The following is a 72,089-nucleotide window of genomic DNA, read 5'->3' as shown; positions in this document are numbered from 1 at the left end:
TTATGTAACTTAATGTAATTAGTTAATCTTAAATGAACTATACTGTTTGATCCATCACAGACATTTGGTGGCTTAACATTAAAGTGGGGGTTAATTGCCTTTTCAGGCGGAAGGGGTCTCTTGAATTGTATATAGAGGGATTCAAACAGCCTTAATTACTTTGCACCCTCTTTACAGAATGCCTGGGTGCTTCCTTATATCAGTATAACTGGGATTCTCCCTGTCTTTCCTATAACCCCTGGGGTACTTCCTGTCCCTCTTCTCACCCTAGGGTGCTCCCTGCCCCTCTTTTCATCCTTAGTTCCTTGTTTGTCCTTTTAACCTTCTGGGCTGCTCTCTTTCCCCTCATGATGCCCAGGGAGTTAATTTAATAATAATGTGCCGGTCGGGAACGAGTTTCCTGATGGGTATATTTCGCCTTCACGGTCAGATATTCACAGCACTTTGTATCCACTTGTCCGAACCATTCTTTTTAATGAACAAAGTTGGTGGCTCGCAGGCCCTGTTTTAGTGTCTGAGATGATCTGGCATATGGTGAACATCTGAGTAATGTTTACCGATAAGTCGCTTGGCACTTCCTGGTGTGAAGTAACATGAAGGATCTGGGAACGGAGAGAAGTGAAACCCGACATATGTTACTGGAAGTGGATTCACCTGCCGACGCTTAACCCTTCAGTGGTTACATTGTAAGTTGTAATAAAATATTAGTGTTTAGTGTGAAAAGGCTAATCCTGTGGGCGGTATTTGGGTGATACAGGGTCAATATGCTCACAGACTCTTAAAGGTGCTGTCCCACTCAGACAAACATTAATTGTCTGAGTGGATCCAAATAAAACTTAGCAGATCTGTAATTTTTTTTTTATCTCATAAGCACAACACAGAAAATTTTACAGTTTTTTTTTGTTTTCATGACAACAACTTGTTTTTGTGTCATTATATATGTTACAGGGGAGAGACCGAGTGCTTCTATATGTTACAGGAGACAGGATGCACACTTCTATATGTTACAGAAGACAGACCGAGTGCTTCTATATGTTACAGGAGACAGGATGCACACTTCTATATGTTACAGAAGACAGACTGAGTGCTTCTATATGTTACAGGAGAGAGGCCGAGTGCTTCTATATGTTACAGGAGACAGACCGAGTGCTTCTATATGTTACAGGAGACAGACCGAGTGCTTCTATATGTTACAGGAGACAGACCGAGTGCTTCTATATGTTACAGGAGGGAGACCGAGTGCTTCTATATGTTACAGGAGACAGACCGAGTGCTTCTATATGTTACAGGAGGGAGACCGAGTGCTTCTATATGTTACAGGAGGGAGACCGAGTGCTTTTGTATGTTACAGGAGACAGAACGCTTGCTTCTATATGTTACAGGAGACAGGGCGCTCTCTTCTATATGTTACAGGAGACAGACCGAGAGACTCTATGTTACAGGAGACAGACAGAGCACATGTCTATATGTTACATGAGATGGAACGAGCACTATATATTCCTGTGCAAGTTTCATTATCTTTCATACTTAGAAACAAGGAAACCCAAACAATGGCCTCTCCCGAGGATTAAGGTGGATCCCAAACCTCCAAATAAGTGATTCAGATTTAATGAACCTGCACACCCAGCCTGAGTCAAAATACATCCAGGGATTAGGCTCTGGAAACTAACTTCTAGGCCAGGGGTGTCCAACATGCGGCCCGCGGGCCAAATGCGGCCCGCGTGAGATCGGCAGCCAGGATCACAAGCCCTGCCGCTTACTTGTGGGAGGGTCTATTCTCTGCTCCAGTCCTGCCTCCTCTGTGGGGAGAACGAGGGAGGCCGCGCCCCCTGCTGAAGGCTGTGACCGGCGTCGAGAGCTGTAGAGCAGGTAAGGGGGTGGGGGAGGTTGTTTGAATGAGTATGCCTGTGAGGGAATGAATGTGTGAATGAATGAGTATATGAATGAATGAGTGTGTGTGATAGCATGGATGTGTAAGTCTCTGTACCAGCACGTACTGGCTGACTTGGGATGATAGGAGTGTGATTGCTAACAGCTAACAGCAATCTGCTAACAGCAATCACAGTCCCATCATCAGGTTCCAGCATTTACTGGTTGCCTGGGTATAAAAAGAGTGTGTTTGCTGTTAGCAATGACACTCCTATCATGCCAAGTCAGCCAGTACATGCTGAAACCTGGCTAGCTGCCCCCCTTGTGTATTGATGCTGCCAGCAGTATGGGGTCTGCACTTACAGCCACCCTGTACCAGCATCTACTGGCTGACTTGGCATGATAGGAGTGTGATTGCTAACAGCAATCACAGTCCCATCATGCCTAGGTTCCAGCATTTACTGGTTGCCTGGGTATGAAAAGAGTGTGTTTGCTGTTAGCAATCACACTTCTATCATGCCAAGTCATATTGTTGATTTTTTTTGTCCAATTGTGGTGTGTTACTTTTAATAAAAGTGAGGTTACACACTAAAATTGGAAAAAAAATACAATGCCCAGCCAACCAGTACATGCTGGAATCTGGGTATGCCTGAGATTGCTGTTAACAATCATAATATATAATTTTTTTGTACAATTTTGGTGTGTAACTTTTATTAAAAGTATGTGGGGGGGTCACTTTCAGTTTTGGCTAAGTGAACCCTGAATTTTCGGTTTTGGTCCAGAATTTTCATTTTAGTGCATCCCTAGGATAAATAGAACTATTTCATTTTTACTTATACAGAATCCTGAATTTGTAGTCACAAAACTTTCTAGGCCCAGAAATCAGTGGGAGGAAAAGTAAAGGTTTTGTGTCATTTACTTTATTTTAATCTGCATATTTTATTAAAGGCCATATTTTCTCACAGTGAAAAATGAGTGCGGCCCTCGCACGTATACAATTCTGATGAGGTGGCCCACTGCAGAAAAAACTTGGACACCCCTGTTCTAGGCCCATATGAACCCCCCCCCAGGCCTATATGGGAAGACCTCAACTTCAACCCATCACACATGTTTTTATACAGAGTTGGCTGTGTCACGAGGTAACGTCAACATCTTCATTACCATGTCCAGCCCGACCCATTTACCATCGCCTGCGATCCCGGATCACGTTTCTGTTTGTATTCCTATTTCCAACCAAATCTCAAACATTCCGTCAAAATGTCAGAAATCCAGTTCAGGGCGCAAAGTCAGAGCTTTGAAGAAATGATTTGCAGTAAAGGGTTAAAGTTCCTTATTTTTTTATAGTTCTATTATTTTCCTTGAAATTGAAACAAAACATAAAAACGTTAACAGTAAATTGTAGAATATAATAATCTCTGAAGCGAGTACTCTGCTGTAGGTAACCTTCTTATAGTATATATCTATTTATATCCATGACAACACCTGCCATAACACAAATATTAATCACTGATCACCCTACCTGGGGACATCTAGGCTTCAGCTACCTACTCACGCAGGAAAACTGGCCGTGGTTGGAGAAGTGGGGCTCCCGCAGTGACCCGGAGAAGCAATTTTTTTTTTTTTTTGGAAGCCCGAGGTGCGTGCTCCTTTGGTGCCGCATTCTGTGCACAAGGCAACAGAAGCCAGACTACGATTCCGAGTTCCCTCACGGAGAACTCGGACAAATTCCAACCCCCCCCATGGGAGGGTCGGATCTTGAGTCTCACCCCGAAGAGTGAGACTCCTTGCTGGGTTTGTAGAGAGAGGAAGGGGCCAGAAGGCTCCCAATCCTCCTCCAGCAAAGTCCAGGCTTCACTGCCTCTTAAAAAGAAAACAGTGTCCAAAAACGTGGGATCAAAATCGTGTGCCAAGAATAGTGAGGGCCAAGCCGTGAATTTAGCAACCGTGAATTCAAAATGGGGGCAAATTAATGGGCACTCGTGAAAACGAAGTGTATTATATAAATAAAGAAAAATAATTTAGGGGTAGGCCATTGCTGGCCTGCCAGATTCAAAAATAAAAACTTAACCCCAGGACCAGAAGGTACCTGGGGAAAAGGTAGTGCTGATAGGCCGCCAGTGGAAACGTGCGCTCACCGTGTGCAGTGGCGTGCAATACCACACACGGTGACTCCAGCATTTCTGCTAGGGCAATTTCACCTCGGGCTCCATCTGCTATCCCGAACCCTAAGGCCAGAGGATCAGCATAGTCCCCCCCCTTCTCAAAGAGGAACTACACTTGATCTTAGCCAAAAGGCCGAGAAGCAATGCTTCACCAGGAGTCTCTCAGGTATGCTAATTAGATGAATATGACATCATCCATGACATCAGTAACCAGCAATCATTTATTTTCTATTAAGTTGGGGTGGTTTCTCCACCGGTTATTAGTTGGACAGCATTTCCATTCTTTTCTTTACATTTGTAGCTTACACAGTCCATGCGGACTCCGAAATGCTTCAGGTCAGTGTCGTCCGGGCCTGTATTTGGTGGGGTTGGCTTTTATGCCTTTACCCTGAAACTGATGTTGTTTGGGCTCAGAGGTACTTTAAAGGGATCATGGAAATATAAGGCTGTGCTGTGTTCCATGGCAGGTGTCGTACTAAAGATCTGGCATTCATTGGGTGACTCCAGACTGTTTTCCCAAATGGCCTGTGGGATCCACGGGGCAAAAGCAATTAAATCTGTGACAATTTGAGTTTTGTGTCAATAATGTGGCCAGACGTTCACAGAAATATCTCCAGCCCCTGGGGATTGAACTCAATGCTGCCCTTGTGCTGGCCAAGATGGACTGATTGCAGTTACCCCTTTCGGTCAGGGCTGAGGGCAGTGTGAGTGTCAGGGGCAAAGGATGTTTAAATGAACCCTCAACCTTTCAGTTAAGACTCTTCACAGGCAGAACTAGATAAAGTGCCCTTATATATAGAGGATGATGGAGCTGTCACCGGGTATGAAAGGCCATGAGAAAAATCCTGCATTTTAGGGAGGGAGTTTGGGTGGTAAGAATGGAAAAAGTGTTTTTGGGAGGACCCGAAAAAAGGGGAGATATAAAAGAAGTTGAGTGAAAGGAAACAGTGTAGCTTCTTTCCACATTTGCACCTAGTGATGAGCTGCGTGACTTTGCTGAAAGATTTTCTGTCCGTGGAGAGAGAGGCCAAGAAAGAGGAAGCAGGAAATTTATCAAAATAATGAAAAGGTCTGGTGTTAATTAAGATTGTCGGTTGGGAATCTGGAAGAGTGAGAAAGCAAGTGGTTTGGGTCTGGGTTTGTGAGTCCCTGATGTGACTTTTTGGAACAGAAATGGTCCCTCGATGTGTTTCACGCATACACCCAGAATCCTTTGCAGCGGCATATATCAGAGATACTAAAACAGGCACTTTATCCAGAAAAAAAAAAAATCGCTTTAACGGACACAGTGGCATTTTTTGTGCTGTCCACATCGGTGATGCCTAATCTAGCTATGTTAACTTTAAAAACATTAAACTGTTAACCAAACATTGACCTTCTTGAACGCTAATGTAATGTTCCCAAAAGTTCCCGTTTCATACTGTTATTTCAGGTTTCCAGTGCTGTCCTGCTCGCCGTCACTGGCTGTGCGCTGACAGTGTCTCCAGAGCCACAATTGTGATAACATATTTTGTGAAACAAAAATGTGTTGGCTGTAAAAAGGGTCATGGATTTACGGCGTTGCCCCTCCATCAGATTTTTGGCTTTTCTCCCACATTCATCCTAAAATGTTTAAACAATTTTCAAAAGAAGAATATTTAGAATGAGAAGCAGGAAACGCAGAGCGTGACGAGGGCACTTCATCATTTTGCTCTGTTGCTGGTTTCGAGGCTGATCTCACTTTGTCTGTTCGGGTTTTCTGAGTTCTCTTGGGTGGTAAATTTTCAGGGCTAAAGCAGCTTCAAAAGACACTATTTGAGGGTGATTGAAAGTGCAAGCGGTGGGCTTTCTGTGTTCCTTGAAGGCCTTTGTTTACGCAATGTGTATATTTACACAGCGTGGGGTTAATATACATCATCAGAAAGCTGGAGCTGGAGAATCCACCAGATTTATTTACTCAAGATAAGCATTTCTGCAGACAGATCCACTCATTGGCCAGACAGACAGGCTCAGCTCTCAGTTATTTCTGGAGAAATCTGAAGTTGTGTTCTCATGATCGTGTTCTCTGTATAAGACCAAAGAAATCTAGAATTGTTACAATGAAAAATGGTGTAGGAAAATCTAGCACTAAATGACACGAATTATATTTAAACCTTTCCATGATAATTATTCTATGGAGCAATTAAAGAAATGTATTACACGTCCATTCAATTCCTCATCACTTCAATTTGTGTGAAGAAAAAGTTGTTTGTAGCCGGCCTACTGCAGATTTAGGGAAATATGATCACTTTACAAAAAATGAGGGTTGGGGGAATCGTATGATTCATATATTCAGTGGAGAATTGCCTTCTTTCTCCGGAGTGATTTTCTGTCTCATGCAGCGCAGTAGATCTGCTTCGTTATCGGTTGCATTTTGACTGCGAGCCGTGGCAATGATGCTTTATAGGTTAGGAATCTTGTCTGGGCTCGAGTCGCGCTGTCTCTCAATTCACTGGGATCCCTGCCCCAGAATACAAATTGCGCACATATGGATTGCAGTATTTTGAGCCCAGTCCCCACAAGCTGTCAGATGACTGATAGAAACGAAACCAGATCTGGCTACGGAACAAAAATCTTCTCATTTGTGCTGATTGTAAGAACCAGGACCGGAATAAAGCTTTGAATGATCCAAGCCAGTCCAACTTAACCCAAAAAATGAAAGGGGATCCCGTGGCACGGTGTTCCCGGCACCAAGAACACACAAACCTTCACTGCCTAAAACACGGGTTAAAGCTTTGTCGAGGAAAACCTAGCATGATCCTCGCTTGTTTCATTTTGGATACACTACGGGGTTCATCATCCAAACTTTATCTGTGATGCCAGGATAGCGATTGGGATCAGACTAAACCTGCAGCTTCTGCAGAACCTCCTGGAGGTTCTTCTGATGCCTGAAAGGGTCAAGAAGTTTTTGCAGAACTTTTACCATTCAGCAGCCAGAAGAGGTTTGAGTGTGTAACAAGGGTTAAATGTTGAAGCTGCCATTTAAGGCTCAAGATGGTGTTATCTCTGCAACAAATCTTCTGACTCCACCCTGGGGATTTACTGGAAAAAGGATTCCTGACTGGGGAAAAGGCTTTCACCATAATCCCTGTGGGGTGTGTCTACATATTGTCATTTTGCATACGATACACGTCATACGTTTCATACATGTCATCGATGAACCCTCTCTATAGGCCATCGTATCTCCAGATGTAAAAAGCATTTCTAGTGCAGGGAAGGTCCTGTCTCAGCCTAAGGCTGTGGTTACTGAAGAGCAGGAGATTAATCTTGGTGTCTTTAAACTTTGTTTGTGGAATGTGCGAAGAAAGGGTGGAGGTGGATTCCGCAGATTAACCAAACCTGCCCTGTTTATTTTCTGGGGGGGGAAAGTTTTCTTCTGAAACCTCAGCTAAAAGTTTACCGCATAGCATTTAATTCACCGACCAACAGTGATAAAAAGCTAGAATAAGCGAAGGAATGTGTGGGATTCTCTGCTTTAGGATAAAATGTTGCAATGGCCGGATGCTGCGTCTGGGGATGTTATACTCAGGAAAAGTTTGTACTACCTGCGATCCTTGGTTTACTTTACCGGTGGCCACAGCAAGACTCTCAGAAATTATTTAAACATTAAATATGGTCCCATGTTTAAAAGATTTTGCAACACATGTGCATACGCACGCCGATTAATATGACTATTGGCTCCTTGCCGTAGGAGTTAGTGATGAGAGGACATGAACCCCCAGAGACACGTGCGTGTGGTGAACAGCACAGGAATTTACTATTGTGTTGGGAGATTGTAGAACCAGATCCTCGTCTGTCGTCCTTGCTTGTGTTCTGCTCTCAGTAATCCCACATCCCCCAGGCAAACGAGAATGTGCCTGAATCTTGTAATGCTGAATATTTCTCCAAGATGTTTATTTTAACTGAAGATTTAATAAACCTGCGTTTCACCAACAAACTGAACACTCAGGACTAACAGGCGGCTGCCGAGCCCATTCACATGGGTTTGGTGGAATTTACTGTGTTGAAACCTGTTGTGAACTTGTGCAAAACAGATGAAGTTAATTGCCCAGTGAAAGGAATGGGCACTTTGTTAAGGCAGTTTGGGGGCTCCTTAAGTCTTCTCTACCTGTTGTAATGCCCCAGGCCTCTCTCTGCCTGTCGGCAATGATATGAGTCTCATGTTTAATGCATACTCGTGTCTGTAGGGGCACCAGGGCTGCAATTCTGCTTGTCGGCAGTAATCAGAGATTATCTTCATTTACAAATTTGTTAATTACCGAATTTTCTCTCTCTATTGCTATACACGGTTTATTCTCTCTGTCCTTCTTTCTCTGCTTTATTAAGCCATGCTTCTTTATCGTTCTGTCTCTCTCTCCTCGACTCCTAGTGAATGTCTTGTTCAAATGTTAAGAGCCTCTCACTTTGAGTGGCCTTTATGATGTCAGGTTGCTTGGACCTGGGGCAGGGAGAGCTGGCTGTGCAGTCACGGTGACCTCTCATCGAAATGAAGATATGAATTAGGGACGAAGGTATGGAGGATTGACTTTAATTAAGGAAATACCTCCTGTGTGAAAACATTAGAAACACAGATCTATATTGAGGTATTCATGGATATCACCATGTGGCATAAACATGTTATCCTTTTAATTTTTTAAAGGGATGTTTGGGTATAATGATGGGGACTGGGGGGTGACGCAGAACAGCTGTGCAGAAATCTTGGTATAAAAATCCCACCAGCTGTCCCTTGGTTTCTCTGCCCACCCTGCAGCCCCCTCTCCTAATGTTCCCCTTTTCCTTTTAATAAAATTTGCTGGCACCGTTCCTCTGTCGCCTTTGGACGTCTGCAGCTCTTGGCCTCGTCTGGCTTACAAAGAGAGCAAAACTCAGCCAACTCAGCACCCGGCTTCTGTGCTTTATTGTTAGCTGTGAAACCTTTCCAAAGAGGCCTTGTCCCCCGTACAGGAACCTCAGCATCTTGTAGTAGTTTTTACTTGTGATGTTTGTTGATGGGATGTTGAGCCCAGTTTTGCGCAGGGGGTCCAACCCATCCTGACATAGATGATGTTTCGGTCAGTGACCTGGAACAAGGTGCTGCATCTGCACTGCCATAGCCCAGCATAGAAATGTTTACTATACAGTGAATCACTTTACGTCCTGACTAACCCCCTTAACCAGTGACTCCACCAGGACGTTTCCAAACCCCCTTAACCAGTGACTCCACCAGGACGTTTCCAAACCCCCGTAACCAGTGACTCCACCAGGACGTTTCCAAACCCCCGTAACCAGTGACTCCACCAGGACGTTTCCAAACCCCCGTAACCAGTGACTCCACCAGGACGTTTCCAAACCCCCGTAACCAGTGACTCCACCAGGATGTTTCCAAACCTCAGTAACCAGTGACTCCACCAGGACGTTTCCAAACCCCCATAACCAGTGACTCTGCCGGGTGGTTTCCAAACCTCCGTAACCAGTGACTCCGCTGGTAGGTTTCCAACCCCTTATAACCAGTGACTTTGACAGCAGGTTCAAAAACCCTATAACCAGTGATTCCATGGGGTGGGGGTTCCTCTGAAAAGACCCGTGGGATCTCTTTATACTTCTTTTATTGAGAAAAGCAAGGTGGTGCAGAGTTATGGCTTTGAACTCTTCCCTTGATAGATTTGTGTCCATGCAGTAAATAATCTGAACGAGTGGCTAGAATTGGGATATTTGCTCAGATTTCAGACATTAGTGGAATCTTTGGTGTTTTATTAGTTGCCTGTCCTCCACCGTGTGACATTTTCCACGAGTTGCTCTTTTGTCGGGAATGCATGGAATCGGATCTGCTGAACATCTGGCGATTGCGGTAAAGCGCCTGCTCTGAGCTGCTGATTGGTTAAACACCAGTGATGACAGAGTGTTTCCATCTATCAAGAGCTTTCCACTTGCTCCCGTCTTAATTTATCCCTTGGGAGGCTTTTGGTTGAAGACCCCCTGTGCCTCTTTTTTGTCGTCATAATAACAAAATATCAAAGTCAACGTAATTCCAGAGGTACCAAGCAGGGTTTGCAGTTGTTCCACAAGAGCAACGTTATGGCGGCTGGCAGGAGATGTTGCTCTGCGCTCTGTAAATTAATTATCAATAACAACTGTTTACCTAGTCTGAAAATTATTTGCAAACTATCTGTTGATACAAGTGGCAGGTTCACTTCAGATTTTATTTCTTTGTGTCTGACGTGGGAATCGATACCCCTGTGTGAATTATAGTAGTGGTGGCGCTTCTCCCGTCCACTGGGAATTTATATTTAGTTTTGCCCTCAAAACGCCTGCATATCGGCCTCACTGCACCCACTTAGTGAAGACTCAATTGCAGTCTCAGATTTCACTTGTTCTGGTCTTCGGAGGTTGTTTTTCTTTTTCTGTATGGTGTTTTCAAAAACCAGAGAATATGGCATTACATTTCATATATAAATTTTTTCACTTTCTGTAAAATCTCAGCCCTTATCCTCCAAAACTCCAGGCTAAGCCTCTGCTCAGCCCCGAGCTAACACGTGTAACGTATGTTCTAATGAATATTCACAATATGTTTGTGAAGAAGAAATCGAGATTGGAGCACAGATGAGCGAAGGATCAGGGGTTTCCATAGCCTAAGCGTAAATTTTAGTTTTTTCATTAAGTATTATTTTTTTTATAATATTAATACTTTTGACCAACAGAGGCATTAAAACATGGATTTAGTAACCAAAGACCCTGGTAGGACCCAGATCCCAATACCAAAGGAGGCATGCAGGGGGATGCTGGGAAAGTTGATTTAATTGTATAGAGGCCCAGTGCAGCATTTAAAGAGGTAGCAACATTGGGAAGCCATGATATAAGTCCCTGTCACCAGGGCTTAAAGTCCATTTCTACTTTTGAAACAATTCAGAATATATAACTTGCAGCCATGGAAAGTCTGTATTATTTGGTCCTTGGTATTTAGCCCGTAAGGTCGCTGCTGTATTTCCAATCTCTGCCAAAAAATTTTGTTTTGAAGTTTTGGAGGAAATCCAGATCCAGCAAAGTTTAGTGAAAGAAGAAGGACGTGGCTGGAGCTCTCCGTGTTTGATTGTACAAATATTATAATGGAGTTGGCATGCACCGCACGTATCGCTTAGGGGCTCTCACAACAAAATACAATAATTAAAAGGATTTCTCCTAAAACTATGTGACGTGTTAGGTTGTTCCTAAATCTGACATACATTACCTGCTTTAGGCAATCTTTGCTTTCTGTTTCCCTAACCTGCACCAGCTCTAACCCCTCCGTACAATCAGAAACCCACGTCCACCAACTTAAACCCCTCAGCATAGTTAGAAACCCTTGTGCAGCAGCTTAAAAACCCATCGTATCACCTCAAACCCCTCGGTACAATCAGAAACCCATCTGCATTGGCTTAAACCCTCTCAACACAATCATGAACCCACCAGCATCAGCTCAAACCCTTCAGCACCACCTCAAATCCACTTGCACCAGCTTGGTGCGACCTCAAACTCACACCTGTTTAAACTCTTTGGCGTTAAGATCACAGTGCAGGGAAGGACATTTTATTTGCCCACAAAATGTGTGATGATTGTGTTGACTGGCAAACAGATTGGAAAATATGCAATAGATAATTCATGTTTCTCCTTTCCTATAGCCTTGGCCATGCAGGACAGCACTGAGAGTGGCTTTCTGTAGGATCCTTTGCATTATCCTAATCTCTCGGACCCAGTCTGGGATCTTACATATTTCTTCCAGGTCCCTAATGATCTTGTGATGCCTAGAGTGAGATAACAAGATGGTGAAAAGATTCACCGGGGTCTCTTCACTCTCAGTGGGATTCCTGCTTAGCTGCTCCAATTAACCCGGGCGCACAAAGACTCCCTCTTTCCGTCCCTTTTTTTTGTGAGGAATCATAAAAGCAGCTGTGCTTCACATGTAGCTTTTTCATCGTCAATTTATTTCTCCAGCTAATTGTACTTTTAAAACAGTCTGGAGCATCTCTCAACACGTTTTCACCATATTCTCTGAGTTGTTCGTGTATCTGTTGGATATCAGCCTCTAATTCTAAATATTCAAGGAGACTCCCAGCTGGATGTGACAAGAAACACCATTATTGATTAGTTGCGGTTAAAACGTGTCAATAATGGTGTGTTATGTATGCAAGAATTCAGCTTTTTGAATTATTTGTGAATTATTTTCATGTGCGGACAGGTAAGGTCAATATGATGGGATGTCTACTCCAGAGTCCACCTACTCCAGATGTGTCGCCGTAGTGTGGCAGTATGTGCCATTGTGTGGCAGAGTGTAACTGGTTTTGGATGTGGCGTTTTGGGTAAATTATACGGATTTCATTAATTGCATCCATTCTGAATTCAGGTTGTTCCTGATGTGTATCTGGCAATGGCTGCAGCTGCCCAGATAATGAGAGCCATTAATATGGAGTCTGCTGGAAACAGCCACATCTTTCACTGGAAATATTAATAATAGTTTTGGCTTCTCCCCAGTCCTTTATTTTAAAAGCAGCAGATGATCTGGGGGGGCAGCACATGTCTGATGATGTCACTCATGAAGACGAGGATTCTACTAATGACATAATGTCAGCATTTTTGTCAGCTTTGGATTTCCTGTCCAGTTTGGGCAGGAGATAGTGTTTAATACATCTAGAAAGATAGGTTTTTGTGCCGTTACACACATGTATTTGTATACAGGTTATATCATGAACTCCCAGTGGAGGTGTAAGGAGCACACAGCAGCCCCCAGCTCCGTGTTTATGTGCAGCGGGTATATTATGACGTCGTACAGACAGACAGCTCACCATTCACAGCTCACGGCCTGTTGCTATTAGTGAAATAATTTGGCACCAAGATTCTTACTAAGAGCATCGTGAAAGTGCTTACTGTCACCGTGCCACGGGGAGACGGCAGTTCGTGGGGTTATTTGGGGGAATTCGCTACCTTCCTGCAGCTTGCTTTCTGCAGACCAAATGTTTCTCTTTGTACTTTTTATACTCGTACAGTATTTAGTGTAATGTAAAGTATGTTAAGTTAACCCATTCGCTGTCAGCTTGGCTTTCAAGCGCAACTCATCAGACTGAGAACTGGTCCTTTCTGTACAGCGCCTGTAACTGCGTTATATTTGCGCAGCATATGGGGTTATATTCATATTAAACTTGGCAGCTTGCTGTGTCCGTGCGCGGTCCCTCTCCATGCTGATGAAATATGTTCTTGTTCATAACGCTCGGTCCCCCGTGGCCCTGATTGCTGGCTGCTCGGCTCTGCTCCTGGGTGATCTGAGCTGGCTTCACTTTGCCTCTGGCTCCTTCACTTCATGGAGCGTTTGGGATTTTGTTCAATCTCAGTCCTGGTTTAAGAGGAAACGCCCTGAGCAGAATAATTCCCGGCTCTTTTTCTGTTATACAGATACCATGTAGATATGAAGATATATATCTGCTTTACCCTGCTTGGTGCCGACCCCATATGCCTACAAGAGGCAGATGCCAGGAGCAAATAATTGCAGGGTGCACATTTTTAACCCAGTTGTCCTTTCATGTAATGCCACATAAGAAATTGCCCCAGCCATCTATGGGCATTGTACGCTTTGCAGCCCAGAACCATAGATTTTTGGTTAAACGGTGAATAATGGCAAGGAAATCCTTGCCTGTCCCCATCTGGAGATATCTTCTCACCCTGTCCTGTTTGAAAAGGCCTCTCTTGAGTGGCTTTACGTTGGAGAGTCAGAGGGTGAAGCACATTGTTCTGATTGGCTGCGGGACATCGCAGTGAGCGAATGTCCCCCGGTACAGGGTGCTTGGGGGCCACTCAGCTCTTATCTCCTTCACAGCCCGCCCCGGCACCTGCCTAATCGCGGCACAGAGACTGAAATCCAACGTCTGCTTGTCGAGCTGAATGGTTGTTTCTGGTTGTGTCGCCTCTTATTCCCCCTCCTTCTCTCGATTTATTGATTATGTTACGTATAGAGGTTTTGTCCCATGCAATCCCTCCTATGGCCTTAATCAATGGCTGTCTCATAGATCAGGCATGATAACGCTAGTGAAACACCCTCGCCTGCTGGGATAATGGAGGACAATGCATCCCGCTACCCATTACTACCACTCCGTGCGGCCCATCAGCTATACTCTGCTGGCTCATTTAGCAGGGGCTCCGATCACCAATATGCTGTGGAGCGCTGACCACTAAAACACTCACCCCAAACAGGCAACATACTGGTTTCATTGGCTAATCTGCATTGAAGAGACAAAGTACATCGTGAGGAATAATGCGATTAACCCACTTTTACTGAAACAAAATGTACTAATAGCATATTAAACCAAATAAAACATTAATAGTCTTTTTAGCAGAACATCGTCCGCTTTCTCTTTCCGTATGAGCTAATAAGCCCACTTTTATCTGGTGTACTTAAGCCTCTCTCCTTCCGTCGGGAACGCAGTTTCTGGAAGTTTGGAAGCTGCTATGCCGGGGGCGATCCTGTATTATCTTCCTCTTTCTATGTGGGTTACATTCAGAGAATCCACCGGCAAACAAACGCCCCCCACCCCAGCCTCATTAATTTTAATTTCCATTCTATCTTGGTAAAGATGGAGCAAAGTTTTCTTAAATTATTCACACAGCGGACGCAGGGAAGACGCCGAACACTCTCTAGAACAGCTGAGAAGAAGAAATACCTGGAAACCTTACTGAAACAAAGCTTCTAATTTAACGAATGTGCATATCATGGCAGAACCCAGCGATCTCAAACTTTAATAAGACTGCAGTAATTCATCACTTACCCCGGATAAACCCCAACCATTCATTATCATTTCAGTTCAGGATGGAAGCATGGACTCTCTTGCCCCCTCCTTGTTTACTATTAATGCCTCTGGCAAATTGTGACCTAGATCACTTTTTTTCAAGGGTTTCTGAAGGGTATTAAAAACCCAGTCCGGGTACATGGGGAAAGAGTCAGAAAGGCTAAGTTAGGTATATGTTGTATTGTCTCTATTGAACCCTATGGCCCCGAGAGCCAGTACCTGCTGTACGGTTGTCAGTCACCTGTAATGAGGGTATCAGGAGGGTTGCGCAGGGGCGCCGTTTGAGACTTGTTGATGAATTTGCTCTTAAAACTCAGGTCAATATCATCAGATCTGTGTTCCTTCACCAAAACACTCCTTCATTGTGATGTAATGAGAACCACCAGATCCTGCCCTAAAGGGGCGTCGCAGCAATCTTGGGGTGCTGGTGTGGGCTTCGTCGAATGACCAGGAATGATTAGCGTTATATAGTGTCATCAGTAGTGTCACCGATAATAAGCCGGCTCATCCGCACGTTACTTTTCATTTATTATTTGCTGTAGCTTTTTTAACATTAAAGAGAGTATTGAGTGCCGGTGATCAGGGGTCTGTGGAAGCCGGGCCAGGCCCTCCATGCTGCTTTCGTTCTGGTGAGTTTGGGAGGCCATGTTTCACATGCTTGTACGATTCAATCTTTAGAATGTTATCACTTGATGCCCTATAAAGCAGCTCATTGCGCTGTAATTCCAGAACTAATATTTTGTGTTGAACTGGATTAGTAATATGATAAATCCAGCACTGGAAATAGAAAGTTAGGAAAAAGGGATGGTGAAAGGAGAATATTACATATAGCCTCGGGATACTTTGTACATGTATAAAATGCGCACTCTCACCTGCGTCCTAATGTATGGAAGAAATTTGAGAATTAAAATGGCCGTCCAGACGAGACAAAACCATAGTAAATAAAGAGACTTTTTGTGAGGTTTTAGATCGACCCCAGGAGTCTTTAAATATAATGTGATTTTTTTTTTCAGAAACCTTGATGGATTCAACGACAGCGACAGCAGAGTTAGGTTGGACGGTGCAGCCATCATCAGGAGTGAGTATGTTAAATGTCTGCCGACCCGCAGAGCCCGGGGCGTGATAACGACCACGCTGTCTGTATTTTCCCCACACATTAAAGGTCAGGGATTCCCCAAACTGCAACTACATATAAATAACAGGTCGTAAAAATGGACGCGAAGGACTGTCCACATGATTCGCCTGTTTGGGAAGCCAGACTTAAGCCGTACCACAAGCAGTTGTGTTATTCCCTGGAAATGTGGGTGTGGGTAGTATTGAGGTGTAGATAATATTGGGGCGCAGCGTTAACTATGTTAATTTGTAGTTTTTCATGTTTCGATATCTCGGTGCTCAGCCTTTCATTTATTGAGGGTTCATTAAGAAATTCTTTGGAATGCAGGCAGTGATTGCTGGTTATGCAGGTTCCTTCACCGCAACAAGACTGAGCGGTTCACGTTCTGTGGGAATGGAGATCTAGCCAGCCGGCAACAGCGTTTTCGTTCCTCAAAGAGAGAGGAAAAAATGTAAAATTACTTATATGATGTCACTTCTGAACCAAAAAGAGGCTTGAAATGTGAAAAATGAAGACGTTTCTTTCAGATTCACACGCACCCTTGACAAGCTCGTTTGGTCCTGTGCCCCCCGCTGTGCCACTGGTCCCCGGCCAAGACGCTCCTTTTGACAAAATCGCTGAAACTTAGTTGGCATAAGAAAAGAATCTGTCAAGAATGGGGGGATTAAAATTTGTCAGACAAAATACCTCCTCCCCCAGCCCCACGGAAGGGGAGAAAGGGCCTCCACTAGAGCTTGAGTCTGAAAACCAGCCTCCGTGGGCTGTCGGATTGTCAGAGACCAAAGGCTGGTGGAGCTGCGCTCGGCTCAGCTCATTCCATCTTTGATCAATGAGGAGAAGTTGCAAAAAATGATTGGCCCTCAATGGCTGAGGTCACAGGGCCAAACCTCTATTTTCCCCCTCTTTTGCAGCTTTTTTGTTGAATTCTCCACCACCGTCCAAGCTCGGCCCCTTTATCTCCATATTTTAGTCTCATTTCTCCTTCTTTCTAGGCGGCTAATGAGGCCTATGGGCCCGTTGTAAGCGTTCTGAATGTATTATTGTGTTTGTCTCGGGTCCTCGGCATGTTAATTAGCGAGGAAGGAGAAAGGCAGAGAGCTCTAATTAAGCGCAGGGCTGTGACTTTCTTGGCCAAGAAAAAAAAGAGACAGAGAGAGTAGAAGCTTTTGAGTGGCACATTTTGGCGGATTAGTTAAGCCGCGATGCATTTGGTGTCTCACAATAAAGGCTTTTTCCACAAAGTACGGTTGGCTTCCTCCCCTCCCCCAGACTCTGCCATAATTCCCGGTCACTCTCCATTTCCACGCAAGGATGGGTAACCATGACAACAGGAGCGGCTGAAAGGGGGGCCTGTGAGAGCAATCAATGGCTCCCGAACGGCCGAGGTCCACCAAGGCCATCATTCACTGCTCCATGCTATCATGGCCCCTGCGAATAATCAGGGACCATCCGAAATTTAAAGCCTCTCTCGAATGCTCTATTTGGGGAGATGCAGAAAACCCCTTTGCTGGAAGAAGCACTGGTTTTGGGAGGGTTTGCATGGAGATGGGGTGTCTAAGAATGGCTTGTTCTTAACTCCTTCTGTACCAAGGTGGTACCTAACAAATTGCAAATCATCATTCAAACCGATACGTATTGTTTTATTATGCAGTGCAGCGTCTTTGTTAATACAATTCTGCCTCTATCCCCTTACGTCTGAGTATTGACAATATTAAGAGAGAGAGGATTATTTTAATAGTTGGAAGTATTCACCTGGGTCTTGCTCAGAAAACACTGTATACCAAGAGAAATTTCAGCTGAGATTATTTGCCCATAATTACCATCATTTTGGTTAAGAAAGCCCTTTCGCTGATTTATTCATTTTCTGTCGCAGACTCATATGAGAAGTGGTCGTCAGGCTCTTTATGTCGCGGCACGCGTAGTAAGATGTTGCTGTGTAGTGATTTACACATTTATACGCAGATTAACACGCAGCAGCTAAACACGGAATACAATGTATAAAACAGAATTAATTACTGCGGGGTCTGGGTATACAGCAACGCTGCCCATCCCATGCATTAATATCACCGTATATGCATCAGTAATCATTACTGCGGGGTCTAGAAAATTAGGGGTCAATCCTGCGATATTAGGGCCTGTTACCACGATGACGGAGGACATGTTACTGCAGCGTATCTGGAACATTAACACAATGTATCTTTACTCATTACTGGCAACAGCTCACGTGCACACGCTTTCTGTACCGTGTCTCTCAGGGTGTGTATGCACCATGTTTGTGTGAGTGTGCAGCGGGTGTGAGTGTGCAATGTCAGTGTCTGAGTGTGCACCATGTGTGCACCGTGACCGAGTGTGCACTGTGTATATGCACTGTGACTGAGTGTGCACTGTGTGTATGCACTGTGTCTGTGAGCATTGTGAGTGTACTCCATGTGTGTGTACTGTGAGTGTACACCATAGGGTTCCAGACCCTCAGGATTGTGAAATAAAGGTAACGTAATATGATAATCGGCAGCCTATGGGTCCCCCATCTGCAAGTTATGGGGCCCACAAAGGAAGAGGAAACACTGAAACACTGAGTTTCCCAAAGTTCACTGGCAGTTTAGTGAGGTAAGCCGGGTACATTAATAAATTGCCCCCATGCCCACGACTCTAGTGAGGCACAGACACAACGTCCATTCGAAAATGCAACAGGGAGATATCAGAAGCTGTTATCTGTTAAATGGATGCGGTTTCTGGGCCAGAGACCAAGATTTGCTCTATTCCCGGCCAAGACACCCAAACGCCTTCCTTTATGGGATTAACCTTCTCTGTACTGGAAGGTCTGGGCCGACCCTTTAACTGTTTGTACTGTCTGTTGGTATACAGATTTATTTTATATATAGTGCTAGCCGTTCCCTGGATTATAAATAAATGTGTATATAAAATATAAACGTCAACTTACTTACTGGCAGAAAATGCCGTATTCTGCGTCCGTGAGACGCGACCCTCAGACCTGCTCTGCACTTAGGTCCAGATTAAACTCTCAGCCCAAGGCTTTGTGCCAAAATGTTATCTAAGTAAAAGCATTAATAATGAACCTTTTGTGCCACTCCGTTTGTGGAAATTGATCGCCTTAAAGTATTGATCACAACCTCGTCTCGGTCGGGGAACGAGGCCTCTCACCAGCTCGTATTATTCAGCCATCAGGTGAACACGAGAGAGGTTTAAGAGATGTGGAGGTAGTTCAAGTTCATGGGAGAAATCTTTAAACGCAAATATTGTTAGCTAAAATGATGCCATTGAACATAAGTAATTGTTGCTTGTAGATGCCTCAACCAGATTGTGTCAATATTTGGGACACAATTATTTGCCCTTGTAATTGCAGATAACGGTCCTCCCCACCACCCATGGATAGCCAGTACCTGTGACATGTCTAATGTTTGTCTATCCCTCTCTTCTTGATGCAGTGGGAAGAGGTGAGCGGTTACGATGAAAACATGAACACCATCCGAACGTATCAGGTTTGTAACGTCTTCGAGTCAAGTCAAAATAACTGGCTGAGGACCAAGTACATCCGTAGGAGAGGCGCTCAGAGAATCCACGTGGAGATGAAATTCTCCGTGCGGGACTGTAGCAGCATTCCCAACGTCCCCGGCTCCTGTAAGGAAACGTTCAATCTGTATTACTATGAGTCAGACTATGACTCTGCCACCAAGACGTTTCCTCTGTGGATGGAGAATCCTTGGGTTAAAGTTGACACAATAGCAGCTGACGAAAGTTTTTCCCAGGTCGACCTTGGAGGCCGTGTAATGAAAATTAACACAGAGGTGCGGAGTTTTGGACCTGTTTCCAAATCTGGATTCTATTTAGCATTCCAGGACTATGGAGGATGCATGTCCCTAATTGCAGTAAGAGTCTATTACCGAAAGTGTCCTCGAGTGATCGAGAATGGGGCCGTATTCCAGGAGACATTGTCAGGAGCAGAAAGCACCTCTCTTGTGGCAGCTCGAGGGATATGCATACCCAACGCAGAAGAGGTGGACGTACCCATTAAACTCTACTGCAACGGTGACGGAGAGTGGCTGGTGCCCATTGGGCGGTGCATGTGTAAAGCCGGATATGAATCGGTAGAGAATGGAACTGTTTGCCGAGGTAAGTAACAACCCTTTTCACATGTTATAATATTAGGAAGAAAAATGTCAGAGGCGTCTGCTACAGGAATGAAATGTGTTATATAGGCGTAACTGTTTACTGGTGACTACATTTCCTATCAGTGGAGTGTGATATCAGTATTATGAATTTCCTACACAAGCAACGTGTATCCTGTGTGGCAGGATAACTTGGGCTTGGGGGGTGCTATTGAGACAAGAGGTTAGGGTGACCCCATTCTGACTGAACACATTTGAGGATGACGCTTGTAGTTTTCACTCCGTGCTTATTATTATTTCCGATTTCAGTTTTAGGTGCCCTGAAAATCTTATTTATGCAAATGTTTCTGGTTTTCTGATCGTATCCATTCTGATTTTCATCGCCACGATTTCTCTTCTAACATTCCAAGAAAGAAAATCAGCATTTAAAAAAAATCTGCATGATACAATAACCAGATTCTGAGGCTCACTTTTGGGTTTCACTTGAGTGAAACTGGAATTAACTCAGCGATTTTACACAGGACTTTACTTATTTACAATTGTTGAACCAAAAGCTTGTTGCTTTCCTTACTCCCTGACATTCCAATAATATTATCTGTTACACACGCAAATTTGTGCAGATTGATAAAATGTTACCACTTACTCAGGGAATGCAGGAAATCATTAAAGAGTTTTGGCCATTTCTTTTTAATAAAATATGTTTTTATTTAAAAAAAAAAAAAAAAAAAAGAACGGCAAATATTGCGCAGGGAGACACATCGTCTACTGACAAACTTGTCATTTTCTTCTCTCTCTTGATTAAAAGAAAAGCAAATAAATATGTTTCTAGAAGGTGCAGAGTTGGCCCTTCTGAGTTCTCTCTTCAGTTTCTTAAACCCTTTTATTGTGCAGAAGAGGAAATAAATTATTGAAACTGACAGTATGCAAGTTTGCCAATAAGTTAAGGTTAAGACATATGTGTACAGACAAAGAAGAGCGCCCTGCACCTGGGAATTTATAATCTGTTACTACATTTTGTATTTATAAAGCAAAAATATTCCCTTTCTAATTCACAAAACAGTAAAACTCCTGTTTATGTACACGGCGCAGGGACATGCAGATATAAGTGCACATTTCTCAGAAGGCTCCAGGTTTTGGAGATTTCTCAGAAGGCTCCGGGTTTTGGAGATTTCTCAGAAGGCTCCGGGTTTTGGAGATTTCTCTCCCAGCCTTTAAATGCGGGCATATTCTTCTTTATGGGTTCGAATGTCAGGAAACTGAGCCCAAAGGACCCTCCACATATCCGCTCCAGTCTGCTTTCACCAGTTTCACTGAAGCCTTGTATTTCTGCATCTGAACACGTGTGTCATTTCACATCTGGTTTAACTGCTAAATGTTAGGGGAACACAGGAGGAGAGATGGTAAGCAGCGTGGACAGCCCGAGTCGCAGCAAGGGTGATGTCATCTGCTTCGAAGTTGGAACCATCTGTGTGATTGGCCACTTCATTGTCATTAAATATCCTGAGATGCCACACAATATGTGATTACAACACCTCATTACACGGTAGATATAAATACGCTCGCAGCCTCTCAGGTCTGGCCTGGCCGACTTGCTGACAATTTTCAGCTTGTAATACTTAGAAATATGATTGGTTACCATGAGATCGCAGACTCCATGTGACAGTTTACCTTTCAGAAGCCATATCTGACTCCGAGTTTAGCAGCACCCCTAACATGAACTGAATGCAGACATACAGTAGCAGGGTGTCCACTTAAAGTATCTGAAGCTAAGGCAGCCTTGTATATATTAGCGAACCTGGAGATAAACTCCCAAGCATCTGGCTAGTAAGTTAAAAATGGATCCCAATGGATTGTGCCTCTTGGTATTAACTCAAGACTTAACCATTTGCTAATTTGGTGATTTGATATTTTTCCATTCATAGCATAGTACCAGATGCACTAATTATCAGGTAGAGCAGAAGCGATGTTTGTTCTTATCCTTTTCACTCAACACAGAAATTCTTTCTTGTTTTGTGAGATTTTTGAGTAAAGAGAGAAGAGAAATTGTGCAGTTTGTCCGTTTCTAATACGGCAGAGAAGTCTCCAGTTTGCATGCTTTATGTCGTTTCAAGTCAAGCATATTCCTATTTTTTCTTGGAGACTCGTTCATCATTTGGGTTCTCCCAGCTCTTTGCGGGTTTTCCTGTAGGCGCATCACTCTCTGTGTTCTGCCCCAAAACCACAGCCGCAAAACGTCTGCAAGAGACAGTTTCCTAAGCTAACCCCATCTGCTACCGCTCCTCACCCCGTTACTGCCCCGGGCATCAACCTTCCACGCTGGGAGGCCCGTGAAACGTCCTCACTTCACTCATCATCATCCTCATCTGTTGAGCCTTCTGCTGGGTGAGCTGCGGCCCCAGACTTCTTCCATCGGCCCTCAGCTCCCTCCGCAGACATGCCGGCTGCTTGTATCCAGCGGGCAGGTTAATTAATGATGTGTTAGTCGCTGAACCATTCTCATGTCTTTAGGGGACTAATCGCTGACCTCATTATCCGTTACCTAAATAGCGTTTCAATATTTATACCACCAGCATTTGGTTACCGTTTTTGATGCTCATCGTCCCGTGTAAATGTAGTATCAAGAGTCATTATAATTTAATGCATTAACCCTTAATGATAACCAGTCCACAACAGTGATGTATTTTACAGAATTCACCAATTGTTTATGGATCATGCTGCATAAGTAATATTTACAAGAGGAAAGAGGCTGGAACTTGACCGATGGGTGAAAGTTGAGGTTTCTATTTGATTATAATTATGAAAATTTGTTAAAACTTAAAGTAAAGATGTAACACAGAGTGTTACAGCAGACAGGAAAGCGGGATTTCTCCCTAATTGAAGTGGTTAAATAACATAAAAAAATGGATGGAGATTCTTGGGCAAGTTTCCAGTCGCAAAATGTACTGTGATAAATCATGAGACAAACTTAAAAGCTTATTCTGTGTTTGCTATAGAAATAGGGAAATGTGTTTGCATGGCAGAGGCGTGTGTAATGTACAGCAATGTCTAACAGATGCTGCACCTACCCCCTCCACTGGGAGATCTGATCCCAGCAAAACACCTCCTGAAAAGGAATGGCAGATTAATATTGATACCCCCTCAGGGGATCTGGCCAGGGATCTGTTAATAATCTAATCCATGGGAACCTCTTCTAGCAACAGAAAACTTTGGGTGGATTTAGATTTCAGCCAGGGCTGGAGCAGCCACCCGTCCAGTGCAGTCGGCTGCAGAAAACCGGGTTACTTCGGGGCCTTTAAACGTGGTTCACAGGAAAGATGGATTGGTGGAAATGGGGGGGCAGTCTCACCCTAAAATAGACACAGTCATGTGCCTGATGAGGTCTCTCTGGACAGTCCTGCTGGGGTCTATTAAACCAGTCCCACCAGACACTTTCTCAAAATAAAACTGGACGCTTTGTGCTCATTAGGCTGTTAAGACGTTTGGAGGAAATGGTGGGACCCCTTGAGCAATAATCCTCACATGTTTCCCTCTCTCCTTGTGCATATCGCTTGGAACTGTGCAAAGAAAAAGCACGTTCAGTCCACGACCATTTCCAGGCCTTCTGTGCCACCATATTGAATTCAGCTTGTGATGGGTACGTCTCGTTGTCACAACTGATTGGCTGGCAGTATTCACCTATAATGATATTAACATCTGACTGAAGCCTTAGGGAGCCCGGGAATGAAATGCAAAACACCGGGAAAACTGTCAATCAGACACATCCCCCACTCCTGACTCACAACGCGGTTATTTTACGCAATTATCACCTGCTTTCATCTTGTGACAGATACCCAGATATCCTATACCAGCTTCATGCCCTCTGTAATTTGGGGTAAGTTCTCTTTTTTTCCCTGTTCCATTCATACATAAACATATAAAGCAGAATGTTAAGATCTGTGCATGGACCCCCCCCCCCTTCGTGGCTCCATTGCATGTGCCGAACGTGATCAAACGAGCCGGGGATTCTTAGCGACAGCTGCTGCCGGGAAGGTGGGACTCGCGGACTCTGGAAATAATTATTGATGCTCGTGTAGAAGATGCGGTTAGGAGACCTTAATTGTCCTTCTACCCCCGCGATTAGTGCTTTATCAGGACTGGGCCCTGGAGAACATAATCAAAGCCTTGTGGGATCCCGGTGTCATCCTGTAACACGCAGTTAAGAGCCAGTAAACAGTCAGGTATGAAGCATGATTCTGGCCCGAGCGCTGTGGATTTTGGGATGCCTTCCAAAGAGCTCCAGTGAAAGTATTATCAGATGTTAAAGAGTTTCCCTGGCGCAGATCATGGTGCATCTGGTTAACTCGTGCTGTGCTGAAAGTACTAAGAATTTGGGGCAAAAGTGCCCGAGATACCCCTAAGGTTGTAGAAGGGGTATAATAAACACTGAGATATTACTGGTGATTTTTTGTCACTGGGATATGGTCATAATCCTGCCATACACACTTACAGCAGTTGACTGGCCCACAGTGTACATGTTCCCAGGGTTGCCACCAGTCCACTAGTTTAGACGCTAATTGGAAGTGCCCCTAATTTTTACATTAATGGCGGTAGCGGATCAGCTCACACAGTTTGAGCTCTGGACCACCGATGGGGGAGTAGACTCTTCTTGCAATCACCACTGACCAGAAGGGTCTGTAAGATGGCAGAACGTAGCAGAGGCACAGAGGTCAGCAATCCAATATGCGGTACATAGAGCAAGACACTTAAATGGTCAGGCAGTCCGAAGCTCAAGAGAGGCAGCTTCTCACAGTAGACAGGCACAGGTGACAAGACTCATAGTCCAGGGGCAGTCCAAAGGTCAAAACACTACGGCTAGCTGCAAGGGGCGCATCCCATTCCTTGAGAGGTCGCACAGGCATGCTTTTTGGAGGCTGAAACTCGGCATTCGGTCTGGCAGGCACACTGTGTGAAACGCCGTCAGGTAAGAAGCGGTGACAACTGTGATAGGAAGTGGTTGATTTTTAGAGGAAAATGTTAACTCCGGGAGTGATGATGAATGGAGGTGGAAAATGTGGATTCAAGAATAGCAATGGATTTATGGGGGGCTGTGGATTCAAGAGGAGACAATGGATTCAGGGAAGGGGTAGATTTAGGGGGAGGCATTCGATGGAGGAGGAAACTGGATTCAGGTGGAGGCGGTGGATAGAGGAAGAAGCTGTGGATTGGGGGGAGGTGGTGAATAGAGGTGGAGGAGATGAATTCTAAAATTCCCACTAGAGCTATCACAGGATGCTGAGGTGCGTTTATTGCCATTTTTGTAAGAACGCTGCTCCAATTGCATCCAAATGTGGCAAAGTTGAGAACTTTAAAAAAAAAAGTAACATCTGCAAATGGTTGTAAATCCCAGGGGCTGTCATCACATATCTTGTAAATTCTGCAGAAAATGGGCTTTTATGGTTAAATGTTTAACCTGCATGTTTTACGGGACTCTCTATAGCTGACAAGTGTCAGCTGTTACAGACCGCAGCACAGGTCTCTCCATTTCTGGCTCAGCTCCTTTCTTTGGGGAACACACAGTCTCTGTGCACGATGAGGAGGGCGCAATGTTCGTGGGGTCAGTTTGTTTTGTTTGATTTTATTGCTCTTCTGCAATAAACCATTTTCCCTAGAGGAGATTTTGAGCTAAACTTCCTACTGCTGTAGGGCAAACTTTGACTTCAGAGAACAGTCACCTGGTAGGGCACCTGGTATGTTTTTCTTCATTTGGCTTAATTTCCAGTTAATGCGATGTGTGATGTTCCTGTGGCCATCCACTCTAAAACCTTACCCATGCTTTTACGTCTCTCCCTTTGTTCTCCTTTTCATCCCTCTGCTCTCCCCCCATGCCTTTACCTTTCTGTTCTCCTCCCTATACTTCTATCAACTCCCTCTGCTTCAGGTCTTTCCCTCATCCTTCTGCTCTCTCCCCATCGTAATTCTGCATGCCCACTTTTCCCTCTACATTTTTACCATTTCTAAGCATTTGCTCACTTTTACAGCCCTCTCCTCTCTCACCCTACTCTTTCCTTTACCCGCCCCCCTGCTATCCAACCACCCCCTACCTCTGTTCTCTCCCCATCCCCCATTCTCTCCCCAACCCTTTGCTGTCTCATTTTTATCCATCTACTCTCTCCACATCCCTCTGCACTCTCTCCCATCATCCCTGATCAGCCGCTGTTCTTTTTCCCATTCCTCTGCTTGCTACCAGTCATTGACCTGCCTCTGCCCCCAGTGGCCCTGTTCCCTCCCTCATCCCTTTGCCCTTCTCCACTAATGACTCCTCTAGTCCCCATCTTTAGACCACTGATGAGCCGTCAGGGTCTTTCCTCTATGTACCCATTTATTGTGACAGAATCCTAGCCAGCAGCAGGGGCCCAGTCTCATCCTTTTTTGTAATTTAATGTGGTTTTGGTTCTGGGGAATTGGTGGAGACAGAATAGATAACTAGCTACATGGGAAGGCATAGAGCAAAGCCCAAATTGCCTGTATACATTTGGTAATTTTACCTCTATGGGGTCCAACAGAAATGTCCCACACACCGCCAGTCTGGTGATGGAGATATCAGTGTGTCTGAGCAGAGTCGGAAATTAGGTTAATGGGCCTGTTTCGTTGTAGAAATTGAATTGTTAAAGTTCCTATTTTCTGGCCCAAAATGGCCCTGAAAGCAGTGAATCGTGCATGAGTTTAGTACAAGCTCTGCTGGGCGGCGAAATGCTGCTCATTACTGATATGGAGAGGTGAGTATTAGATTCCAAACACAACGTTTTCATGATGGTCCCTCGCTAGGCTGCTGTGACTTCAGCAGTAATTGCTCAAGGAAATGTTAGACCTGCGCGATTCAGGAGATGAGCCTCTTATGTGGTTTAACAGGACACTCCAAAAGCAAACGCACAGACCTCTCTGTGCCCCAGATAATGGATGCCCCCGTAGATTTGTGGATCTGAAATTTCTAGATTTGTGGGTATTTTCAAGCATGAAATGTACTTTCTGGCAATCAACATGGCATTATCCAAAGTCACCTGCATGTGTCCTGCAAGCAATATCTCCCCCCCGATCCACAGGCCAGGATTTAATGGCAGACCTTAGTAGTTAAAATATGTGTGATACAGGTTATTGCATTGAGGGGTTGAGACTGGGTAGAGAATCCAACATTGTGTTTAACTCCAGAAATCAATTGCATTGCCCATGGCCCTGTATTCTCTGCTAATACGGCTCCAGGTGGATTCTTGAAACTTGCCTTAAGTTGTGCAGGTTGGTAATTCTGCCTCTGCCGTCGTGAGCTGAAGTGCCGGGGCGGCTGTTGGCACGCGGGATAAGTCTTTTGTCAAAGCTTTCGCTGCCGCCAACCTCCTTTAATTAAAGACAATTACTGCTTTCAAGCCCCTCTTCACAGCTCGGCTCTGCTGTTTGCAAACATGCAGCTGCTGTAGGCCTCCGGCAGACGGCTTTCCCGGCGGCGTCCTCCCTCCCCTCTTCCTGCGCACAGCCCGCCCTCAGCTGCTGTCATGGAGACGCGTTCTCCTCCTCATTGGCGTCTCATCCAGTCCAGTCACAAAAGGTGGAAACAAACTGGATAACATCCATGGCGAGGCTGTAATAATATATTATTTAACATTAATATGGATTACAGGTCAATACATCACGGATTTATACACATTAAATTGCAATGGCTGTATCCGTCTCTTATAAGGAGCATCAGACTCTCCCCTGGGAAGGTCGTAAGAAGTGAGGTGTCTGTACCCTGAAGGAAGTCTGCGCGTGAATGCACCGTTGGTGTCGAGTATATAGGTTTGCAGTGGAAATGAAGGCATAAAACCTGCGCAGGGCGCTCCCTGAAGGACTGTTTGTGAATTAAGCTGTTTTAGCAAATAATTATTACTTTTTTTTTTTTACATTGCAGTGTTATAGGTGCAGTAACATTCACCATTTATTCGAGGGCAGCGATAGCACATTGTAGGTCAGGTGAATTTGCAGAAAACCGCATCTTCTAACCAAGCAGCTGTGTGTCACTCGACTCCAACCCAATTAATCTTACTCTATTCACCTGCGGGGTTCTTTTTGAAAATTTTAATAGTATTTGATTTATAATCATTTACAAAATAGCTCAGGAATCCTCTGTTGGCCGGTAAAAGGTACCACCTCCCATTGATACCAACGATTCCTGCAACGTTTCTTACGGTCCTTCCATTCAAAGGGTCTGACAGAACTAGAGCTGACAGACCGAGACGACCCGATACATCAGGTAAAGAGGGTCCTGCACGATGTCTTTGAACGTTTCGCTGATTCCTTTGCTAATGGTGATGTTCAGGGCTGACCACACAGCGCCCCGGCACACACAGTCTTCCTGAACTTGAGTGCGCGGTTGAGTAGCTTGTCACACTGAAATCCAGAAAAACCATATGCCATACTGTCAGATTGATGTTTTGGGTTCCGCTCATATTTACCCGTACAAAAGTCATGCAGGAATAGGGTTACTACCATGGGAGTTCACTGAATTTTTAAATCCTTTTTATAGGCACACAGTATGCAGGTGGCCTATGCTCCCAGTCTGTAAGGCCTCCATGTGTCCATGCTCGTGTTACGTGCTTCCCTGTGTGCGTGAACGGCTGAGTGAATGGGCATTATGGGGTTAACAAGCAGCTAAGTACGTGGGGATTTCACACAGTAAGTTGTTCCACCAGAATCGCAGAGCATGCGCATCTTCCTCCTGTAACAAATATTACACTATTGCATTTCTCATGATACTTTCCTCTTTCAAGGCAAAAGTAAGGTTAAGGAACTAAATGCTTGAAATTTATATTTGGTAAGAACTTGTTATGTGGCCATGAAAAGAGAATAAGACTTGGTGCCAGCGGCAGGCGGGGATGCTCGGCACCTCCTTACACGCAGCTCATCTCCCTAAGAACAGGTAAGAGGTGGGTGTTTCAGGAGAAACTCATATGATTCCTTCTGAACCCCAGCCATAAATACCATCTTGACAATTGAAGAATGGTTTACAAATAAGACGAAAGTGAAGGTTTGATGGACATTCTGTGTAACCCTAAAGGTTTCCCCAGAAGCACTTGTTTTTAAGTACAAATCTTTCTGTTAGTCTTCGTTAATTAAATTGATTTATTTTGAATTGTCTGGTATTTATGGCTGCTCTCCCCCTAGAGCAGCCCCTCTATTAATACCACACGGTCCATTGAAACCACTTAGTTTCCTGGTGTTTAAAGACACCCGGAACAGTTAAAAAGTATCAGGGTCGTTGCATTTTTACAACCCTTTTTTGAATGTTTTGGTAAAATCTCTACCATGTGCCACAGAATCGCACCAAATATATCATATTCATACAGAGCAAAAAGCATTGTTTGTTTGGGGTTAAAAGGAAAAAGTCCACGTCCACTATTCATTTTCTCCGGTCCTTTTCTTTCATTTTCCTTTCCCGAATCAGTTATTTTGCTCATATTTACCGGGCAGGCTCCCTTTCCAAGTTCTCTCCCTCGCTAAAGCCGCAGCCGTGGAAATCTCATTGGATCTGGAAGTGTTTGGAAAAGCCAACAAAAATGCTGTTGACTTCATTGTGGATTTAGAGTAATTGTCCTTAACTATCCCTCTCCAGTTAATTATGTTAAATTATGTTATTTAAGCATTCTTTTCCGGAATGTGCAAGAAAAAGACATTAAACCTAGAGAGGTGACGAACAATGAACTTTTCCAGATTTAGGGTTAAATCCTCTCTGGCGCATGTATAATAATGGCTGAACTTGGAATTTTTTGTGAAATCCTACACCTCGTGGCCCCTTCCCCCTTTAATAATTTTAAACAAATCTTTTCCATCGTGAGGAAAAAACTGCTTCCTTGTCATAGAAGGGGTAATCCCACTGCAATACAAGGGGTAATTTTACTGAGATATAAAGGGTAATCCCGCTGCAATACAAGGGGTAATTTTACTGATATATAAAGGGTAATCCCGCTGCAATACAAGGGGTAATTTTACTGATATATAAAGGGTAATCCCACTGCCATACAAGGGGTAATTTTACTGATATATAAAGGGTAATCCCGCTGCAATACAAGGGGTAATTTTACTGATATATAAAGGGTAATCCCGCTGCAATACAAGGGGTAATTTTACTGATATATAAAGGGTAATCCCACTGCCATACAAGGGGTAATTTTACTGATATATAAAGGGTAATCCCACTGCCATACAAGGGGTAATTTTACTGATATATAAAGGGTAATCCCGCTGCAATACAAGGGGTAATTTTACTGATATATAAAGGGTAATCCCGCTGCAATACAAGGGGTAATCGTACTGAGATATAAAGGGTAATCCCACTGCCATACAAGGGGTAATTTTACTGATATATAAAGGGTAATCCCGCTGCAATACAAGGGGTAATTTTACTGATATATAAAGGGTAATCCCGCTGCAATACAAGGGGTAATCGTACTGAGATATAAAGGGTAATCCCACTGCAATACAAGGGGTAATCTTACTGAGATATAAAGGGTAATCCTGCTGCGATACCGTGTTTCCCCGAAAGTAAGACAGCGTCTTACTTTCTTTTTATCCCTAAAAGCCCCACTATGTCTTACTTTCGGGGTATGTCTTATATTGGGAAAAAATTGTCGAATTTAATGCTTTCCTACCTTTCCTTTCTTCTTTCAGCTTCTTTTCCTCCTCTTCGCTCCTCTTCTTCAGTTCTTGTCTCCTTCCGGGTCAGAGGGCACGGACAGCGGTGGGCGCGGCTTCAGTGTTGTGCGCCGGGATCTGACAAGAAACCCCGGCGCACAACAGCTGTTGCCGCGCAGATCACAAGGGAGCGGTATCGGAGGTCATTAACAGACCTCCGGCTCCCTTGAGTGATTTTAAGCCGGGTTGAACCCGGCTTAAAATCACTCAAGGGAGCCGGAGGTCTGTTAAAGACCTCCGATACCGCTCCCTTGCGAGCCTGCTCCTCCAGCGGCGGACATTACTGTCCGTCTCTGGAGGGGTGCCGGGTGCCGCAGGTTGGCACCCCCTGGAGTGTGGCGCCCTGTGCGGTCGCACACCCCAAAGGTCGGCCCTGCTCTAAGGGGCCGGCCTTAGGGGTCTGCGGCCGCACAGGGTTTAAATAAAAACATCGGGGTTTTTTTTCAACTTTATTTAACATCCTCCATGTTAAATAAAGTTAAAAAAACTTTATTTAACATCCTCCATGTTAAATAAAGTTTTTTTTAACTTTATTTAACATGGAGGATGTTAAATAAAGTTAAAAAAACCCCCCGATGTTTTAATTTAAATCCTGTGCGGCCGCAGACACGTAAGGCCGGCCTTGGTGGGGACTTCCCGGCCCCTTAGAGTGGCGGACCCGGTCGCAGGTGCGGCGGGCCTAAGGGGCAGGCGCCCCTTATGCCCTGCGTTAATGCGGCCGTAGGCCGTAGGCAAATCCCCCGTGTTTCCCCGAAAGTAAGACATATGTCTTACTTTCGGGGTACGGCTTATATTAGCTGACCCCTCTGAAACTCCCGATACGTCTTACAATCGGGGGTGTCTTACTATCGGGGAAACACGGTACAAGGGGTAATTTCACTGAGATATAAAGGGTAATCCCGCTGCGATACAAGGGGTATTAGCCATACTTGAGATGGTCACAGACACTTTAAGGCCTGTACAAGCAGGATATAAATTAACTCTAGTGCTAACGTTTTGCTAATTTTATGGCCCGTTTGAGTACCTTTATGGGTCACATACCCATCAGACCATCCACCTACCCCAGTTTAATATGAGCTGCTTGCGGGTGGGGGCATTAGCTTTCAGTGCCACAGACACACAACCCACATGCACACCATCAGTCCCGCTACTACTGCCACGCTACTACTAATACTGCCACGCTACTACTACTACTACTACTACTACTGCCACGCTACTACTACTACTACTGCCACGCTACTACTACTAATACTGCCACACTACTACTAATACTGCCACGCTGCTACTGCCACACTACTACTACTACTGCCACACTACTACTAATACTGCCACGCTACTACTAATACTGCCACACTACTACTAATACTACAGCCACACTACTACTAATACTGCCACGCTACTACTACTACTGCCACACTACTACTAATACTGCCACGCTACTACTACTACTGCCATGCTACTACTACTACTACTACCATACTACTACTAATACTGCCACACTACTACTAATACTGCCACACTACTACTAATACTGCCACGCTGCTACTGCCACACTACTACTAATACTGCCACACTACTACTACTGCCACGCTGCTACTAATACTGCCACGCTGCTACTAATACTGCCACGCTGCTACTAATACTGCCACGCTACTACTACTACTGCCACGCTACTACTACTACTGCCACGCTGCTACTAATACTGTCACGCTGCTAATGCTACTGCCACCCTTTCAATAGCGAAAAACAAGGGGTCAGCATGAAATCAGAGTTACCATGGATACCAAGTAAAAACTGGAACACTGGTGTAGACTGGCTTGTCAAGCTAATCAAGACTGATTCATTTTCATTGCCCAGATTCCCAGGTACAGCTGAAGTAACCGCAGTAAAGTGGTACTTGATATTTATACATCTCGTGCGCTTATTTTAACGTTTAAGATCAATACTTTCCTCTGGGGAGCACTCAGAGTAAAAGTCTATACGTGTTGGCCAAGGCCCAGGATTGTAACATAAATGGTAGACTTTGGGAAAACACTCAGTATAACCCGTCTAGCCACTGGTTTTATGTACAGTCCGAACGAGAACGAGAGGACACTCAAGCTCCCGCGATCACATTGCGATCACACTGCTCGTAGGTCTCAGGAATCACAGGAGTAAATATATTTCTCTCTTCCTCAAAGGGCTCCCAATAGCAGACAGATGCTGACAGCAAGCTCTGTCTCCCAGGAGGGGAATTATACCTGCTTCGGACCCTCTCAGAGCACTATTTACTGTCAGGAGTATCTAATCAATCAGCTTGATGCCTCTGAGTTCAGAGGTCACAGTGAACCTCAAAGCAGGACCCTTCGCTAATGGCTTTTTATTTTGATTGCTCCAGATTGACTGATGCCCAGATAGGAGAGTTCAGTTTCTTCGAGCAGCTAAATATAAGAGCTCTGGGCAGGTGATTGGCAGCTAGGGATCTCAAGGAGCATACACAATATCCTCAGCCGGCCATCAGCATACACATCACGCCAAAGCAAACATGCACCCGAAAAGCCAAGCGGTCTGAGTGACAGTCCGTAGGCAGCCAATTAAATGCAGCACTCGGCAAGCCTTCTTATCGGAAAGATGAGACATTTCGGTGCATGTTAAATCAGCTGCCGTGTGCACTCGGTGAATATTACCACCTTCATCCTGGACAGAACCCCTGAATTTTTATAATAACACAGACACTTTGAACTATTGCAATTGTAAGTAATGTTAGTGCCATGCCCCTAGGGTGGCATATTGGCCGTGTGGCTATAGGTGCAGTTCATTGTTAATTATTACCCTGCCTGTTGGGATCCATTCCTGATAATTGGAAAGATAATAAGGAAACAGAATTCTCTGTCTGGCTTTCGCTTTTCTGCTTCTCAAGAGGTTGATTTCATATTACTGAATGGTCCTCAAATTATTGGAGGTCCTCCTCGCAGACCTTCACTTCCGGTCTCACCGTTTTTCCTGATGTTCGGTCCGTGTATAACAGCTGAGTCGGTTCTCATCTCCAGTCACTGAAATGCCGGAATGATACTGACAGCCAGGCCTTTAACGTAGATTAATGTTTGGCTAGGTTTTCATGTCTTGGTAGCCATCTGGGGTGTTCTCTGACATCTTGACTGAAAACTGAGGGTACAAAACTGCCAGGGGTTCTAAACTACCAAAAGCAAACTGTGCCTGTTTGATGCCTTCTGACTGGCTGAAATCAAGAGGGATAAAATGAACATTTTTGCCATACCAGACAGATTATTGCCTGAAACCTCGCCATCTTGGCAGAGTCGCCAATAAAGGGAGGTAGTTGTCCTTAGCATCTGGTTAAACCACCATTTCACGGGTCTCACTAAATGCATGTAACACACTTTCTGACCACAGACGTCTTGTTTCAGTGTCTTGTGATTTTAATCAGTATTTCACGAGAAGTAACTCTTTAACTTTGTTTCCGATAATAGAACTGACATTAACAATCAACTAATTAACATCCTGAGTCCGATGGTTCCAGTGTCCATGTTCCTCGTTAATCTTGCTATTACCTGCTTTAATTATGTGCCCCGTCACAGATTTAATTTAATTTGCATCTCCCTGACTGGAGATGGTCATATTCAGAGCCCTGGAGTTCCCGGGTGTCTGCGTCGGGCTCTGTGCGGAATTCTGATGAGTGATGAGACGTGTATCACTAGGCACCTACTGAAAGGTCACGTTGGTTTCTCGGTGTGGTAATAAACAGATAAAGGAATGAGTTATTCCACGTGTAATAGTCCCCCATCCCCCAGCTCCCCCTCCGCAAGGCTGCAGAAAATTGAGATTTTTGTATTATTTATTTTGGAAGAACCAACCTATTCTGCAGCCTCACATAATGACAGCTCAGACGGTTCCAACAAAAACATTCAGAGGACGGGATGGACTTCTTAGTTCATAAAACAGAAAGCATATTTAGGATGAAGTCTATGTCTCTGAGCCCAGGGAATGGATCACTAAATACTGGCAATTCTATTAAATACAACAATCAATGATATCGTAACTCTCTGGGCCCAATAGGGATGTAAGAGGCTCATATTAAATATGGGATAAAAGAAGAAACAACCCTCAGGGAATTAACAGTATGACAGACCGCTAGACACCGCGCTGTGGTTTCCCAACAATTCACCATATGGACTCTTCTGGTTAAAAAGGGTTTTTTATTTCTTTGTTTATATCTTTAGAGACTATATACAGCAGCCTCTAGCGACACATCGAGGATCACTTTTATTCTGACACTATACTCCGTGACACATTGCCCAAAAATTGGTTCAACATGGGCCCAACAAGCACAGTTTGCTTTAAGAATCCACATCGTAAAACTTGCCACATGCTCTTCCTTAGCCAAACATGTAATCAATACGTACTGATGACGTTATATAATCTGTCAGTAGGAACAACATGTACTATAGAGCTTTAGGGCCACAGTTTGAAAGTCCACACTGAGTACAGAGAGGACAGGATTTGGGTATGGGCAGGTTCTTGTACCACTGCTTCAGTTGATAGTAAACGGCTTACCAGGTCACAGTCCCATTATTGTTGTGCGTCTAGAAAGAGGTCCCTGGTAACCAAATGAAAAGATATCAGGCGGGACATGTTACAGCGACCCCTGCCAAACCAATACCCCATGGCAGGGTTGACACTAGTGCTGTGATCGTGGCGACCCCGAGGATATTCCTGGGCAGGCAGATCCCGTAAAAGTCTGGGGCACTGGAGAGGTTACTTTGCAGATGTAAATAGCTGAAGAAAGCTTTAATCATCATCGTAGGATGGCGAATGACTAATTCACCAATAAGATTTATGCCTCTTAATGTTTCCTAGAGATTAAGGCCATTTTTACCCTTTTCACTTCCAATGGACCAAACCATGTATGTCAAGTTTACGACTGGCCTTAAAAAGGCTTTTAAAGGCTGTATAATGTCCTGATTTATGAGTTTAACGATAAAGAGATATGATGCAGATAAGATTATCCTGCCTTTGACACCAATTAAAGCAGGGGAGCTTTTCTAGATTAAGACTTTCTTTGTTAAATATTCTTTGATCTGCCGCTCACCTTCCTGGCGTTGTGGGATGAGAGAGCCGTATACGGACTGGGTTACTGGAGTTATATAGCTCTGTTTATTTACTTAATTTTTACGAGGGATTCTTTGGGGAAGGTAAACGGGTTTTATCACCAACTGGGAGTATTGTAGATCCTTTTACAGGTTCTCGAAATGCTTGCAGAGCTATAACATGTTTTCTTGTAAAAGTTCCATGTCCAATTAGCTTCCTCCCAAACTCAAGAAAAGACTGCGTTTCACAGAAATAAAGTGAATATCTCTCCAAAACATTTGCCTGACCAGCTGGGTGTCCACTTCATCTCCTGCTGGCAACACCTGGCGTGGCCCAATACACTGCACTCCGCGCATGCTTAGTGAGAGCTGGTTTGCATTCATTGGAGACATTGTTGTGTTGCCTGCAAGGACTCCCAGGGGACTTACCCTTATCCTAGCGAAACTATGTTTTTAGAATAAGTTTTGTTAGTGATACAGGTCCACTGGTGATGAAAACATCCAACGCATTTCTGTCTCTGCACGCGAGGGACACCCAGAATAAGTTAAGAAACGTCACTTGTTCAGACGAGGAAAAGACTGGCCTCTCCAGGGAAAGCACCTCAGTAAATGATGGCAGTTGTTTGCGTAGGGAGTGATTCAGAGCCAGGCTGTGTAATGGTGTTTGTTTAACCTAGTTAATTCTGTAGGTAACATTCCTGAGCGGAGTCTCGGTGTCTCCCGATCACATGAAGACTCCTCCAAGAGGAGAGGCAGGTGTCCCCTTCCCGCCTGCAGCGGCCCGAGCATCTCCCAAGAGCTTGGAACCACCTCGTAGCTACTACTGTCAACAGAATTAGCAGCAAAATAAAATACTCCATTCAACAGAAATCATATAATCATTTAAACAAGTTTACTTAAAGTGTGTAAGGTAATCACTGTGATTACGTATAAACCAAAAATTCCTTTCTTTAAACGTACATACTCCAGCTGCAGCGCGTGTTTTTACACAAGTACATTCATAGAACGCTGCGCTCAGAATACCGAGCGGATAAATAAAATGTAATAATGTAATGTCGCCCTCCACCATTTTCTCTATTTTCCGCATGTCGCTTATAAACCTGTTTGTGAACATTCGCCATCTTATCATTCTTATCATATGTTATAGGGTTTGATCATCATAAAGCAGGGGTTGCAACAATGACTTTGGATCAAGGTAGTGCTGCCTGTACATGGCCTAACCCTTTAAGAAGTGACGGATTTGTTATTGTTTTGTTTTTACCTATCTGGACTGTATTTTCTGCCTTGCCAGTCCCTGATGTTGATGGCGTTCTTATCGAAGCCGTGATCTGGTTATTGAGAAGGTTTTAAACCTCTGTTTTTAGACTGTTGGAGAGTTCTGGCTTTTGTAACACTGAACGTACATTCAATACTCGTATTAAAACAATGAGAACCATCTTTTGGTTTTTGCAAGGAAATAATGTCAATTGAAGCAGAGCTGGTGAGGATGCAACGTGACACATACGATCAGAATCGCGGTTCCTGAAACGATCCAGCGTGTACCAGATAATTTACTAATTGTTTGTTCTTTTCAAGGGTAATTCAGGACGTCTGGTTACTCTGGGTGTAGGGAAATAGAAACCCTTAGCCATGAGATGAAAGGCTGCTTTTTAATGTACTGAAGGTATGAAGTGGCCTGTGTCTCTGTAATCTGGCCGCTCAGAGATAAGGATAGTAAATATATAATATCTTTACAGCTTCCTGATAATGCGCTGTACAATGCCTGACATTGTGTGTGTGTCTTTGTGGCTCTCTAAACATTGACTTTTACTGCCAGTCATGACAGGGCATGTGACAAATGGGATTAATTGCTTGTCTGGGGTTAAATGGAAATTAAGCCCTAGGCCAGTAATTAAAGAGCTCAGTGTCTGAGGCCAATGTGGACCCTTTGGAGATGCCGCTCGGTCAGTGGCACAGACTATGGGACAGGACTCATTATACGGCCATCTGCAGCTCCTGTCCTGTCTCTACCTAAAGTAGGGTTTCGCTGAAGGGGACACTGACCTCTTAAAACGCAGGTTATAATAATTCTGAGATTTACTGTGCGTGATAATGACTTATGTGTGATGTTTAACAGATTAAAAAGAAGAGTGAGCGATGTTACCAGCACCAGAATTAGTATCAAAGCACAGCTTTAAGGAATGCACAGAACACTCAGGCTAATGCAGTCCTGAAAGTCTGACTCTTTTGTGACATTTCTAAATATAAAATTAGAAATATCTGGGCCATATGGTTACCCTCACGTGAAGAGCTTACTGTTCCCTGCAATGGCATTGAAGCCAAACTAATATATATCCTGACAAAGCTCTGAATATCCAGCAATAAATGTGAAGCTGTACTTTACTGCATAAGTTGAGCATCCTTGTACTGCTTTTTGTGGACAGTAACCCTGTGACCTCCATTGACTTCAGATTAATTATTATTTCCCATTCTTTGCCCTCAGTAGCATTCATGATTGATTTGGGAATTGTTCTAGAGGTGGGATTCACAGGAAAGTCTACATTTGTTGGCATTTGGTGTTATCTTGCTGATACTGTGACATCTGGGGTAGTGAACGGCATTTATGAAATTATTTGCTGCGTCTAAACATTAACTGAGATTAATGGTCTTAAAAGCAACACAATCTGTGACAAATAATGTGATTAGTCCCTGACGGTGCATTTATCACCTGAATGATTAGATGTGTGAAGTGAGCAGGTGGTAACCACATACCCCATGGTGCCTGTAGCAATGTACAAAGGCTGGGGGTCACATCCATCAAATAGCCACAAACTGGTGGTCACCTGGTGGTGCTGTCTTGCTTAAGAGACCGTTTATGCCTATCCTATTCCCCAACAGACTAAGGTTGGGCTCCACGCAACCTCCACCTAATTAAATTAGAATGTCCCATTAGTGGAGAGGACTCAGGTAATATATGTCCAACGGGGATAAACCATATGGCCTGTCCTCATTTTCAGCATATAGGCTACATAAGTACAGTTCCTATATGTACAGTAGGCTCTATCCCTTGATGGTATCTTCTTGGTAGGTAATAATCTGTGTATGCATTTTAGCAGAAGAATGATAATTATTGTTTACAATGAAAAATAAAATTTTATTTTATCTCTAAATTTTGGTGTTTTTTTTTTTTTTAGGTTGCCCCACTGGGATGTTTAAGGCAAATCAGGGTGATGAGAGCTGCATCCATTGTCCAATTAACAGTCGCACCACGTCTGAAGGGGCCACGAACTGCGTGTGTCGGACTGGATACTATCGAGTAGACTCAGACCCCATCCAGATGCCATGCACCAGTAAGTCATGCCCTAAGAAACTAAAGACAGGGGTTTCCGAACTCTACTTTTGGTCTTGGAGAGTTTGGCAAAAAGTTGCAGGGCATGCGCATTCACGAAATACAGATAGGTTCATATACGTAGCAGATCCTATGGAATCAGATAGCGATATCCTTAGTGAAAAAGTGGTTGTTACATGTCTAAGCCACCCAAAATACCTATACATTATAGAGATAATACGAATTTAACCATTTTCATTCTTCAGACTTAGCTGGTCTCATAAAACCCTGCTAGTCTTGGCTTCCAGATCTTTAATGGCGACACCAAATGTCTTGTGAATCTAGATATATGGCTTCATGACCTCCCAAAATCCTGTCATAATGTCAAAAGTGTCATAAATTAGAAGTCTGGAGGCACTAATATACACTGCAACAATGGATTCTTCTTCATATGGCCTCTTCGTGACCTGTACTTACACACACACACACAAGGTGATAAGATTTAGGTTGCTCATGGAGAAGCCGGAGCTCCAAGTACTTCAGAGGCTCAGACCTGCCCATCAGAATCCTCTGGCCAGAAACCTGTGAATCACCTGATATGTGGACGACCACGTGCCACACAGCTCAGAAAATCTATGTCCCCTCATCCTCGACCTGTTTTACACGTTAAGCGGCTTGATAGAGTCTCTTCTCCTGCCCCTGATTGAGTGGAATTAAGACTCAGGTCTCACCATAAATTTTTTTTAAGTTTTACCATTTGATGTCATTTGCTGTATTCCTGTGGGTATTTAGTATTTTTTTTTTTTTGGTAACAAACTTAACTGGGACAGAAAGCTTGAACTGTTGCTCAGACTCCCCCTGCGCACACAGATGTAATCTGCCCAGATTCTCCGAGCCCCCAGCTCCCCAGTACAAACTATTCTAGAGTCGTTTTCTGGTCTGGTGGCCCGGGTCAGTGTTCATTGTATTGGTCCTCATTTCATAACTTCAGTTGATTATTTCGAGGTGGTTTAGTGTGTTGAGGCTTAGGCTGGTTTTCTTTAGCAATGAGGCTTATTTCTTCAACAATATTAGGAAGAAACGTTCCTATTTAGTGAATAAAGAGTTGGACCCAGCAAACTCTGAATGTATACAACGCCAAGAATGTAGAAATAAAGATTGCGTGCAGTAAGAGCCATGTGAAGGGGAGCAAGGCCAATAAGTTCAATGCTAGGAACCCCGGCAGTATGTGCCATGTGGCAGGAAACATCCACGGTGGTTTTGTGAGATTGGTACAAATACAGTCGAACACCAGTGTGTCTGCAGGTTCCATTCCAATTCTTTGTGAGGCTGAGGCTATGTCATCACCAGTGAGGATCGTAGCCGGCCGAACACTCCCTTTCCCAAGCCGCCCCTCTAATAGCTTACAAATGTTGCAATGCATGATCTAAATAAAAAGGTTTGGGCTCAAAGAAGGTGAAATATGAACCCGACTAGCAAGGGTAGGCAGACATGATGGGGGAGAGGATGGAGGGAGGGATGTGAAATCAATCACAGTCTTGCCAAAATAAAGAGTAAACCTATTCCCAGTAACGTCCTTAGCAAAGATAAAACAATGCACAGACATGGGAGAAATTGCCCAGCTGTGAAAAATTACAGAATGTGTTTTCTGAGCCCTCGACTGACCCATAGGGATTGGTGAAAGAAGTCTATAGAAAGTCCCTTAAATACACAACATGCGCTGACATTCTGCTGTATAGCTCCAGTCCTCGGGGGCCACAAGCAGTTCACAGTTTTTGGATAACCCATCCTGAGTGCAGGCATCTCAATTAAACATTTATTAAACTACTTGTGTTCAGGCAGAATCCACGGAATCTCTGGCCAGTCTGCGGCCCTCGAGGACGGGAGCTGTGCAATCCTGTGTACTGTTAGTACGGGTAACTTAATCAGCATGTAACACACAGAAAGACTCCACGCCGACAAAAAGCTTTAGGCTTTAATCCTAGTCCTGAGTAATCCAGAAACTCAGCGTATACTTGGTTGGGTCCTCTCGATTTTTTAGTTAGATTGCGACTGATGCCTCACGTCATGCCCTGTTTGCTTCGACGGCTGCTGATGGCGCAGCTGGTGCCCATGCGCTGGACATCCTGCAGCTTTTAACCCCGTGAGATACAGGGAGGAAAATTGCAGATGAGAGGAGAGTCTGCTCTATGAGGTCAAGATGTTAATTTTTCACATTTGTTTCCTGCTCTGCTTTTATCAAAGAAATTATTGTTTATCTTTCAACAGATCTAATTAAAGGCATGTGCGTTCACGGATAAGCCATTTCTTTCTTACGTTCAAAACAGCAGCTTTTGTCTGTTTGCCCCCGAAATGCCCGTAGACTGTTCAGTTGCAGGTACTGTCCTAAAATGAATTTCAGGAAACGTAGGAAAAATAGGTTGAGGTGGTTTCGTATTGGGTGCCGGACTGAATGCTGCTAAGGCCCATGCCAGCGGTATCATGTCCCAAGCTTTTCGGTGATTTCCACTCATATATCTGATTTATGGTGGTGTTTCTGTCTCCCCAGCGACACCATCTGCTCCGCAGAACGTGATCTCCAGCGTGAACGAGACATCTCTGATGTTGGAGTGGTTGCCTCCAAGAGACTCTGGGGGACGGGAAGATCTTGTCTACAATATAATCTGCAAGAGCTGTGGATCCGGCCGTGGGGCCTGTACACGGTGTGGAGATAATGTACAGTTTGCCCCACGTCAGCTTGGCCTAACGGAGCCGCGGGTTTATATCAGTGACCTCCTGGCCCACACCCAGTACACCTTTGAGATCCAAGCAGTGAATGGCGTAAACGACCAGAGTCCGTATTCACCCCAGTTTGCATCCGTCAACATCACCACCAACCAAGCAGGTACGTCACCTTGTTTTATGTCCAATTGTGTCGGTGGTTTATTGCGAATGTCCAAACTCTTATAGCAGGTATAAAAGTAGGCAGAAAAGACAAGACCAACGCCTCTGTCGGGAAGCTCAGGGTTTCTTGTATCATCATTCAGCACTGATGCCAACATTTTGTCTTGCTTTTTGGCCTTTAAGCTAAGACCGTAAGACTGATGAAGCTGAGATGCTACTGAGCCCCCAGAGAAGGTCTGTCTGGACAGGACCCAGCAGATTATGGCATCTAGAGGGCTGAGGCTGGTAATGGCATTGTTTTAAAGGATTTCTTTTTACAAAAATGAGCCGAAATGCCAAGTTGGAGCCGTCACATAAGACACAGAAAATGAAAGTCAGCCAAATTCATCAATCCTTCTATGACGAGCATTAGTATTAATATGGGATCAGCTCATAAAGGGGTCTGAGGACAGCGCCCTGCTCTGGGAGATGAAATGATTCCTTCCCCATTCGCTGATGTGCGGTACCTTGTTCTGTGGATACATAGTGATACTTTGTGTGTTTAAACCTCCATAACACATGGAGACATCCACAGGTGCCCTTTCACTGCTGAGCAACCTCTGTAGGGCTGTCCTGTGATTTTTTAAGGTTGTGTCTTAAGATAAACAATAGTTCCATGAAACACCCCATTGTTACCAGGAGGAGACCAGGTCTGGGAAGCACCACTGCCATTATGAAATGTGGAGTGTATCGAGTGTAACTAGGTTTTTGTACAGACAGTATGTTCACAATAAGGCGTCTGGAGTTTGTAACACATGTATGTTGGTCTGTCTGTGAACATACAGAGATCCGTGTGATGTGAAATCACCTCCATGTGTTGCCAGTGTGGGTCCAGACCACTGCTGTGTCTCATAGGCGTTAGGGTCTCCTCTGACCCCAAATCTTCCACGTGCCTGTCCTGCCACACATTGGGGTAATTGAAAAATGCCAGAATTCCCTGCTGAGTGCTGGTATCGTGGCTGCATCTCCCAGGTCGGTAACCTGACACCCCAGAGATGCAGATCTTGTCGATGAGGATCTCATGAAAGCCAAAAGCGTTGCAGCTGTTCCCTCTTTAATTTCAAGCTGTTGATGATGAGAGAAACCTAGGGGGGAGGAAGGCCAGACAGGGGTGCTATGGGATCCGTCCAGCTGCCCTCGGTCTCTATTACTGGAGCGAGGTCTGGGGCCGTGCATGGCACACCAGGATATTACTTTCAGCCATTTTGGTGTTAACTGCCTGCTCCACTTCTGGCCCGTTTGACACGCTTTGTTGCTCAGTTGTTTTGGGTCATTTCCATACAGGGACACGCTCTGACACAGCTTGTTATTGTATTCTGTCAAGTATTTCCAAAAACGTGGTTTTCCTGGGGTAAAAGGAATTTCCATCGGCCCCGGGGAATTTAAAGTCTGGTTACGAGTTTGAGGATCGGTCTTTCCCCAGGGAATTTAATTGACAGAAATCAGTGTTGTCTCATTTTTAATTGCTCCCTTGGGGCTCGGGGCAGGCAGCCGCTCCCAAGACCTTTTGGAGGGGCTGAAGGGGTTACAGAGTCAATGTATGGCAGCTGCAGGATGGATACAGTTAAATCTGCTTAAAGGAGCCGCACTATTTCAAAAGGCAGACAGAGGGGATATTGGGAGAAACCTGAGAAAAAAGGCTGGCTTAATTTCTGGATGGGATGTCTGAGCGTTAAGATTGTAGAGATAAGGAGGAAATTATCCGGTATGTAGAAATGTTTTCAGCAGTTTTCCCCCAAGCACTAGTCCCGTGGCTGCGCACTGGACATCGTTCTTTACACATCCAGGAGAGATGTGGCGCTTTTCGGCCATAGCCTCAAGAGACAGACGGAGGGTGTGAACTCACATTCAGACAGCATGACACGATTTTGAAATATGAAGGCAATGACATGCAGAAAACATGCTGTATTTCAAACTCACAAATTCCTCTGCTGAGGGTAATTAGAGACAGGTGAGGAAGTGAGTATCGTCAGAGGAGTGACGGCCCTGAACCGTGGCAGATCCTCAGCCTGAGGCGCCATGTGATGGACACAATCTCAATAAAGCATTCATTTGGAAACGTTCTCAGACTCATCCACAATGGCGGGGGTGAAAGCCATGAACACTAAGGTAGAACTGGGGGCCACACAAAGTTTGTGGCAGTACATGTGAAACGCCGATAAGGACCTGTGAGAGGAAAACGTAACTACAAAGACGTAATTTTCTTGCCCCAATGTTTTAAATCCCTGTCACCTGCCCCAATGTGTGGACCTGCTTATCACATAAATGCACGATAAAGTAGTCAGAAAAGCAGGGAGGGCTCAGGATTTACCGCAGGTTAATGTGGGTGAACTAGGAGCTCCTTTATGTAAAGTCCCAAAGAGCCCCAAACCACTTCCTGATGCCCCTATAAAGGGGTTCTGAAGAGAAAGATTCGGGAACAATTCTTATGATAGCATCCGTCCATTGCTGCCAGCAGGAGGCAGTATCCGGTCTCAGGGCGTCTCTGCAGCCGTCAGGGACACTGTGCTAAGACTGGGCTGCGGCGCCAGGGATTTAAGGCAATTTTCCAGGTTCCACTCGTTGAGAGTTACTCGAGTTGCCATCGCACAGCCAGAACAAAGACTTTTTCTGCGCACATTCCAGGGAAAGGCTTGGACTCGGATCACAGCGGAGTCCAAGGAGATGAACCCGGGAGAGGGTGTTGGCAGACGGGGACGGGACGGCCTGGGCGGATTATCCAGAACACTGTGTGACAGGCAATCTTATTATCCCTGTGGCTATTGGATTAACTGGTTTTAAGATAGCATGACCATGGACACTTATATGTATGTGTAGAAAGAAAGAAAAAGACAGACACACAGAAACAGGTAGACAGACAGATGTAAGCGTGTGTTTCCTGGAATATCATAGTCTTCTTTGCCCGCTCTACGTATGTATGTCTAAAGAACCAGGCCCCCTTATTATTGGGGAACATAGGGAACAGCAGGTATAGGCCCAGTGGCATCAAGGAACCTCATCTGCCTTACACAACACACATCGGAGGAATTACGACACCGATGATAGCTTGCCGAATCCTCTGACATTAGGAAACTCACAACATTTCTGCAAAATTAAGATCCCTCATTATTGTCAAATGTTTAAAACAATTGCCCTGATTTATGTTTTTCCATACTTTGTACGCTGGCAGAGGACAGTAAATGAAAGGAAATATATTTCTAATATTTATTGTTTGTTGCGTGTTGATGCCACAAGGGAACAGAGCTCCTTATAAACAGGCCATTAATGTAGACCTTTTTGACTGCAGGGTCTGGTTGAGTTCCAATGTCAAAAGCCCAAGGTCATCTACCAATCTCATAGCAATCAGTTGACTTCTCTGACTTCATCCATTCATTAGGCAGCTGAGAGGCGAGCAACAGTCCCCAAATCTGTGCTCAGTTCAGCAGCATAACAGGATATGCATAGAATTTATTGGTCAACGAGGAGATAACGGGTCAATGCGTCTGGGATCGTACCACTAGATGTAGCAAACAGAGCAAGTGCTTAGATTGGAACTGACAGCTCCTGAACGCAGAGCCTAAAACAGCAAGGCAGCAAGCGGACAGGGCGGCCAGGTGCCCTTTACTATAGGAGCACAAATGTTCTGCTCTGATGAGTCTATAAGATGCACTGGGCTAATTCTGCAAAATGTTTGTATGATTTTCTCCCATTCAGCCTACGTTCTCACGTTCACTCTTTATTTGCGTTTTTCTGACACGTCTCCTTTATTCTTTTAGCGCCATCCACCGTGTCCATCATGCACCAAGTCAGTCGAACTGTAGACAGCATCACGTTATCTTGGTCCCAGCCCGACCAGCCCAATGGTGTCATCCTAGACTACGAGCTTCTGTTTTATGAGAAGGTGAGTTTTTTGATGGCTGGAAACCTGCCGCTTTAAGTCTGTCGTACATAAGATACCGGCATTAAATTGTATGAGGTTTCCCAAAAATAGGAAGAAAGACTCCAGACTCAGGCATGCAGGTTTCCAAAGTGTCTGATTCCAAGTGCTTGCTGGGGAACGTTGCCAATCCTCTCTATGCACATGTACGAATAAGGCAACAGAACCTCAAGGCTTCATATATAGTCCTAATTTCATCCAAATTTGTGTGATAGGGACTTTTTGTCTCATTTACAGTTTGAAGGTTCATCCTGGAATGTAGGCCTTACAGGCTTGGATTAAAGTTTTAATATATTTTAAATTCCTGAACGCTCTGGATTCTGTTACCTTGTGATTTAAAGTGTAGCGAGTGTCTGTTAGGCTAGGTTTCCACTTGGGATTTTTTTTGCAAAAATGCCCATAATAACGCCAATTCAGCCACACGGCGTTTTATTAGTGAAAAAATGCTGCAGCCAGATGTTAGCTGTTCTTCAATAGGAAATCGCAGAATGCCATATCCACTTGGCGTTTTTCTGTTTGGCGTTTTTTCAGTCCTCTTTGGCGTTTTTCTGCTTTTTTGGGCTCTGTGGCAGTTTTTCAGAATCGCAGCATGTTGACACCCTGGCGTTTTTTGCAAGGAAATCTTGGCGTTTTTCTCCAATAGAAGTCTATGGGAGAGAAAAAATGCCATGAAAAAGCCATGTGGGTTTTGCCTTGGCGTTTTTTATGGCGTTTTTTACCAGAGTTACAATGCAGAGGATGGACCCGGTATCTGTGAGTCCTACGAGAAATAGGCTGGAAACAAACAGTTTCACACAAAACAAAGTTCATAATGAATTTTACACCATTTGGAACAAACATCCAATACAAACAAACCAACTGGATCCTGCCTGCCAAAAGCAACAGCAAACAATTTGCAGCATCATTTGGGGCCAATCTTCCTAGAGGAGCAGACATTCGGAATAAAGCAGGCCTAACAAACCACAGAAAAGAGACAAAAGGGTCCGCCGGGGCGTTTAAGTAGAACTCTACCAAGGAAATGACATCAGGAGGGGGCAGATACTTGCCATTTATCCTAATCCCTTTTAGCTGGGTGAAAATTCCAACGTGTAAAGGCTGGAAAAACTGCCTAAGGTCAAAAAAGCTAAAACGCCAGAAAAAACTCCAGAAAAAATGCCAAAACGCAGGTAAATGCAGTGGCAGTTTTCTTGGCGTTTTTCATCAAGAACATAACGCAGGACAAAAACCCAAGTGGAAACCTAGCCTAAAGGTGCTGAGTTGGGAGCATGTTGCAGGCCTGCTTTAAATCTCAGTACCTTCAGTGAACCTTCTCCTCCAGTAGTGGTGCCACGGTCCCTCTCAAACCTACATACATACTCTATGCAGGGAGGGACACTTCTATTCGGGGATAAGCAGGATCTACATACTCTGCTTTTTCCAGTCTTCTGCCTTCACCGGTCAAGCCATCAATGTACAGGTTTCGAGCGTCAAGCCTTCAATGCCCTACTATAACGGGCAACAAGCGATGAGTGTTGACGTTTAAGTTATTCAGGCATGAAGTGTCTTGGGAAACCCTTTAAGCTGCTCTTTTCTGTCAGAACCAATGTAATGTGGAGGTGTTGGTTCCAAAGACTTATTTGATTTATAGAAATCACTGCAGGAGCTCAGGTAAACCATAGGCGCGGATGAGATACTCTGACGGCTCAGTCTATACACAGCATCAACCCACCAGCCAGCGCTCAGGGGCATGTTGGGTTAATAGCAAATTGTTCCCAGTCCACTACTTAGTGTTTAGTCCTCTAACCCCTTTGTTGCTGGAAGAGTTAATCTTTCGTGCAATGTTAGGGTAGCCTTGAGAATAAGATTACAATTTATCTCTGGGATCTGAGACATTTGTTCCCCTTTGTTTCAACATCTGTTTTGGAGAAAGGGCAGGGACCCATATCTTGGACATGACGAGATTTCTCTGGCTGCATATTAAATAATTTCCCCTGGTATTTTCTGATACATGAGATATCGCTTCCATTTGAACTCTTCTATCACCGCGGCTGAAAAAGAAAACTGATCTTGTTACCTCACGTTCCACGAGAAAGGTTCAGTTTAAAAGGAATTAAAAAATCAAAAGTTGGTGTTTTGTGCATTAATATGTGTTGATGTGCCAAGTGTATTACTTTTCTAGTTTTATGTGTAAACCCTGCATGTAGCGACTAATATTCCCTGCCACAACGCTTCACGGCCGCTCCCATGCGTGCCGCATGAATGGCCCGGCACAAAATTGGTTCATTTTTGTGAAACCTTAAACCCGCTACATGCTCTGCAGTACAAACATAAACCCACAAATGTCGACTAAGAAGGCCTGACGGCAAACATTGGCCACGTGAAGAAACACCATATAAGAAATAAAAACTATTTGACAATCCTGGGATGACAGATTTTGTTTAAGTACCAGGCTGATAATTAGGGGTTGGGTGACCCTGGTTTGTCCTCCATGCTTTGTGCCCGGAGGAAAAATATCCACGGCAGCCGTCCTGCTGTCCCCAGTAGGAAGCTCAGTAGAGCCATACGGGCCAGAGACCTCACTCATTTGGCACAGAATCTTCTGGCTGATACCAGCCCCTCTGCCCATCTAGTGTGGTCTTACAGAGAAAGATCTAGTGCACAGGATCTGCCAGGATTTCACTGTTCAGGGGCAAAGCAGACAATGTTGGAAATGGAGGGGAAATGTTTTAAATAAACGTGTGTCATTTATCTGTCTTTAATAGGACCTTACGGAACACAACTCATCCGTGGTAAAAAGCTCTACCAACACTGTGATAGTGCCAGGTCTAAAAGCGGGCACAATATACGTCTTCCAGGTGCGCGCACGCACGGTGGCAGGTTACGGCCGATACAGCGGCAAGATGTATTTCCAGACCATGACGGAAGGTAAGGAGATGTATATTACCCTGTGTAATTATCCTGGGGTGAGGGTGGACAGCAGAGCTACACTGGGGACTTGACTTTTGGGCATGATTTGGAAGTATGAAAGAATACCCGTCCGTAAGCAAGCACAGCGTGACCTGACCCTTTGTTTTTTTAGCTGAATATCAGAGCAGCTTCCAGGAGAAACTTCCCCTGATTATTGGTTCCTCCGCCGCAGGCCTCGTCTTCCTCATCGCGCTCGTGGTCATCATCATTGTCTGTAACAGGTACAGTAGTGTTGTACCTGATATTTTGCAGATTGTACAGTTTTTCCTTGGTGTAAATTTGCTGTTTATATCTTGCATTTTCATGGCTGTCTGGATTACAGGTTAAGCATTGTTTGTATTTTTTCTAGAAGACGAGGCTTTGAAAGAGCCGATTCCGAGTACACAGATAAGCTCCAGCATTATACCAGTGGCCACAGTACGTACCGACTGCCTTCACCAGGGCTGGGTGCTCGTTCTCTCGTTGGTTCGTTGGTTGATTTCTTCCCTTAATGTTGTGTTAAAGCCACCAGTCCACCAAACCATAATCAGCCATGGCCTGAACCACGGACCATTCTGCCTCATATTTAACCTTTGGAAATTGTTTTTGTTTAAATGAATATACCAAAATTTGTCTTCATAATAATGTGACGTTATTTGATTCGGATGCAACTATGCCCACAAATCTGTAAATCCACATGTTGTTTTATTAAAGGCCACGTGTTGTGAAACACCAACAGTTTTTGTGGCAGTGGCACTTAGCTTCTTGTCTCTTCCTCCCGTAGAGACCAGTGAATGGACTGTCATCCATTCCATCCTCATCTTTTCATGTTCATTTATGGTACAAATCATTCCTCATTAAAAGGGAAATTATCGCCCAGCGAAGCCCATGTGGTAGGAATCAACGGTTGCTTTGTGCGACCTAACATGGCCACTAAAGCTCATGTGAAGGAAAAGCACAGTGTTACTTTACTGCTGCTGGGAATGCTAAGAAGGGAACGTGGGGCATCCATTTACGTGCCATCGGTTATTAAACAAGACTGTTTTTAGTATAATTTCCCTTTAAATGAGTGACATGTTATATGTTTGTCTGTTCTCACCTTTTTGTATGGGTTAGTCAGACAAAAATCGAAATACAATCCAATTTTAGGCATTTAACTGTAACTCAGCCCAACATTCGCCAAACACATGTACCCATACTGTGTGACGATACCAAGTCATACAAATTTATCTACTAAAATTTAGAGAAGTATCCACCTTAGAAATATCTCCAAACGGCACAGCCACATGACATGACACAATGAGCTGGAAACATATCACACGCCAGCTACATACAATAATGTGAGATAATTAATCCATGTGTCCAGCCTGTGTCTGTTATAGAATGTCTCAGTTTCCTCTTCCCAAGCTCCTGGTGTCTCAGTTTTTATTTTCCCATTGCAGTGACTCCAGGAATGAAGATTTACATTGATCCCTTTACCTACGAGGATCCAAATGAAGCCGTCAGAGAATTTGCCAAAGAGATTGATATTTCCTGCGTGAAAATTGAGCAGGTGATTGGAGCAGGTAAGATCAAGGGATGGAGGATATAAACTGCAAACACATAACGATGCTGCACTATATAAATCAATAGATGACAATCATTCCGCCAACCCATCTCTTGCAGGAGAATTTGGGGAGGTTTGCAGTGGTCACCTGAAGCTTCCCGGTAAAAGGGAGATTTTTGTGGCAATAAAAACCCTGAAGTCTGGGTACACAGAGAAGCAGCGGCGAGACTTCCTGAGCGAGGCTAGCATTATGGGACAGTTCGACCATCCCAACGTGATCCATTTGGAAGGAGTTGTAACCAAAAGTTCTCCAGTGATGATCATCACGGAATTCATGGAGAATGGGTCCCTGGACTCCTTCCTACGGGTATGACAATGGGCCAACGAGAGACGTTTCTATGGAAGAGAGTTAGTTCCCCACAAGTAATTTAATGTATTATTTCTTTCAGCAAAATGACGGTCAGTTTACTGTGATCCAGCTGGTGGGCATGCTGAGGGGCATCGCAGCCGGCATGAAGTATTTAGCTGATATGAACTACGTCCATCGTGATTTGGCAGCACGGAACATCTTAGTGAACAGTAACTTGGTGTGCAAGGTGTCAGACTTTGGTCTCTCTCGGTTCCTAGAGGATGATACGTCAGATCCAACATACACGAGTGCCCTGGTGAGTGTGTTAACAGATCTGTGGGGTTACCAGTGGCTGGATCCTGATTCCACACGTGCTGGAGCCATGTATTCAGGTCTCAGAGATGTTCATGGGGATAATGTTTAAAACCAAGACGTACATCTATATAGCGAGTGGATTATTTAAAAAAACATCACAATTTGATTAATGTTCCCTCGCCACATTAAAATATTTCATCCCTGGGTCTATTATTATTTAGAGTGTGTAGTGCAAACAGATTCCGCAGTGTAGTACATACAGGATTATCCGTATATATGACATTGAAACAACAAGTGTACAATCTTTCAAATAAAAGCAAACATGTCCAAATAAACAGGGAGACCTTGATCTAACGAGCACCGATTACAGGGACAGATACAGCTGCGCATTCCATTCAGACACGACTCGCCTTGTGCTGCTTCTCTGCAATAACTGTGTGTTTAATTTTACAACAAAGAATGGGCTATTCTTGTAAATAGTCCTTCCCCAGTAATAAAGAAATCCCTTGCTAATTCCCCATACAGCCGTCCCCATGCCCCCCTTCCAGTGACTTCATCTGCGATATTCAGATCCACAGCAGATAAAAGGAATTCCGCGGATTGGCACGGTGACCTTGCACCCCTCACATTTAAAGGACAGTAGGATTTTGGTGGGATTTATGCCCCTAGTGACAGAAAGGTAGCACCAGCTGACATCCCGACAGTCACTCACACTAATAAGAGAGCTGCCGGCTGCCACTCACAGTCCTTTGTCCTCCTGTCTTCAGCTCCCAAGCCATATAAATGTACAGAGATTTCTCATTTCTAGGGACAGGATTTAGCAAGGTCTCTGTCATCGCAATGTAATCACCCCACTAATTAATTACCTACTGGTCGCCCGTGGGCAGGAAGCCTTCAAGTAGATGACTCCGTGTTTCATGTTGAATACATGGCCTCTTCAGCCGTAATTCTGCAGGAGGACACATACTTTATTCCATCTCCTAGAAGGATGGAGGAGGAACCCAGATTCCTGATAGCGAGATGCCGTGGGGCTGAGAATACGCTAGCTAGTTTATTAATCAGCTGTGGTTTTAAGGACATGATCTATTTCTGTATCCTGCTCTATTTCGCTTTTTGTTTTCAGGAACCTTTAGATTGTAAGTTCTAGGGACAGACAGGAGGGTAAACCATGAGCTGCAGGCACAGGCTGTAGCGCTGTAATTGGCCAGGTGTGCAATATTTTCCAGGAAAAGAACAATTATTTCCCAAAAAACCCAGACAAATATTATCCAGCTCACAGATCTCACCCACAATTTAACCCTTAAACATCTGGGCGGTCAGCTGATTTCACAGAATTCCACTGTTGCTCTGGGAGATGAAAGGATGCAAATAAGTACCTGGGAAAATGGGACGATGTGTTCACATTCGAGGCATCCCCAAAAACTAGAAGCAAAATACAGAGGCATGTCCTTAATGGATTATGTTAACGGTAACGCAGCCCCAATGTTCAGCTACATATATAAGGGGTGTAACGGGGCACAGTATAAAGGTGATTTCTGAAGGAATATATCTAGAGGGTAATATTGCAGCCTGTCAGTAAAATGCGGGCAGTGAGGGGGGTCACAGAGGACGTGGTGGGGATTTGGCTGCCTTATTCTGCATTTTCAGCTTTGTGAGTCTTTCCTCCAGGGTGGTAAAATTCCCATTCGATGGACGGCGCCAGAAGCGATCCAGTACAGGAAGTTCACCTCCGCCAGTGACGTTTGGAGTTACGGCATTGTCATGTGGGAGGTGATGTCATACGGGGAGAGGCCGTACTGGGACATGACCAATCAAGATGTAAGTGGAGATGCTGCTGGCGTATTGTTAATAAGAACACAAGGGAGCTCCATCAATAGCAATTCCATTTCAGTGGCTTTAAGAAACAAGAGAAGGGGTTGGACATATTTTAAACTCTGTTAAAATATTGGGGAGAGTTGTCTGTTTTTACCTGGACCAATGCTTGAAACGATGGTGTCTTTGTAAGGCTGAACTTGTTGTCCCTGCACAGCAGAGCTTCTTAAAATGTGAATTATTGCAGGTAATAAATGCCATTGAGCAAGACTACCGACTGCCACCTCCGATGGACTGTCCAAACGCCCTTCACCAGCTCATGTTGGACTGTTGGCAGAAGGATCGGAACCACAGGCCAAAGTTTGGACAGATTGTTAATACTCTGGATAAAATGATCCGGAACCCAAACAGTTTGAAAGCAGTGGCTCCTCTATCGTCTGGGTAGGTATAATGCAGAGCCGGGATCCTAGCTTGGCTTTGTCAAGATACACTGAGGTTTATCTACTGGATACAGCCGGTAGACGGTTGTTTACGCCATTGGTGGCTGGAAATGGTCTCTATGTCTGTTTCTTTGAGCCGAGTGTAGGATACTGCATGGAAATTACAGTATATTTGCCTTACTGTATTAGACTTGAACACCAGGGCCAGATAAATGTGCCCCTATTTATTTCATTATTCGTTCATTTGGTGCGTGGGAAGGAGCTACTTTGTGTGTTTGATTAAAAGTTCTGTTTTTTCCTGTGTTTAGAATCAACCTCCCGCTGCTGGACCGCACGGTACCCGATTACACCAGCTTCAACACTGTAGACGAATGGTTGGACGCCATTAAAATGGGCCAGTACAAGGAGAGCTTTGCCAACGCTGGCTTCACCTCGTTCGATGTTGTATCACAGATGATGATGGAGTAAGTTTGGTAACTAAGCCACCCCAGAAAGAAAGGCCATAGGGAATAGCTGAAAAATCTGAGCCCTTAATCAGCTGTGTAATACACTTTTTATATGTCAGGTTATTGATTAGCTCTTCTGACAACGCTTACACTATATTCTACTTTTTATTGAGATTAAAAGGCACTGCAATTTCTGAGTTTCAGGAGAACATTCCTGTCACTCTTCAGTTCCTAAACATCATAGCCCTGAGAATGCTCAAGAGCTTCTTCTAAACATGAGAGCTTCTTGTGATTAAGAGACTTTAATGTCAGAGGCATCTCACAGCCATTTAGAGGTTTCATAGGAAAAAAGGCATCTTTCAGAAATGGAATAAAGCAGGGCTGTGACATGTAGTGCAGCTTTATTCCCCGGGAACTCTGGCCAACATCTCTTTATAAATCCCAGGGTCGAATGAATCAGAGCTGCCCTTTCTCCTCACGTCTTTACCTGTAGGGTGCAGGGCTTACAGGGTGCAGGTTCTGTCCCTTTTATCTCGATACATTGTGTGCAGATTGCCCTGAAAGTTCTGCTCTCGGAGTTGCCAAACACGCATTAGACATGCAGGTGTATAACCCAGGTGGGTGATGTCATTCACACCGACCAAACTCTTTCCTAATTCCGTGCCAGACACGACTGCCGGCATTTCAGGGTTTATAGTGAAGAGAATGTATGACTGCAGCCAAAGGCAAGATTTTCTCAGCTTTAAGACTAATCTTGAAAGATTTGAGCCTGATTTCACTGAACTCAAAGCAGAGCTCATGGGAGCTTCAAACGTAAATGACCTGTTCATTAAAGACGTGTGTAAAAGTACGGCTGCCAGAACGCCTTTGTATTTTGGAGAACCAATATTTGTTCTCTCTTGTGAAGCTTGTAAGTATCAGGCCTGCCCTGCAGCAAGCAAACAGACGTGACAAGCTCATAGCACAGCTGTCCTGTAAGAACCATTTAAACTCTTCAGCCCCCCGTGTACCATGCCCCTGGGCATCTGCGGGCGTTTTCAGGCATGTCCCTTTGTCTGATGTGGACAGCTTTGTTTGCATTTCAGTGCAATGTCCCGTTATACTAGAAATGCGGTGCCTGTATACAGGGTAATGTTTATAGACTGAAGATGCCTCACAAATTACTTTGGATGTTTATAAGCAGCTTAGTTAGATATCACTTCTGATTTTTCTTTGGCGCCTCCCTGTTTTCTAGGGATATTCTACGAGTCGGGGTGACCTTAGCTGGACACCAGAAAAAAATTCTCAACAGCATCCAGGTAATGAGAGCACAGATGAATCAGATCCAGTCGGTAGAAGTTTAATGTTGAAGATTTGCTTCCTCGTCCTCAGACTTCCTTTGTCCTATAGCTCCGAGCCACCCCTTTTCTCCCGCACCCCAAAACCTGGTTCAATGAAGTTTCAGTAGCGGATTCGGAGCAGGCAGGACCTTGTTTAACCTCTATTTGGCCGCTGAGAGGATTCTTCCTTTATCTTTATCCTCAGAAATGTGCCACACATGAAGCAGATAATATTTACTCCCGGGGTGATGGGCCTGGGGTTTATGAAGATTATTTTTTAAAAATGTAGACATACAGCAATGGATTTGTTTTAAAAATACAAGTTAAAAAAAGGGCTTGAAGACAGTGGCCACAATTTTCACAACTAAAAAAGGGAGACTGGGCACATCACGCCTTCCACTACACGATTATCAAAAACATAGACTGCTGACAAAAAATGCAGCGAAAAGCCTCGTTATTTGGGGCTAAAAAAAACTAAAACACAATTGGAAGGACCAGATCTAGACACTGGGTGTATGGCGCATTTCAGGAGGGTTTCACGCCGTGAGCCTGCACATAAACTCTAACATCAAGAGGAAGAGGAAATTATATAGAGAAAAAAAAACAGAGCTGAAATGTTATTTCCATTAAATGGACCGATTGCATCTCTGAATACAACTCTTCACCTTGAAGATGTTACAAAAAGCAAAATAAAGGCTTTTTCTGTGGAAGGAGAAGATGCCTTTGAGACTTAAATGCTTGAAAATGTTACAAGAGACGATTTCTTTTTAGCTTGTTTTGTGAGTTATACATTTCGCAGGGGCCGCCGATGCCACACCTCAGAGCGCGTCTCATACATATCATGTGCACAAAAGTGATGTCATCACTAACTGCCAACGACCCCTTTCTCAGAAGATTCCCTAGTACAGTGTGTAGTCGGTTTTAATTACAAAACTCTGAAGTGTAAAAAATGTTATGTCGTCAATGTTGTTGTTGTTCGGGAACATGTTCCTACTATGTTTGTTTACACCACTTTGACTTTTTTTAAATTGTTTTTAAATACTCAAAGTTTGATATTGCTTAAAAAAAAGAACAAAAACATCATAACAAATAGGATACCTTTCGCCTGAAGTAGGTTATCTGAGAAATGAGCATTTATGCACAACCAGGTCATCATTGGATGATGGATTGTCCCATCTCATCGGGTCTTCTCCATCTCCTGGTAGCAGACCGGAAGACGGCCGCCCATTCGACCGCCGCCTGGAGCAAAGCGCATTGTTTCGTGGGCCTACTTTGTTCCGTTTCCCTCTTTCCCTACTCTTGTTTGCAGCTTATTATATAAGCTTCTCCATGTCGTGTGATGGCTTTAGAGATAAGGAAGTGAGGACTGAATGAACCCCATGGGTACAGAGGTAGCACAGCCAACGCCTTGCGCACGCTTTTGTTTTTGTATTTTATTGAGGTTGGGCAGTGGTAATTGACCTTCTGACCATCCCAGTCGGGCACTTTAATGAGCTGTCATGTTCCTTATATCTGTAAAAGGGGATCTCGCCACTGATTGGGTACACGGTGGAGGAGAAGATTGGGTGGTTGATTTGTGCGGTTTTTTGGGTATTTTTTCTATCTGGCGGTATGGATTCAGGAAGAAGACGTGTGGTCAGAATCAAGCTACATGGTTCTGTGTCATCGCGGCCAGTCACTTTTCCTACAAGGCTTCATTTACAGAATAGATTTTCTCTATATGCCGTGTGCCAATTTCACAGAGTGATCCAGTATTTTCCCGGTGTGTGTTCCAGGGCTTTTAGTATGCAGGGTGTTCAACCATATTTCTGATTCCGTCCTTACTGGGCAAGACTACAGACACTGAGAAACATTTTCTAAGATAACATGCAGCACGTAGATAGTGTAGATTAGGAATAGTTCCCTGGGAACATTCTCCCTTTGGATTTTTATACGAAAGACATACATCACTGGCACTTAAAATCCATTGACTGGATCAGTTGTAGAAGATTTTAACCACAGTTGGCTACAAGGAGAAGACAGATTCCTGGAGTTCTGCTGATGAGCAATGTTTACTTCATGAATAATATTTCCATTCATAAGTGAATCAACTTTATCTGCAATTAACTAACTTCAAAAACCACCCGTTTGCAGTAAACGTCAGTCAAGTTTTTTGCAAATCAGGAACATGGGTGACAATCAGCTTCTATTGAACATTAGCCTTATAACAGTACACGTGCCGCTCTTATAGCTGGGAACTAAGGAATTACAAAGTGTTACAAGTGTACAAGTTTTAAAAACAAACTACACATTTTCTAACTATTGTGTGTGACAACTTTAGTGTTGGCTGCATGAGGATCATACCTCCTTCTGAAACCTTAGTGGTTCCCCACATTTAAATAATGTTTTTAAAACAGGAAACATGGGTTTTAGTTCATTTATTCCAATAAACTCACTAAATCTGCAGACATGGAGGGGGCCACTATAAGCAGTTGTGAAATATTTTGGGTGACTTTTTTTTTTTGGTCAGGAGTCCTGCGGTGTGCTTAAGTCTGAGCCATTCTATTATTTACCATAGGCAATGATAAATATTTTTTAAGGGAATTCAGTAATGAAGAAATCATGGCGAGAATTCAATTTTCAGTACAAGACATATAGCTAGCTCCCTACAGCGGTTATAATGAAAAAGAGCTGTAAATATGAAGGTCACATTGAAAATCTAGCCAAAGGTCCAGAGTCAAACCTGATACCCATTCAGAATCCAGAAGAGTCACCCGTTAACCAATTGGCATCCGGTACACGTCTGGCAGTGTATACCCAATCAGAATCATGTATATCAGACATTACCCAATCAGCATCTAGTACAGACTTTGATTATCCAACGAGCATCCAGTATCAGATTATACCTGAATGGTAGCTAGCCAATCATTGAGTAGTGTTAGAACACAATATAAAAGAAACCAGCCGATCAATAAGGACAGTTAGAACACATATAAGCCAACCCAGCCAATCAATGAATGCAGTTAGAACGCATACAAAGCATGTCAGCCAATCAATGAGTATTGTTAGAAGATGTATATAACAAGCCAGCCAATTAAAATCCAGTGTATTAGAAACATAGAATCAGATAAGAACCATTCGCCCCTCTAGTCTGCCCCGTGTAATCCCGCCTGTGCGTTATGGGAGCGCGGTACGTTTCACCAGTTTAATGTTGTGATGGTGAAGACTTTCTGTGGGGTGCTTGCAGTCCCAATAAAGTAGATTTTCGGTTATAATGTGTGGCGTTTCGGCTGATCTCCATTAAATGTTTCCCCTTTAATTGGCTGGTACTTTGTTTTTCTCCATTCCCTTCACATAAAACATTTACTTTAATAATTCTTACTGGAAGCAAAAATGTTTCCATCTGGCACATGTAACATGCGTCGGGTGTAAAAAGCCCTTTGGTATGTTAGGCGCGGTAGTACGTATGTTCTATTTTACCAGAGCTTAAAGACATGTTTTGTGAATTATTCCATGCAAAAGGGTTTTTAGGGTTTTACTTGCCTAGAACTAGGATCTCTTAGCTGCAGAATCATTAGTTATGACATAACTCTCAGGATTTAATGCTGTGTCCACAAAATGCCGGTGTGGTCCCAATTTGGGTTCTGCCCCAACAAGGGCTGGAGATGCAAAGTTCTCTATATCTGCTGAATATCTTCGCGTCCGTGGATTAAATCCGTCCCCTGCTCGAACAGGAGGATTGTGTTCAATCAATGTGAGATGTTAACATTTCACTGTGAAAGTTTCCAGAAATATCGTTGGCTTTATCCGTCTGTTCCATGCCGCCGCTGTTTGAGGTGTCCAGGGCTGTTTATGGGACGTGTGTATGAAACCGTTTTTGACAGAGGGATAAGATGCTTTGCAGAGCACCAAAGAATTTCTTTTAAATGCACAATAGTTTTTGGTTATGCGCTGGGCAGAATAAGGCAGTTGGTGAATAAAATCTTTGTGGAACAGATGGGTCAGACTGTGACTTAGTGGTCTGGGGATAGCATTTGTCTCTGAGCCAAACTCCTCTCCGCTCCTTGCGCATGTTTTAATTTGTGAAGTATATTCATTTTTGAGCGTTTAGAGCGTGATTGATTCCAGGGGGTTGCATTAAAAATTTGTGGGGCGTCCCCTGGGGCAGTAGAGGCCAAACCGATGAACCCACATTTCCCGGTTGGCTTATCACTCTGGGACCGAATTGCTTGAACGGGACCATTTCGAATAACGGGACCTCTCTTCACATGCGACGACCATTTTGGAGAGGCCGTTCCGGGAGTCACCATCACTCTGGATTTTCCTTAAGGTTTGGGGATAAATATTATTATTTTGCTTCACTTCTGGACAATATGAACTGTGCCATAAATTGCAGATTCTCTGCATCGGAATCAATCTGTATCCTTCGTTTTACTGCTGATTTTTACTATCGGTGCCACCTTCACACCAGGACAAGCAACACATATTAAGCCTACACTGTGATTCACTACCAGACCCTTCCTCGGAAACCATGAAAATGTATGCACAGAAAAACCCATCAGTTTCTTGTCAATGGCTGAAATAAATACTTTGGTTATTAAAACAATAAACAATTTGTTGTGTAAATGCACGAGTTTAGGTATTGTAAGCAAATGAAATTAATATGGTGGTGATGTACCGGCTTGTTAACATCATTAAGGGCTGAATGCAGACTCCTGCGTCCTATCGCCAACCCATCGAGATTTCGTGAAACAGACTTATACTGTTTGTTCACGCAAACTGCCACGGGGTCTGCGCAGTGGGGCAGTGGGCATTCCGTATGACGAGGGTGTTGGGCTGAGAATGGATGTGTTATGTAAAACGTATACATTTAGGAAAAGCTGAATTTGAGCGGCAAAATAAATAAACAGGTGCTTCCTTGAACTTGCCATGGCCATCCACGTGACGCATTTACTGATAAATAAACTGTGATTTTTTTTTCACGTTGCTTATTTTCTTAATGTCCTGTGTAGAATTAGGTTTCAAACTAATGGCTCCGCGTATGTTTCTTACAAACAAATACCTATTTCTGGAGTGTATGCGCAAGCGTCCCCGGGGACGCAACTACAAGGGGTCCTTGTGCGGCTTTTTACCGTTTGTTTCAGCCTCCAACAACTAAGAGAAATGTACCTGAATTATTCTGCTTTGTGCCATTACATATATGATATTTAGTAACTTTACGTGTTTTTAAACATTATTATCGAGTTTCCCACACGGAACGTGTCCAGTTCTTGATGTGTGTAAGACTTAAATAAGGAAACCCCCAGATTTAGCTGCAGTTAATACGGCTGTTATATTAAAGATGACCAAGAGATCCAGGCTCACGATCTGGAGAGTTTTATTGCAAGACACCAGATTAAAAATGTTTAGCGACACAAAACCCTATGTGATGGTTTAATCGTGCATGGCGAACCATCGCCTGCTGATCAGTAATGGCAGGGATGGCGTTCCTCGGTATATCCAGGGGCTGGATATCTAGCCAATCCAGAGGAACCATTTGGTTTCCCTTTGGCCAAAGACAGTACTTTCTGGAGCAGCTGTTCCTTTTGGGATTGGAGTGAAAATCAGGACAAAGCAGAGAGTTCCCAGCTTTGGATACATGGAACCATTAGCAGGCACACGGGGTGGGATTTATACAGCACTTGCAGTCCGATGTTTTAGAAGCTTTATACTACGTCGGTGTAATAATGGTAAACTACCGAAAATTCATTACTCTTACAAAGCCTAGGTACATTTTAATGCTGAATTCCCTGAATGACATTATTAGTAGCTTTCATAGAACGTTCGCATTTTAGCTGTAGAATTGGGGGGGGGGGGGGGTTAAATTTGGGCTGGTAAAGGGTAATTTTTTGTTTCTATTTCTGTTATGAAATAAAACGATTAATTATTTCAGCCACTGCACATATCCTCAGACCTTGGACCGGACAGACAGAATAATTTTGGGTGTTACTCTTCGATGGCTGCATAGAAATAATATGCTAATAGATCGGGTCTTCACCTCCCCGCAGATGTCTCTGGAACCAACGAGGGTAAATGTGCATTTTAAATCAACAGCAAATCTCATTTAATTCAAAGACAATGCGGGTTTGTGCTGGTTCAGTGCTACAATGTGCCAAACTTTGTAAACTCCCGATAACCTTGGCCCCCCTCATCTAATGCAGGAGTGTGAACGCTCTTGTCAAAGGTGGTGACAGTAATTGGCAGAAACATTCAAACAACAAGAGGGAACAAGCCCGCTGTGCGGACACCATTAACCTTCTCAGTGCCACAAGGATCCTACTGTTTTCCTGCACTGTGGTGACAATGGGTCCTTTTGGAAAGACCTTGTTGGACTGGTCACTCAGGGCAAATACTGTTCCCTCCGCTCATTTAGCAAAGGGTAAGTGTGTTAGACTAGAAAGCGCTATTTCTTGATGTCTCGGTGGGTTTTTGTCCCTTCTTCGGGATCAACTAATATGGGTTTGAGGAACGGTTGAACTTGGACTTCATGGATTATATGTCTTTTTCAGAGTGGGACTTTTGCATATTGAGTTCCAAAAGATTGCACGTCTTTAATATTGTACCCGGAATAAACACCATTTAGACCTAATATTGCAACATTAAAATATTAGCAGAGAACTAGCCCATGAATTGGCCAGGCCCTTTTGCCCATTTGTGGCCCAGGTAGAAGGCTCTCCATTTGTACGGACGGTCAGCCTTGTTCTACACATCCTTCTCAGAGCTTCTTTTCCACCATAAACCTCTCTTTGTTTAATGTGGCGCTGGAGCGTACCCTCCAATTACCTCAAGCTGCCCCAACGTGATCTCTCACACCAATTGTGTTACATCCAGATGGGAGTTTATCGGTTTTGGCAGCAAGAACAGTTGCAGTGAACCGGCACAAAATCCCAAACTCTTCCAACCAAAAAAACATAGTAACTAAAAAAAAAACAGAATCCTCTCACCCGATGCCAAATGTGACATCCAAGGGTCAATCAGAGGAGCCATGTATCCAGGACCATATACCGACAAGAGTGGGACCCTACTTTACAAGACGCCACCTTTCAAAGACAAATTTCCTATTAGTTATGCATGGATGCCATATTCTTAATGCCTTAGATCTCCTGACGGAAATTATATGTGATGTTTTTCCGTATGTCCTTTGGTAGCGAGAATGTGAGAAAGGGCACTGAACTTTGTTTGACTCGCTTGTATAACAATGAGGAAACGGCACAAAACAGAAAACCAAACGCGGACCGATTTTTTTCTCGTAATTTCGCCTGGGTTCAAAAGTTCAGCATGCGTCGAACAGTAGAGCGCCGCGGGAGATGGGGGCGGGGGGCTGCCATTTCCAGAAAGTAGCTTTTCAATCGCGGACGCGAGGACGCTCTCTGAGAGAAAGCGCGAGGCATCAGTGCGACAGATGAGCGCTGGAGGAGGTTGGATAACGGAACAGGGAGGGATTTAGAAGGCAATTCTAGGTTACAATGTCTCCAAAAGAGAATGTTAAAGGCTGGGAAGGCCTCAGGCTCTGGCGGGGTGAAAATAATTTATCCTTCTAGGGTTCCAATAAAACCCGCGGTAGAAGCAGACAGGATGGCGGGCTTTAGAAAACCAACTATCAACTCTGTGTGGAATGGTTTAACGTGGAACCAGCTTGTGCTGGACTAACACTAGGTACACGACGAGGAGTATGGTTCAGTTTTGGGGAGATTAGGAGGAAAAAATATTCAGGGGTAATTTTACACTGAGCAGATACTAACAAAGTGCTGTGAACACATTCCTGGGAGTATTAGCTCATCCACTAATACAAGGCATAGGATGTTTACACATCTCATCGTTACAGATGCCCGTTGTGGGAATGTAGGCCAGACTGAAGAGGAGGAAGGTTCTCCTGGACTGGCTCTATCTTTTCCCGTATCTGACTCCTTTAGTAATCACTAGAACACAAGCCTTTTCAGCATAAAAAGAGCTAACTTTGGAAACCTTGTGCGGGCAGATGGCCATATCGGTATAAACCACCGGAGAATAGTCCCACATCATGCGCACAACCCATTCAAAGTATCAATTCTAAATATCAAGAGTAACTCAGTGTCTCACTACAGCATAAATGGGCTTCCAATAACACTACTTAGCAAGGGAGTCTTCCATTTAACCCCACCATAGGATGGGCTATATGATGAGATGTAGTCTTCAGCTTGGAATGGTGAAGTGGTTTAGTCTCCTTCTTCGTATGGTTATGGGGTGCAGTCTCCTGCTTCGTATGGTTATGGAGTGCAGTCTCCAGCTTCGTATGGTTAGGGAGTGCAGTCTCCAGCTTCGTATGGTTATGGAGTGCAGTCTCCAGCTTCGTATGGTTATGGAGTGCAGTCTCCAGCTTCGTATGGTTATGGAGTGCAGTCTCCAGCTTCATATGGTTAGAGAGCGCAGTCTCCAGCTTCATATGGTTATGGAGTGCAGTCTCCAGCTTCGTATGGTTATGGAGTGCAGTCTCCAGCTTCGTATGGCTATGGGGTGCAGTCTCCAGCTTCGTATGGTTATGGAGTGCAGTCTCCAGCTTCGTATGGTTATGGGGTGCAGTCTCCAGCTGCGTATGGTTATGGAGTGCAGTCTCCAGCTGCGTATGGTTATGGGGTGCAGTCTCCAGCTTTGTATGGCTATGGGGTGCAGTCTCCAGCTTTGTATGGCTATGGGGTGCAGTCTCCAGCTTCGTATGGTTAGGTAGTGCAGTCTCCAGCTTCATATGGTTAGGTAGTGCAGTCTCCAGCTTCGTATGGTTAGGTAGTGCAGTCTCCAGCTTCGTATGGTTAGGTAGTGCAGTCTCCAGCTTTGTATGGTTAGGGAGTGCAGTCTCCTTCGTATGGTTAGGGAGTGCAGTCTCCTTCGTATGGTTAGTGAGTGCAGTCTCCAGCTTCGTATGGTTATGGGGTGCAGTCTCCAGCTTCGTATGGTTATGGAGTGCAGTCTCCAGCTTCGTATGGTTAGGGAGTGCAGTCTCCAGCTTCGTATGGTTAGGGAGTGCAGTCTCCAGCTGCGTATGGTTATGGAGTGCAGTCTCCAGCTGCGTATGGTTATGGAGTGCAGTCTCCAGCTTCGTATGGTTATGGAGTGCAGTCTCCAGCTTCGTATGGCTATGGGGTGCAGTCTCCAGCTTCGTATGGTTATGGAGTGCAGTCTCCAGCTTCGTATGGTTATGGGGTGCAGTCTCCAGCTGCGTATGGTTATGGGGTGCAGTCTCCAGCTTCGTATGGTTATGGGGTGCAGTCTCCAGCTTTGTATGGTTAGGGAGTGCAGTCTCCAGCTTCGTATGGTTAGGGAGTGCAGTCTCCAGCTTCGTATGGTTAGGGAGTGCAGTCTCCAGCTTCGTATGGTTAGGGAGTGCAGTCTCCAGCTTCGTATGGTTAGGGAGTGCACTCTCCAGCTTCGTATGGTTATGGGGTGCAGTCTCCAGCTTTGTATGGTTATGGAGTGCAGTCTCCAGCTTCGTATGGTTAGGGAGTGCAGTCTCCAGCTTCGTATGGTTAGGGAGTGCAGTCTCCAGCTTCGTATGGCTAGGGAGTGCAGTCTCCAGCTTCGTATGGTTAGGGAGTGCAGTCCCCAGCTTCGTATGGTTATGGAGTGCAGTCTCCAGCTGCGTATGGTTAGGGAGTGCCGTCTCCAGCTTCATATGGTTAGGGAGTGCAGTCTCCAGCTTCATACGGTTAGGGAGTGCAGTCTCCAGCTTCATATGGTTAGGGAGTGCAGTCTCCAGCTTCATATGGTTAGGGAGTGCAGTCTCCAGCTTCATATGGTTATGGGGTGCAGTCTCCAGCTTCGTATGGTTATGGGGTGTAGTCTCCAGATTTGTATGGTTATGGGGTGCAGTCTCCAGCTTCGTATGGTTATGGGGTGCAGTCTCCAGCTTCGTATGGTTATGGGGTGTAGTCTCCAGCTTTGTATGGCTATGGGGTGCAGTCTCCAGCTAGGAATGGTGATGGGCTATAGTTTTTTAGATCAGTGAAGAGATGGTGTACAGTATTATACACTCGGGTACAGTCTCCAGTGTCTAGAGAGGGGACTGGATGTCGTTATTTAAGGCAGGGACTATTCCCTCATGTTAATTCTGTGGTTTACATGAATCTAATAAGATCTGCAAACCGAACAAGCGAAGAGTTATACTCTGGATCAGGACTAAGTTGAGGAATAACCCAATACCTCATGACTTTACTCCCCTTCAGCCATATCCTGCGCATGTTTACATGTTAAATCTTATAACATTCCTCCCTTAATCTTCTCTAAACCTTTTAGTTAAATGTTATTTACAATTACAAGATGAGTATAAATCATTATTTGTTTTATGTATTAAACCAGTCATCAATCTTGCGGTTTCTAGAAAGCCGCAGGGAGGTGCCTGCCGAATGTCCGCTACATAACAAATTGCAAGTTAGTTAAAGCAAAGAGCTGACAATAGGTTGTGTTAAACCTCGTGGCCTGCACTAAAGAGCTCACAATGTGAACGTCTGCAGCATTTTTCCTCCTATGTTTTGCAGACGAGCCATTAGAGAGCCATAATAGCCTATAGTTCATTCTGGGAACAAAACAGTTAACATGCAAGAATTTCTAATAACTTCAAAACTCTTTGGACATAAGGAAACTTACATGACCTGTAAATGTACGTAAGACTTTAATTAGTCCTGGCTTTACCCAGCCATGCGGAATATGCTGTCAGGGGTCTAAAGCTTTTCAACAGACTTTATTATCCATCGCTGATTACAGACTGTGCCTCCACAGAGAAAGTCGTCTCCACCTGATCGCCCCCCAAAAACCTGCAGCTCAGGGGAGGGGAGACCGATACAGACAGGGAAACCGCACATGTTATACAAAATTAGGGGAAAACAATTACAGCTTTGTTGATGTCATTATTGTGTTGGGTTTATCTCCGTACCACAAGGTACAAGAAGGCAAGAGGAGAGTAAACTGTCTTTACAACTGGGGGGATGCTCCACCGAACGAAATGAAACGAATAAATACATAAATATACACATCTATGTGTATATCTTAAATCCCATGAGTAATTGAACATCTTACAGGGCTCCGTACCACCTTCAGGAAAGTAACCACCCGACAGCCGCTTCAAGACAAAGAACCGAGACTGCGGGGGGAACAACATATTTAATATTTGGATTTAACTCGCATTTCTTGACTTGTCGTGAATTGCATCTCAAGTCATCTAGTTAAATTCTTTTTCGACCCATTTGCCAGAAACCCCTGGGGCAGTAGCATGGTTTCGGTAACGAATGTGGAGAGCAGGGCATTAGCCACTTAAAAGAAACAGTCCCTGGGTATCTGGGATGCCTCCCCTGTCCTAGAGGGCCAGAACCCCAACAGGCTTTCAGCATGACCCATAATGACCCAGAGCGACGCGTTACTGATGTCGGCACGGAGCTTTCACCCAGACTTTTATGCTCTTAGTTCCATTAAATGATTTTTCATACCGTACATTTTTCTAATTAAAAACTTCTTCTTCAGCCTGTACTCTGCAAATAATCAGTAATACGGCAACAATAATTCTATTTAATCATCATTAGTGTGGATTTACAGAATTCCTAAACGGTCTGGATATTACAGATGGTGACTCGATGTCATTAGTAAACATTGGGATTTGCAGTGAATAGTAAGGATCCACCCACGGGGTGGCCTTCATACCCCACTCCCGAACTATAAAGGTTCATGTTACAGCCCGTGGCGTTCGCTGCGTCTCTTCGCGTCCTCGAGGCCTTAGGATTATTCCTGCGTAAAGCATTTCCCCGTCCATCCAACGCTACGCATCGTTCCCTCGTACTGTGAATTAAGCCGATAGTTATTATATCGCCCCTGGTACAGATTCCCTTCTCTTCTTCCAGCTCTGTCTTTTCCAAGTGGAGTGTAATCTGTTCCGCTTTCCATTCCGTGACAATCAGGACTTTCTAATACCCGGCCCATCCTAATCATCTCATTACAGCAATTAGTTCGGGAATTTCATTCCCTAAACTGCGGCCCCTTGGATGTATATTTTTGCAACCTTGTCTCTGCAGTTTCTAAGACTTTTCTCGATTAATCCCAGTTACCCAGCGTGATCGGTTCTGCTTTGTGTCTGGATGAACTCGCAGATGTGTATATATATATATTTATTTATATATACATACATACAGGTACCTGGTAGATGTGAAGTTACATTTAATGGGTTCCTTGTGGCACTGTCACCAACTGTAACGTGAATAAGATAACGACCTCAACATGTCGAGCACTGTATTAACAATACCTTGAACTTTCAGGATTGCACTGGGCCGGATACGTCATGGACGCCACAATAATAACACAACACAAGAGGGTCTCACCGCGGCGTTAAGGGGAATGTGGATGTGAAAAGGGTTAATGGCACAAAACCAGGGGCACTCACGGCAACTACACCATAAACACCAAACCTGTTCACCCCACGACCCCCAAACTTTATTCGCTGCCACCACAGAGTTCTATTTAAGGTTTTAAGAATAACTGAGGAGGCTTCGGTAACCCCTTGAACCGCTCAAACTATAGAAAACCAATTTCATTTAAAAAAGTAACACTTGGAAATTATAAGAGATGGTAACGCGATAACCCCGGCCATCCCCGGAAGCTATGAGTTCCAACTTAGAGCACAAATACAGAACTAATTCATTTACACTGAATTTGACAAAAATAGTCACAGCACCAGGGCCGGCCCAAGGCAAAATGCCGCCTGGGGCGAATTTTAAAATGCCGCCCCCCCCCCTTATCTACCCTTCCTCTCCCTCCGTCCCTGCCGCCCCCCCCCATTATCTACCCTTCCTCTCCCTCCGTCCCCCCCCTTGTACGTACCTTTCAGCAGTCCTGCGGCGAGTCTCCCTGTTCGGTCTCGGTGCCGGCTTGTAATGCTGAGCGCCGCAAATCTTCCGGCACTCAGCATTACAAGCCGGCACCGAGACCGAACAGGGAGACTCGCCGCAGAGGAGAGAGAGAGGGGCGCCGAGCGGGTACTGACAGCTTGGTAAGCGAAAACCACTCGCGCCCCTTTCTCTCTTTCGCTTTTAAAAAAAAAAAAAAAAGGGCTGGAGCGGTTGCCCCACTTGGCTCCATTGTCGGGCCGGCCCTGCACAGCACTTTACAAAAATAATGGTAAAAGAGACTGTGACGGGCACGCCTTGTACCCCGGCTGGGTACGCCCGTCGGTTCTGCGATGCTTCCTGCCGGGACCGAAAGGGTTAAACCGCCGCCAGCACTAGGCGTTCAGGAACTGGCCCGGTGTCCCTCCGATCGTAGCACCGCAGCCTGCCGAGGTGCAGCTACAGGCAGTGCAGAGATTGTCCTGAAAAGGACAATGGGTGATATAGCGAGTCCCTGAAGCATTAGACGAGAATAATGTCCGGAGAAAGAAGAACACGTGGGGAAACACACGGCTTATATACAGGTTAGATGATAAGAAGGTCATAAATCACGTCCACATCTTCCCGCCCTGCCCAGACAGTCCGGCGCCACACTTACGCCACCAAGCCCTGCAATGTTGGTATAACTTTAGCCGTCGTTTTCGGGGTGATCTCATGAGGGAGAACAAAGTATACACAAATACATACCACATATATGGGGAAAATACATAAATCACCAATAATCAATATATCCACACATTTGAAACCCGGATGGTCACAACCACTACTACAGACGGCACCGATTAACCCGGGGCCATCACAGAGACATACAAAAATACATACAAAACAGCATAAAATAAACAGATATAAAACACACAAAACTTGCATAACACAAAAGTAAAACAATCCGTGGGAATTCCTTGATGTTCAGATCGCTTGGGGGAGTCCGTCCATTGGGGTAGTGTGTAGTGTGTAATGGGAGGGCCGCGTACCGTTAACAAAATGATGTAACAGAAGATAAATAGTCCATGAGGGCTAGCCAAAGCTCCCATGGCTGTGTTTGGCCCACAAATTAGTATTGAGAGTGATAAGGTACTACACCTGGCGCAGGGACATTTCTGGAGGCATGAAGGTCTGCACGCGACCTGCCAGGCGGTCAGAGCACCTACATGGCCCAATGGCCAGCGCAGCATCAGGAAACCTTGTTCCAAACCAAAACCCCTAAAAGCCATCAACACACAGGTGGAATGTCACGTCACCCTCCATCTGTATAATGCCCAAGGTCTGCCCAGTTCGCTCATGTTCCCATCTTGGATCAGAGTGGGAATGAACAGCCAACGGAGAAAAAACGTTAGCAACCGACAAGTACCGAACATAACCGTGGGGCATTTACAGGAATGAGCCCCATCGGGCTGGGCCATTGTCACCCCATAGGAAGATCTTGTCCCCCAGGCTCTGCAGCATTCATGGCTTTTGGTAGGAGACACAATCAGCGGCAGAGAATACGACCAGGCTTATAGGTAGGACATAAAGGCCTTGGAGACGGTCACTATGGCAACAAAGTGGCTTATGGTGGAGGATATTGAATGGTAAGTGTGTCATTCTTGCAAGCTCGCAGCAGTGAGGGTAACCCCCAGAGGTGTGATTAAAAATGAATTGGGGTAAGAAGAAGGAAATTGAAAGTCAGGCAGTTTTATTTGTTTTGGCTGCGAGATACCCCGTGTTTGTTCACACGTTCCTCATTACAGACACTGAGCGACGCATAAGACACACGGCTGACCTTCTGGCAATGTCTGCTTTACATGTTAACATCAATAACGTTTTGCACCTACCTGTGCCACATGCTGTAAACTCCATCTGTGAAAGTAATGTACAATCTGCTCTAATACATTTATCACGCGTGCCGCCATGACCCGGATACACACGGCACTCATCCCCTGACCAAAACACGAATGTACAGTACACACACGTGTGCTGTGACCCGCCGCTGGACGGGGCTCCCTGCATTTCCAGGTCTGGTTTATCGGTGAAAGGAGCAAAAATATTCCAACAAGGAACCGACAACGTATTTGTTTAAAGAGCTGCATGTAGGGAATGTGTAATCTGCTTTGTGTTAGAATATCCACTCATCGGGACGCGTTCGGACTCATATACTGTCAGCAAATTACACTTTGCTACCATTTTTCATCATTATTTTTACAGGTAAATTTATTTCAATATCCAGGAGACGCTTACCTGAAATGTAACGGTTTCAATTCGAGGCACCTTTGGCCTTAATAATCTGAACAAAGGGAAGCGGAGACAGCTCAGGACAGGTATTGAAACATCTCTTTCATTTTCGATCTCATCCGACTGTTAATACGAATTCTCCAGGCAGGGCTTGGAACTGGCTTTGAAAAGCTGAGATGTAAGACGATTTGACCCCTGGAAGGAAGAAAAAAGACAAGAATTAGGTTTTTTTTTATTTCAGCTTTTGCTCTGCTACGCGCCTAATGGCAGAAGAGAATGATTGATGCTAATTCTCTTTCTGGATTACCAGCCTAAAATATTGCAGAGAAATCTGTGACCTGAATAAGGTGCGTTTTTCGTTAAATCATTTCCTGCTGGAAATATTCTGTTTTATCTAACATGGAGCCGACGTCTGCTGCAGGTCCACATCACGAAGGAGCTGGCTGTAAATGAAAAGCCGCAACGCTCTGCGCCGTGCATTATGTCACAGAGCTCACATTCAACAAACATTCAATATACTTTAATAACATGGGCTTGGTGGAGATTTTTATTGCTAAAGCACTTTTAATACTAGCAGGGTTTGAATTACTAATTCAGACTAATTACCCTCTATACACCTCACACGGTTTGGCAAAGAGCCTGAAGGTATTTACTCCAGTCCCAAAGTCGAGGGACAGATTCCAAGAGGTAGTGGGGCAGATCCTCAGGGGGACTGGGGCAGGTTTTCGGGAGGAATAGTATACAATTGCTCCCTGTTAGTTAATGGGAGGGGCAAATTTCAAGGGATTTAGTATTAACTGCCATTTCTGGAACAAACTGTATCCCGGGGCATTAATGTGATAATTCAGCGTGTGTTTGTTATTACTAAATCACCGACCTATTGCTTACAGAATTATATAAAATGCTGCATATTAGGGAACCATGAAGTGGATTATTATATTAATCCCACTGGGGCGGATTCATTGGGTGCAGCCAGCCATGGAGTCTGGATTGGAAATCGGTTTATTAACCTCTAACTATTGAATCCCGGACTATGGCTCCATTGTATGCTAACAAACTGAAGCATTAGTACTGAGGGGCTCGGTGTTAATGCTGTCTATAAACCAAAGTAAAATGGACTAGAAAGCAAAGTGCTGCGTGCAATTACAAAACTATCCAGCAGGTGGTGCACAGGCAGCTCTCCTGACTGCTACAGTGCATTACACCATTACTCCACAGGGTGGCAGTGTAAGCACAGTGCGGGAGAAGCCACTCAAGACCCTGACTAATGCTAACGGTAATATTGATACTGATACTAACACTCAGATATTACCACTAATATTAATGCTAACACTAATGCTAACACTCAGATCCTACCACTGATACTACAACTAATACTAACGCTAACGCTGATACTGATACTAACTCTAATACTGATACTAACACTCAGCTACTACAACTAACACTCAGATACTACCACCAATATTAATGCTAACACTAATGCTAACACTCAGATACTACCACTGATACTACAACTAATACTAACGCTAACGAGGATACTGATACTAACGCTGATACTGATACTAACACTCAGCTACTACAACTAACACTCAGATACTACCACTAATAATAAAACTAATACTAATGCTGATACTGATACTAACTCTAATACTGATACTAACACTCAGATACTGCCACTAATACTACCACTAATGCTGATACTGATACTAACACTCAGATACTATCACTAACACTACCACTAATACTAACGTTAACACTGATACTAATACTAACACTCAGATACTATCACTAATACTACCACTAATGCT

The 72,089-nt window shown here is 44.3% G+C and overlaps 1 protein-coding gene across 14 annotated transcripts; it reads left to right on the top strand.

The window, feature by feature from the left end:
• Positions 1-15,854: 15,854 nt before the first annotated feature.
• LOC149284180 (ephrin type-B receptor 2-like) lies at positions 15,855-55,180 on the top strand. Of its 14 annotated transcripts, none has more exons than XM_089497065.1 (16): positions 15,858-15,914; positions 19,397-20,081; positions 39,033-39,188; positions 41,715-42,050; positions 45,844-45,968; positions 48,746-48,908; positions 49,063-49,171; positions 49,303-49,358; positions 50,372-50,494; positions 50,595-50,842; positions 50,925-51,140; positions 51,363-51,365; positions 52,796-52,957; positions 53,199-53,392; positions 53,700-53,855; positions 55,072-55,180. In XM_089497065.1, exons 1-16 carry the CDS (start codon positions 15,858-15,860, stop codon positions 55,178-55,180), a joined length of 2,898 nt encoding a protein of 965 aa, XP_089353191.1. The 14 variants fall into 14 exon arrangements, with proteins under 14 accessions (XP_089353198.1, XP_089353191.1, XP_089353189.1 ...); XM_089497063.1 differs by lacking the exon at positions 51,363-51,365 and adding an exon at positions 49,212-49,223 and having other exon boundaries at positions 49,273-49,367; positions 52,808-52,957; XM_089497070.1 differs by lacking the exon at positions 51,363-51,365 and adding an exon at positions 48,489-48,516 and having other exon boundaries at positions 45,844-45,994; positions 49,300-49,367; positions 52,808-52,957.
• The last annotated feature ends 16,909 nt before the right edge of the window (positions 55,181-72,089 follow it).

This window comes from Sceloporus occidentalis, unplaced genomic scaffold (genome assembly GCF_023333645.1).
Source record: "Sceloporus occidentalis isolate IW3139 unplaced genomic scaffold, rSceOcc1.0.p SCAF_98, whole genome shotgun sequence".
NCBI lineage: Eukaryota > Metazoa > Chordata > Lepidosauria > Squamata > Phrynosomatidae > Sceloporus > Sceloporus occidentalis.
This window is presented reverse-complemented; position numbering and strand designations above follow the sequence as displayed.

Coding starts and splice junctions, on each gene's coding strand:
- LOC149284180 (XM_089497070.1), top strand. CDS start 15,858: ATGGATTCAACGACAGCGACAGCAGAGTTAGGTTGGACGGTGCAGCCA. Junction 42,051..45,843: donor CATCACCACCAACCAAGCAG/GTACGTCACCTT, acceptor TTATTCTTTTAG/CGCCATCCACCGTGTCCATC. Junction 53,393..53,699: donor GTGGCTCCTCTATCGTCTGG/GTAGGTATAATG, acceptor TCCTGTGTTTAG/AATCAACCTCCCGCTGCTGG.